This window comes from Salvia splendens, chromosome 17, assembly GCF_004379255.2.
Source record: "Salvia splendens isolate huo1 chromosome 17, SspV2, whole genome shotgun sequence".
Lineage (NCBI taxonomy): Eukaryota > Viridiplantae > Streptophyta > Magnoliopsida > Lamiales > Lamiaceae > Salvia > Salvia splendens.
Genome location: NC_056048.1, coordinates 20,675,594 through 20,747,682, shown reverse-complemented (window position 1 = coordinate 20,747,682; position 72,089 = coordinate 20,675,594). Strand labels below are relative to the sequence as shown.

The window sequence follows — 72,089 nt, the reverse complement described above, 5'->3', positions numbered from 1 at the left end:
ACGAAGGAAAACTACACTTCCCACTTATGCAAAACAATAATTTAGTATATACCATCTTCTTCACCAGTCTCATCATGCTGTGCTAGTAACTCCTTGCCATCACCACTAATTTCTCGATTATCAGTTAGCGGTTTCAATCGCCTTCGAAGGTCTTCCACTATAGGAACAACATTATCATCCAATGGATCACGAAGCAAAACCTAAAATAATTATTTTCAAACAGTGTCAGATATAATTGAAAACATCCTAGCTCCCAAGAGGCATTTCACTATTTTAGTTAATTATCATGATTCATGATACTAAAGCAAAAGCTCCTGGTTCCAACCCTATCATAAGGTAATTTCTTGTGCAGCTATGCTTGATCCGAAGATACAAAAACTAAGTTCACACTAATTCAACTGTAATCCTGCTCAAGCAACACACTTAAGATAAATAGCTTACGAAATCCTAAAACTCCGATCCTACTTCACATCTAGTACTATACTGGTTACAGTTAATAGATTTGGTTCAAACTAATAACAATAATATCTCAACAAAGTAAAATACAGGAATAAAGGATTTGAAACAAGAATAGTAGTACTTAAAAGGAAGACTAAAACCTCACCTCTTCAGACGTGATTATAGCCTTGATATGCTGCATCAATACAAACAAAAGTTATAAAAATACTGTGAAAAACAAATCCGAAAGAAAATTACTGAAATTGAACAAGTAATTAACAGCGTCGAGAAAACTGTGAGAGATTAGAGGGAAGGGAATTCAATCGATTACTCGAATAAAAAAAAACTCCAAGCAACAATCACAGATAACCCCCAAACAAAATCAATTTAAAAATAAATAAAGAGAAGCGGAGAATCGTACTTCCAAATTGAGAACAATGGCTCGCTCGCGGCCGAGGATGGTGGATGGGTAGGACAAGAGGGGGTCGAGAATGCGAAGGTCACGAGCGTGTATTTGGACGCGATGCATGATCGCGTACTTGTCGACATCGAGAACGACTTCCTGACCCGAGGAATCCAGCAGGATCCAGCTGCGTGACCCGCCGCCCTTCTTCTTCAACCCGCCCACCGCATTCAGAGGATCCGCCGGCACAACGTACCCTCCGTCTCGACCCGTCATTTTCTAATTCACATCACAAATTCACAATACCAGGCGCAATTTTCGTCGGAATTTCACACAATCGTGTGATTTTAATCTGCGTGCATGAATTTGAGACCACTGTTCACTACTGCTGTGTGTGTGATTTTCTAGAACAGTGTGCGTTTGGAGAAGGGAGTCTGAAAGAGGGGAGAAAAATAAATGACTAAAAAATAACATAATTTGACAGTACATTAAAATCTGTAATTAGGTCAACCTCTCCCTGAATCGTGAATTAGGGCTTCACTAATCACTTTCAATTTTATCTCTTATTCAAATGATATCAGCAATCTTATATTATTCGCATAATCCGTTACACTATTCATAAATCTTATACCCGTCCCTTAAAATGCTAACTTTTCTTAAATTGCTAACTTTTCTTAAATTGCTAACTTGTTAACTCATCAATATAGTGTATTAAAAATGTCAACACGATCACGGTAAAATGTCACATATTTATGCTGACATTTCAATAAACTATATTGACATTTAAATATCAATGTCAATACAATGTATTAAAATATCACTTTAAGTTTATGTTTGACATTTCAGTATCATCGCATTGACATTTTTAATACACAACGTCGATGAGTTAGCAAGTAAACAACTTAAGAAAAGTTAGCAACATATCACACCTCCTACTTATGTATGTATCTCTTATTTTTTTAATCATTTTTAATCTTTTATCATTTTCAATTGTGAATTAAATTAATTTCAAAATGTTCGCTGCCAAAAAAGTTTCTTCGGATCAATGGCGGATCCAGGATTTAAAAATCGTGGGGTCGGACGAGATAATTAATATAATAATATTATATATATTAATAAAAATACATTACAAATAAAATTATCTTTGTTTTATCACGATAGTTGACTTTTACGAGTTCACATTTTTAACTTTTACGAGTATTCATATTTTGAAGCAGGCCAAAATTTTGTCATTGAAAATAATTGCAAACATATCTTCCGGTGGTTGATTCTGTTCAACATTAGCATCAGAAGAATAGATAAAAACTCATGAGAACAGATATAAACTCAAGATATTTTTAAAATAAATTTATCCATTAATTTAAAATGGATGGTAATTAAAATCAATAATAAAAAAACATATATAATTATTATATTCATAAAAATTAGGTCAAATAAACAAAATAAAAGTAAAAAAATAATAAAACGTGATTAAAAGAATATCAATAACGTACCAATTTTTTTGTGCAAAGCCTATGCCGCCTCTAAAATCTTACTCTTAGTCACCAACTATTTAATCAAAATAATAATAGGGTCGAAATCTAGAATTTTTATTTATAAAGAAAGTTGTAACTCTTGTAATAAAGATAAAAACTATTTAAAAAGAACAGTATTGACTGATTTTTTTAACTAATAAAATTAAATAAATTAGGAATTTATGTAAATTTTTGGGAAAATGAAGGAGAAAAAAAGTTAATACTACATGGCTTAGAAAATTATTGGCAGGCGAATTAATTGAAATAGCAGTATTAAATGCGAGTGACCAATTAGATTTTTTAGTTATAGATTTTCTAACCCAACAATCAATAGGACGGAATATAGGAGTATTAACAGTATCCACAAATAGCCCAGCCATAGCCTACCCACAAACTCCTCCTGCCACATCATCAACACTAAAAATCACCCTGCCACATAATCAAAACAAGCAAATAGCCCAGCAATAGCCTAGCCACATCACTCAAAATTATATAAAACAAATAATTATCAATTAGACATACTATAAATAATCTACTATAAACGCTATCCAAATTTTTAGTTATTACTAAAGATGTCACACCACTTAATTAGACATTAATTGCGCGCTACTCGTAATGTAGAATACTAAGAATAGTAAGTATATCAGTCTTTCGAAATGAGATATTATGTCACAAAATGAATGAATATACTATTATATATCAAATTGTGTACAGTATTTAATACTACTAACATTTTGGTGCATATCTTAAAGATTAAATATTGGGACAAGTTTTTTTTCATAAATTAATTAATACACAAAACAATTTAGGTATATGCAGCCTAATAACACATGCATTTTCTCCCGACCACCCATAATGCATGATTAAATTCCAGCTCATCAAAGACAACCCTAATTGACTAACATTTACAAGCATGACCATTCATAAATATATATACCTTCAATCATTCTAAATATATTTAAAAACTAACAAGAATAATAAATGCATGCTACCGAATAAAATATAGAATGCCAGGAATAATCCCATGAACATTCACATGGCTTTGTTCCCTTCAGCAGCCTAACCAGTATAGCGGCTACAATCATCATCAAATAATAATGCTCAAAAAACAATATAGTAGAAATTTGAGTAACAAGTCACGTAGAATCTTGTTGAGATATAAAAATTCGATTTTCTATGTTCAAAATTAAATAAAAGACACAAACACAAATGTGACAGCCAATACAAGAATTTACAATTTAATTAAACAAGCCAAAATGAGCCATAAACTTTAATTATAACAAACCAGACAACAGATAGTGCGTTTGCTTCTTGTCTAATACACAAATTTGTCCATAAAATTTCATATCTATATTCTACTACAATATTATAAGATACAGACAATAATTCATCGAAAAGCTAATAAAATTACAAGAAACGAAAAATAATGATACATAATTGGAACCATCAAACCAAGTTGCACCAGTAGTTTATTACAAATATTCCATTAGCATCTGTTCTTGCATTTCTCCATGGCTCTTGGTGCTAAATATTGATAATGATAACAATATTTAGTGACGAAACCAAAAATTTAAAATAGAAATCTGATCAATATAAGTGTAACGTACCTAATCCTATAGCCTCGCATCCTTTCATAATTCGGAGACGCTTGCATGAGTCAACAAACATCCTAAAAAAATCATAAATATTGTTCAAAATATAGATCTATATTTTTTCTACAATGGAATAATGAAGAAAACATAAATTAAAAAACTTACTCCCATGGAACATCACCAACAAGCATCCAATCACCATCCTTATCTTCATAACTAGGCACATATTCTGAACTGTTTAACAGATCCATCAATTTCCTCTCATTCATGAAGTCTATCATTCCCTCCGTCCCATAATTCCCTACCAAAATCAAATAATTAAAAAATAATAGTAATAGTAGAAAGTAGTTTATGTTGATTTATTTGAAGGTGTGGTTTGTTACCCTTACCCAAAGTGAAGGAACTGAACATTTTGGCTAAGGCATCAGAGAGCTCTTGGTAGCTTTTATACATCTTCAAATCCACCTTACGGAGGTAGGGGGCGCCATCCATCGACACCTTCACGAAGGCGGCGCCGCCGCTGCATGCCGCCTTCTTCGACTCCTCGCTCTTCTGGTGGCTCATGATGTTCTTCCGAAACGCCCTCACCGGCGGCCATCCCACCACTTGAGCCCTAGAATTCAATTAAATCAAATTAAATAGTCGAAAAATTAAATTAAATACGACGCGATCTCGAATATCTTACTTGGAAGGAGGCTTGATGTGATCCTTGGGAGGGAGCATAGCTTTCTCCTTGGAAGAATTCTGCATGTTTTCCTTCAGATCCAGAGCATCAGATTCATTTGACTGAAGGTTCAATTTGAGATCGATCGTCTCAGAAAAACCTCTCTTCCCCGTGCTCTTCACGGTGGCACCGGGCAGACCGAGGCAGAGCTCGGTCGCCTTCAGATTCAGGCCTACTTCCATTCTCACAACCGTCGCCGGTTTCTTCGTCTCCTTCTATATGCTCTTGGCTTTTTTTTCTCTTGGATTGGCTGTAGAAAAATGTGCGTGTTTGTAGTAATAATAATTTTGTGATGGAGCAGGAGCAAATGTGTGAGTGCGGGATGTTTATATATAACTACAGCAGCAGACGATCAAGTTCCGAGGAATCGCGTGCTGACACGTGGTGTTTTGATCATCTTGGATCAAGAGCATTTTGTTGAGATAATGATTGTAGTTGCTTTAATTACTGAAAATATAATGGTTAAATAATTCCTGAATCCTCAGCTTTTTCTGATGTTATGAAATGACAAATTTGGTGCTTCAATTATTTATTTTAGTTGTAGAAGATATGAATGGTGTTTTTATGGAGTAGGAGTACGATTTATGTCTAATTTTAAATTAATATCTTTAATATTTTATGAGTCATGCATTAAAATATGTATTGTTTTAAAAAAAATTAAAGTTTAAAAGATGGAGATTGTATGTTTTAATAGTATTATTTAAATTTAGGTCGTGATAAAGTTTTAGTTGTGTAATACGAAGTATTATACTCCCTCCGTTCCTTGTTAATAGAGACATTTTTTTCGGCACGGAGTTTAAGAATAGTGTGTTAAATGGATGGTGAAAAAGTTAGAGAGAATAAAGTAAGAGAGATGAAGAGAGAATAAAGTAAAAGAGAGAATTACTTTTTGCCAAAAATAGAAATGACTCAATTAACTTGAAACTTACCGAAATAGAAAAATGACTCTATTAACATGGAACGGAGGGAGTACTATTTAATTGTGTAATACTATTAAGTTTTAATCTTGTAATATCGGACTTGGATCATTATTGTGTCGTAACAATTCGAATTGTGTCGTATCGTTATTGGTATGGCTAGTAATTTTCAACATGACACACAAACCCGACACAAACACACATGAAGTTAATATATAGGATTGAAGGGTTAAACTTTATTGAATTTGAGTCCTAATCAGGTCGACTCAATAAGATTTCAATGATTTTAGCTTGGTTTTGGATTTGACCTTATTAGTTGGATCGATATCATATTGGCTCGATAATAACCCACCTCACACTATTTGTCAGCTCTAGACTTGTGGTTCATGGATAAAAGTCAAAACAGAACAAATATTTTTTTACCTGTTATGGCAAAACTCAAAACTCAATTTCAGAAATTGTTCAATGAATCCTGAAATTGACTAATCACTGTGTTGCTTGTGAAACATTCGTGACTCGTCCAAAATGAACTTCGGTTTTGATGGTGATTACTTTCGGTACAAATTAGTCTTTAATTATTTTCTAGACTATTTTCAATTAATGCTTGCTTTGAATATATTACACCACTGTCTGTGTAATGATAAACAAAAATCCCAAGTTTTAAGTGCTCTTGGCCATTCCAATCAATTCATCAACTAATTATACAAATCAATTTATCTCATTTCATATAGGAATACCCCATTACTTATTTATCTAAGTACAAAATAATATATAGTCGATCAGTTGGAGAACAACGTCTTACCAATTAAATTGCATTTTTCAGCTAATTTTTTTAATAATTGTATTATAGTATAAAGTTATCGACAATTTTAGATTATTGATTCTACGTAAATATTTAAAATATACATCTATATCGTCTCAGCACATAATATGCCAAGATACCTTGTTAAATGTTAGTACCACCTAATCTGTGTGTGTGTATTGTATATGTATTATTAAACAGAGATCCACAAAACCAGGTAAATATGAAGGCAATAATAGAGATACCATAAATAGTCCCTTGAAGAATTGAGTCCCATAATAAATGGGGTATGTTACATGTTAGAGGAACATGTTGTAACAACCCAAGCAATATAATGAATTTTGCTAAATTATTGTATTTTATTATCTTCTGGTGGACAAAGTTTCTTATTTCGCCGAAGCTTCTCATTATCCATTTTGCACACAAATATTTGTTTTATGATCCTTCATACTCCAACTTATTGTAATTTTTAGCCCGACTATATAATAATTACATATATTTTGTTAGGATTGAATAACTCTTTGTTCAAACTTTTGCCTTTCCTTTTTTATAGTATATCTCATAAATGAGACCCAAATGTAAGAGTATATAAGTCCTTTTTATTAAGGTTTCTTGGTGATGTCGAAAATCTTAATTTTATTTCACATCGACTTCATAGTTCATAGTGATAATGTCTTTTCTATATATTCTTAGATCGAAACTCTTCCTTTTTATGAGGCTTTTCAAATAGTGATAAGGTCTTTTCTATATATTTTTAGATACATACTCTTCATTATTGTGAGGCTTTTCAAAGAAATGAATAGCTCAGTAGTTGACAATTGAAACATAAAATGAATATAATAATATCCCATATCGGTGTACACAAAGAGCTTAATTCACTATATAATAAGTCTCATGGGTCTCTCCTTTTATCACCAATTGGTTTTAAGATGAAACCCATGAATTTCTATCAAGTGGGACAAGAGTTAGAACTTTCAACTGACATTGTTATATATCTACATCATGTAAAATGTAACTTTTATCAGTATAGGAGTATAAATGTACAAATGATGTACGCACATATGTATAATACTAGTATTATTGTTTTCTCTATTGTCAATAAGTCAATATTTTTGCATGGAAAGTGTAAGGCATGTTATAATGTGAAAATTTAAGGTAAATGTGACAGGAACATCACCCTATCTAAAGCCATTTATGAAATATCAATGGCCAAAAATTATACACAGGTCACATCCTAATTACAAAAAGAAAACATCTCCAAAATCCTCTTGCCCCATCACTATCTCCAAAGTTTGATAAAATCATTTTTTACATAATCTCCTCGTTGCACGATCGTTTTAATTACTTATTCATGTATTGTTTGTTTAATTAATTTGTTTCCTCGTATACAAAACATACCATATGAATTTTCCTGTTTAGCATCCAATTAGCTTGTGAATAATCAATCACCATCTTTTTATTGGAAATATTGCATGTGTTGGACCAAATTTCTTTCCCAAATTCGATGGTCCCATTTTTAATTTCTACTCCTTCCTTCCTATAAAAATAGGCCATTTAGACTTGACACAAGTTTTAATCTATAATTGAAAAGGAAAAAAAGTAGTTGAAATCGTGTAGTGAAAACAAAGAACAACTAAAAAGAAAGTGACACTCGTTTGAATTCACTTTTGGAGTTATTATAATAACATGAGGTTGTATATGCTGGTCAAACAAATATAACAATATCATTAAGAGAAGTAAAATCATTATAAGTTTTACTAGTGATGTGAATCCGGGTGTCCCAAAGAAGGATCGAAGAACCGGATTTGAGGACAAATCCTTTCGCAAAGAAGGAGAGGATGATGTGAATCCGGGTATTCACAATCATAGGATACAACGACATCGAGGGCCATGGGTTGATTGGGGTCCGAGAACAAGGTGGAGACATGGCAAGGAACAAATCCTGATTTGGAGGTCTGATTCAAACCAGAATTTGCCTTTGAAGATAAAGTCCAAATCCTCTCCTAAGACTTCCATTGTCTCCATCGTCAAAAGAGCTTCGCGTGGATATCTTGCATGCCTCAATCGGAGCCCGGATGAGGAAGTTATGATCGCTTTAAGAAAGCCGCGCAATGCAGAACAAAACGCGCGGGCGGGCGTTTTTCCTCATGCAAAACGCCCGGTCGGGCGTTCGAGAGATCAGTTTTTGTCCAGAAACTTCGCTCGGGCGGGCGAAATGAACCTAGGGAAACGCCCGGTCGGGCGTTTTGTCCGGAATGTGACTTTTTGACCAAGATTTGTTTTATTTTGCTCCTTTTCACTCATAGTATAAATAGACATGTTAGAGTTTTTTCTATGCAGCTTTTGAACATTTTGTAAACCTACCAAAGACTCCATTGTGAGCATTCCTCTTCATCTTAGAAGATTTATCAAAATCCCTTGTGGTTGCATTTTAATCTATTGCCGGGCTTAGATTGAATGTTAAGGTATGCAATTCTAGTTCTTGTGTTGCTAGTTTTGTGGAGCCATTAGATTCTTGCTTTGGTGAAAGTTGCCTTGGGTTGTCTTCATTATTTTGTAGAAGGTCCATAGGTTCCAAGCATCTATCTAAATCATAACACCTTCACCTTCTCCCTTTTCCACCATTTTTATTGTTTCATTTCTTGTTGGGTTTGTTTGGGTTATTGAAATATTTACAAGAGCAAGTTCAGGGCAAACATATGTGTCTTGAATCTTTAAGATTCACATTAACTAGTTACTCTTATCACTACTTGATTTTAGGATGAAATTTTATGGACTTTTTATAATATTAGAGTGGGTCATGGACTAAAGGCTAAATTATCTGATCCAACAATGTATTTACACTTTAAATTCAATTCGATAGAGGACAGGTCCAATTTCAATAAAAACCACCCATCATTGAATTCATTTGAACTAAGATCCTGGATACATTAGTTAAAAACTTAAAATTCAATTTTTTTTTTCAAAAATGAATTCTCCCAAATGTTCGTTTGCGTTTGCGTAGTAACTAATGGAATGTAGTACGTAATTGGTCCAAAACAAATTATTAAAGAGAGGTTTTAATTTCGATTTATAGTTATGGGGTCTTTGCATATTTTTATTCGGGGTAAGGTCTGGAAAGAGGATTACGGATTATGTGAGACTAAACTAAAGTCCTCGATGGATGGTAAAGATGCGACCGAGTCTAGATGTTTATGCAACGTGGTCTTCAAAGATGTTAGGTGGGTTAGTTAGAGCATCCACAATGACGGATGTCCCGGCGGACGTCGGACCGGCGTGCCAGACGTCCGCCATTAAGCAGCATGCATACGGATACGGACGTCTGCTGCGGACACCGGAGTTCCGCGGCTTTCCGGGACGTCCGCCATTGCGTTGACACGGCAGATGTCCCGGTGGACGTCCCGATTTTTTATTGTTTTTTGTAGATATCCCTCGGGATGTCCTTGGGGATGTCCGTCATTGTGTAGTGGGATGTCCTTATGACGTGGCAGTGCAGTGGGATGTCGTTATGACGTGGCAGGAGGTGTTTTTGGGAAGTCCGTCGGGATGTCCACCAGGACATCCGTCCCATCGTGGATGCTCTAAACTTAAATTAAGTTGATGATTACTATTAAGTTAAAATGTAGGGATATCAACAGTGTGTATTTATAAGTTTTAGGTCAGCCTTATTCAAATTGCGGATTTATTGGTTGCAAGCTACTCATGATTGAATAATTATCAGATTATAAATTTTGAATCCAACCCTAAACTTTTGAGTTTCGAACTAGCACAATGCACTAACCAAGCTAAAAGCGAACCATAGAAATTAACATAGGTATTTTTTTCCCTTAAGGATCTTATATTTAAAATATAAACATATTCAATAATTAAAACATATAAATCACACTACAAGTATAAGATTCGAAAGTCCAAAATATTTAAAAATAAACTCCAAGATTACACAACATAAAATTAACGATACATTGTTCAACAATAGCTTGACCTCAGTAATTAACTGTCTCATAAATTACTAAAATCGAAACACTTAAATAATATTCTTCTTCCACACCAATAATCTTTGGAGTTTCAACTTGATCATTTACTCATTTTTACTCTTAACCGTATACTAAACTGTACTTACAGCTTGATTCTCTAAAGTATCAACGATGACTCATGACTTCTCCATGCAGGGACGGACGCAGAAATGAACATTAGTAAGAGCTATATTTTCAAAATATAGTTTAAAAATAATTTTTTAGGTAATTTATATGATTAATAAGGGCTTTAATATAAATATAGATATAAAGGGCTAAAGCCCCACCCTTTCTCCTTATGGGTCCGCCCATGTCTCCATGTGTAGTTCTCTGTGCTTAATCTCAAATCTTTTGATTTATTTCCCAACTCTCGAATTCTTGTGCGGGCAACTGAAAATTATGTGAATCCCTAGGAATGATATTCTTGGATATATATAACATCCGACAATAATCTTTTCGATATCTAGCGTAGACCATAACATATATCCTCTTTTAGCAAGTGGATATAAAACTTGAAAATTCCTATATGAGATTTTTGAATATTTCCTTCTTTTTTTCTCTACTTTTCTATCTCATCTCTAGTTTTCTAAATCATGAGTAAATTAAGGCCATACCAGGATCTATGAAGGTCAAACTGAGACTAATCTATTTTGATTTTCAAATTAAATCAAGCCACAATTTAATTCAAGTTTTGTGCTACTATCGAAATAATATTGACCTACTCGTTACCTAATCTATTGAATTATCCCCCATGTTCAATACTTCACTGTTCGTCATTATTTGTCCATTTGGGATGAACATGGATTTTAAGAAGTACAAAAGAATCAAAAGAATAGAAGGGCTCTTCAAAGGTTCTTGATTCTTCAACTCCAAAGGAACATAACAGATGAAGAATTCTTGATGAATAATGGTAGGATTTAATTGGATTTAATTGGAAAAGGATATACACAAGGAATTAATTAAATCCACAAAACAATTTCACCTTTCCCAAGACATGTAAATTTCGAAAATTACATGTAGGGAATAGGGGTAGGGATCGAAAAATAGGACAAATGGTTCGGATTTAATTTGGATAATTATCTCTAAATAAATTATTAAATACAAGAAATAATAGTTTCTCTCCGAAAAGGGGTAAGGGTCGAAAATTATCTAGGAAAATAAGCGAAAGGAATTATGCATGGACCCACTTAATTAAACACACTCATTTTGGATTTTATCCAAAATTAAATAAGTCACATAATTACGCAAATTAAATTAAAGCTTATAAAGGTGCATATAAAATCACACAATTGAAGGCACAAAATTTCGAGGCCTCATAAGAGGATTAACATTGTTTATTTCATCAGTTCGTATTTTTATATCCTATCTTATTTCAGTTCGTATTTTTATTTCTAATCTTATTTTAGTTCGTATGTTTCCCTTATTGTGGTCGTCTTTCAATTTGTATCACTTACTTTTTGTATCTCGAGAGATCTCTTCGTGAGATATATGCTGATGCAAAGGCCGGAATTCAGAATCGTCTTTGGAGGTGCAACATAAGAGATTGCGTGTTGCCTATATAAAGCTTGTTTTTCCTAAAGGAAAAGCAAGATGAAGTATTCTACTGAGTTGCCCTTTTTATATGAATTCGTTGTTGAAAATGGTATACTAAAGGGTAACCCGGAGAAGAACTAGCGTGGACTGCATGGAGAATAACAAAAATGGTGTGTAAAACATTTAGTTTATGGCTAATTAATTACAAAAGTACTGTTCACAAAAAGTAATTATATTTTTCTATTTCATCCATTAGTAGCTATTCATAATAAATTTATCATTAAAATGAGTTTTCTCATTTTTTAATAAAAATACTTATTTTTAGATCCACCGTTTATGTTATACTAGTATTTTTTATTTAGTAAAACGTGTAACATCTAATAGTAGAATTATGTTTCATGCAAAGGAAAAGTTAATAAAATGATAGTACTAAATTGTAGAATGAGAAATTTATTTACTTCTCCATTATTTTTGGTGATTCTCATAGACAAAAGTAGTAATCATTCCTAAAATGACAGAGAGAAAGGTTTAATTAATTAAGTGACATGACTATTGAATTTGAAATTTATGGGGTACATCAATGTCAACATCTGCAAAATCTTTTTTTAGAATAGGAGTATCCTCATCCGTGCACTTGTCAAAGAACACGGATGTGAGCTCGAACCCACTTTTATTACTTTCTTACTCATTGCTCTTAGGCAAGAGCACAACACCCACTTTCATGCTCTTCCGCAAGGACATATTCAAGGGTCCCACCATTCTATTATTCAATTTAAATAAAAACATTTCCACAATATTAAAATGCATTAAAAATATTCGGAATACTATTACAAATTATAAAAAAATTAAAAATTACATAATTAAAATACTAAAAATTAAAAATTATATAATTAAAATACTAAAAATTTAAAATTATATAATTAAAATCCTAAAAAATAAAAAATACATAACTAAAGGCTAAAAAATACTCCCGTGGAAGACTATTCCTCTGGCCATATCCCCAATGTTCTTCGGAGACCACGTATCATTGCCAAATGTGAATCAAGTTGCTCGGGGTCATATTGGACCTATCGACGAAATTGAGTTGGGCCAAAATGGTCCATAACGAGTTGGTGGGGGGTTGAGGTGGCACAAAGGGAGCGAGAGCGGGAGCAGGGGCGGATGGAGTCGAGGCGCGACGGCGGTTGGTCGTCGCCTTCTTCCCTCCTTGCGGCCGGCGTTGGGAACTGCTCGGGTCGGCGTCGGGGTTACCCAAATTAGCTATGGGGAGCTGGCTAGCCACCTCATCCTCGCCGGCGTCGGATAGGGATACCGACCTCGACCATTTGCTGGAGGAGCCGGAGGAGGTTGATACGCCTCCCCAATACTTCGGATGCACGCGTACCTCCTGTCAAGCGCTGAGGTACTTGAACGGTTTGTAATTTATGGATTGGTAGGTCGCCAAGGCGGCACTGATGATGTCGAGCTCGCTCCTACCGCTCCCCGCCGACCGCTCTTCCTGGAGGTAATATCCCTGGAATTTTTGGATTTCTTCGTTGGCTCTGAATATGGCATTGCGCACCATACTCTCATTGCGCTCGATGGTTCCAGCCGGGCGGTTTTCATTGTACCGGCGAGAGACGCGCCACCAAAACCTATCCCCGCTTTGGTTCGTGTCTATCTCCGAATCTTCGGAGATAAACAAATAGGCTTTGAATAATTGATCTATCTCCGCCGGAGTGTACGGGGTGCGGACACCACGAGGAGTAGGAGTAGGAAGAGGAGGAGTTTGAGAGCCGCCGCCACCGCTCCCTCCCGATCTGGGTTCGGGTGCCCACCCGTATCGCCCATCGGGGGCATCTTGGTCGTCCACCAGGTAAGGCTGGTAGCCACCTGGAACTTGAGAACCTTGGGTTTGAGGAGGGGCCGAAAATTGCGTTTTCTGACTAGGAAATGGTTGTGAGCTGAACCATTCGTGGTTCCAACCGCGGGAGTCGGAGGGGTGATCGCCGGAGACGAACATTTTTTTTGTAAGTAAGAGTGAAAGATTGAGAATTGATAAGAGAAGATGAGGGAATTTGGATGAGAATTGTGTAGTATGGTGTGAAAGTTTTGGTGTGAAAGTGATGGTATTTATAGATGAAAATGTGAATTTTGGGGAAAAAATTGTAAAATAAATTAAAAGTGGGGAGAAAACGGATATAATTTATTGGGAAGTGGGAAAATATTTTTTTTATTTAATTCAGATTTTTAAAATAAAATCTGATTTTTTTTAAAAAGAAAAAAATGAAATTGCCAACGGCATTGCCGTTGGCCAATCAGGCGCCACCACGTCAGCTGCTCAGCGGCACGGACGTGCTCGATGCATCGAGTAGCGCCGTGCCAGCGGCAAGAGCACAGCATCGAGCAGGGGTCTGCCGCTGCAGATACTCTAACAAAATCGAATTAATTTGTCAGTAATTCTTAAATAATTAAAATTAAGTGATATTCAGAATAAGCATCAAAGTACCAATTAAATACTTCTATATACATAGTTCAGTCATTTAGGTAAACATATATATTAAGTTATTCATTCTTTCACTTTAATTTTACATGCCTCCATCTCCATGACTCTCTCTCTATATAGGTAAAATTAGTATTTCAATATCTATAATTTTCTGCAGTATTTATTGGATTATTGCTACTCTCCAAATAATTATCGAGTTATATATAAATTATATTTTGCTCTGTTAAAAAATCGCTACTATATCATTACCATTTATCACCCGTATGCATAATTACGAGACTTTGTAATTAATTTACTATCCTGTAAAATGTGGTTTACCAATTATAAAAATATTTACTCATACTTTTTAATTCTACCCAATAATGATGAACAAGCTATGCATATATATATATATATATATATATATATATATATATATATATATATATATATATATATATATATATATATATATGATTTTACTTCAACCTATAAAACTTTTGGCAACACTAATCAATTTTTATAAATATTTAATAACTTGACTAAATGTAGATTATGCATGTCATTTAAATTTTAAATTAACTGTTGATGGCCACTTCATATTGGAAATCAAAATGTAGAAACATATAATGGAATCTTTAGCACAATAATATATTAATATATATTCCATATGTTGGTTGAAAATGGGACAATATACACTGGTGGGGTCTCCTTTAAAATGTCTTAAAAGCGCACACGCTTTTGTGGTACCATTTTATTAATTGATAAATTTCTCTTATTTGAAGTCAATTGGTATACTAGCTTCGTCACAATGAAAAAAATATGATAAGGTTAACATTCGACCGGATATATATCTAATTTGATTTGATGGCAAGTGGAGCTGAATTAAACAATAGATATCTTTTGTTTTCTAATGTATTTCGTAATTTCTCGTTATTTTTGTTACTTGTATACTGTAATATTCATTATATGGAGTATAATATTAATATTACTTTTTATATTTAATTTAATTGGATCATTATTTAAAAGTATATTTTAAAATTTAATTAATTTTTTTCTTAAATAAATTTATTTATTGTTAGTCTTATAATTATTTTAAAATTGATTTAGTTATAATATCGACTCAATAATGATAAGAAACATGAAAAATTTATAAAAATTGTCGGTTGTGACCTTATAAATCTTTCAGTTTTTCAATGATTCTTGAGTCGATATTAGAGCGAAATCAATTTTAAAACAAATAAGAGAAAAAAGAAATGAATAAATTATTAACATAATCAAATTTAATTAAATCTTTCAGTTTTTCAATAATTAATTTAAATTTTAAATTAAATGTGATGTAAGAAACTAATGAAACAAAAAAAAAATATAAAATGACATAAGGCCATTTACATCCTTGTCTCAATACCGTCTCATCCCTTCACTATTCATGGGCCCCACTGCACTTTTTATCTCATCTCTTAACTAAGAGACAACATCTGCAACCCTTCATCTCTTAACCATCTCATCCCTTAACTATTCATTCAATTTCATTTTTTATTTTTATTTCCAACAAATTCAATTCATATTTCATTGAAATATTAAATTAATACTAATAATTCATAAAATCATTAAAAACCACAAAAATTACAACATCTAGAAATACGAAAAATACATAATTGAAATCCTAATATTACAATTTATTGATTTGATATTTATAGAAGTGATTGAGGGCTTAAAAAATAAGAAAAAAAATTAAAATATTGGAAAAAAGGCTATAAACGGCTAGTATTTTTGGGGGAAATTTTATTTTATTTTATTTTCAATTTTTTTCGGAATTTAAAAAAAATTAAAAAAAAAAATTTTCAACGGATATAAACGACGGACGCACGGGAGCTCGCCAGCCTCATCTCCGCGGAGGGACGTGGGACTCGACAGGACGAGACGGAGCATCCGCATCGCCGTCTCGATGCTGTCTCGTCTCGTCTCACCGAGACGAGACCGAGCCCTCATCGTGACAGCGATGTGGATGCTCTAATAAAACAAAATGTATTAGTACAAGACCAAATGAAATAAAAATTTATAAAATGATCTAATAAAATGTATTAGTATTGGACCTCTTGATGTGTTTTATCTTTCTATAATGTTGCATATATTATATGTGCATTATTCTCGTTTAATCATCATTATCGTCATCTATTTTATTTTTATACATTATTTTATTCAAATATCTATAAAATCATATCATCATTAGTTCTATATATTAATTAAACATAAAGGTCGATTTGTTAGTATTTTTTTTAACTTCAAACAAAATGAATAAAATACAAATTAAACTTTAACTTTTATGTATTTTATAAATTTCAAATTTAATACTCCTTCCGTCCCATATAAATAAGCCATATTTTTTTTTCGTCCATCCTATATAAATAGTCCATTTCCTTTTATAATAATCTTTTTCTCATTCTTTTTCCTTTATCATTTATGGGTCCTACAATCCACTACACAATTTCAACTATTTTTTCTCATTTTCTCTTACTTTACCAATTATACATTAAAACTCGTAACTACCCAAATGACCTATTTCTATGGGATGGAGGATGTAATAATTTTTAATATACTAATCAAACTAAACGTATGTTATATAACAAATAACATGTATATTAAACAATGGGTTAATATCTTCGTCCACTATATAGTTGCTAACATCAGTTTTATTGTAAATTGGTAAAGAATGAAAGAAAAAATTATTAGAGATTGTTGAAGATGGCTAAATAGTAGACAGAAAGAAAAGAGAGTTAAACAAAAATAAAATAGTGGCTATATCATTAAAAATAAAAATGTAACACAACTTTATATGCGTGAATTGACCTAACGACGAATGTTTGAGATAAAGGTCTCGAGTTCAAAATCATTGTGGTGCGGCATTTAAATTTCTATTCGTTTGCAAGTGTAGCTTCGGCTAACCCTGATCTTCCAAAGATTTGTACACTTCATTTTGCATTATATATATAACAGGTTTAGCCTTTTTGGTTTTGGGCATATTTTATTATTAAAATTTATATTTTTAATTGTTAAATGATCATATTAGTGTGGATCTCGTTAGTGGTACTAAACATGCTCAAACTTACTCATTATGTCCTACATTTAGCGAATGTTATAAGCATTACCACATAATCAAACAGAAATCACTTGTTCTTTTACTTTCAAATGTTCGTATTTTAATCTTTGTTATTATAAGCTGATTTCGGCTTCTCCTTTTTACTCAGTAGAGCCTTTTCCTTAAATTATTATATCAAAATTCTTAATGCAAATATAATTAATTATAAATAGTGAAATGAAAGTATAAATATGCCATATTAATGGGGTAAACCTGAGAATTAAATTTTTGGACCTGAATTAGATAAGAGTCAATTTTGAAGCCATAAATCTGATTTCTGCATTTATCTAGAAATATATTCCAATTATTATTTGGACCAAGAGAGAACAACTGTTGCTGTGACATTCCTTCCCGTCACATTCACAACCCCGTTACGAATTAATTTAATCATACCCCAAAAAATTATTCTTTTTCAGAAATTAATGACATTTATAACAACAAAGACTGTGACAGTGATAATCCGCTAGCCATCTTTGGTCCAATTCTTAGCTTATTTTTTCGGTCCATTTATTTTGGAATATTATTGTATAAGACATAATATTTCATGTTCAATTGCTATTGATACAAATGTGCTTTTATGTATTCATTTGGTACATACATTGTTTACATATACATCTTGATTAGACTAAACCTTAAATTGAAAAGTTATTTTTTTTCGAATTAATTACGTAGTAAAAACGTTTTATCTGGATTCAAGTTAATTCTAGTGGTTGGATTGTTGTTGTCGAGGTCGTTGTTTTTCATGTTTTTTTGATAAATATTTAGTATAATAATCACAAATTTCAACCACCGTTTCTCTTTCAATCATTAAAACCTGTCAATGGACCACCTCACGAGCCATTAGGCCCATATATCAAGAGGCCCAAAGATGTGCTCTTTTTTATTTTTTTTTTGTAAAAAAATATCAATAATTTGTCACATATATATTAGAATTAATAATATCTGATCCCAAAATTCCGAATAGTCGAATTTGAGAGTTGTGTACTACTGGGATACCCTATAAACAAGAAAAATCGTAACATTATTAAAAATAACAATGTATGTCAATTAAATACTCCATTTGTGAAGTCATCCACTTATTTACAAATTTGAATAACAAAAGATTGGATAAAAGAGAATGAATGGTAAAACGGTTGAAATATCACGTTGAAATGTTGAAATTCGAATGAAGTTTAAATGTTGAAATATAATTAGATAATAGTCAAATTGAATATCACGATAATTTAATTAGCATATATTTCGATTTGGAATGAAATTAAAAGTTAAAAATATATAAGATCAAAATCAGTTGAAAGTCAACATATATTTACGACTTACGAGTATGAATATAAGGGCTCTTCTATATTATTAAACTTATTTTTATTTAATAATGAAAATCATATGAATTCTGAAAATAATAAAACTATTTAACTTGTCGGGATTATTCTTAGTTCTTTTTTTGGTATTCTTTTTCTAATGTTCAGTTTCTTACATATTCACGCACTTTATATTATTTTGTTAAAATTCCATCAGTGTCACGACTATGTTAAAACTATGAATAATTTTAAAATTGTGAATCAAACTTAATTATAATAATTATTATTATTATTATTATTTTATTAATAATTAATTAAGTAAATCTTAATGTAGCTTAATTATAAAATTATTGTTCATATTTTATGTCATTATATAATAAATATAATATTATTATTATTATTATTGTTATTGTTGTTGTTATTATAATTAGTGTTATCATTATTATTACGGGTTCAAGAAAATGGAAAATTGTATCTAGCCCATGAGCAAGCTAATGGTTCCGGTTTAAATAGGGGTGGATGCATAAATTTGATATTGTAGGGGCTATATATTCTTAATTTTATATGAGATAGTGTCTTATATTTTATTAATCCATCGGTCCCATAAAATTCCACATCGATTTAATTGTGTACAAACTATAGAAATATTAAATCTAAATACAATTTTATTGGTATAACAATTCTTCTAACTTATACATCCAGATTTTCAAGTTACCCGTATGCATGAGTGAAGGTGCATCAGTTGTATTTAAAAAAAAGGAAATTTCATATTGAAAACTGAATAATAAGTGAAATTATAAAATTTTAATTAATTTGCTCCACCCAACTTTGCGCTCGTTCTTAACTAATGTCATTGTCACGACATTCACAGTAGATTAGGCGTAACTTTTTCCTTTTTCTTACTCCCTCCGTCTCCAAAAATAGAAACTCTTCTTTTTTGTTCCGTTCCGAAAAATAAATATTCTTTCCTTTCTGGTCCGTTCCGAAAAATAGAAATTTTCTATTTAAGGAAATCTATTTCGCTCTAATGAGGTAGGAGCCATCTATTAATATATTTTTATTTCTATCTCTCTTACTTTACTAATTTTGCATTAAAACTGTACCGTTTTAAAAGTTCTTATTTTTGGGAGATGGAGAAAGTATAATTTTTGTGGATAAGAAATAAAGTTTGAGTTCCTAAACTTTTTAACATAAGTTTGTTAGCCATGTATCCCTTTTATTTCAGGGAAATATCCATATTTTAGCTCCTTTTATATCACCCCTAGTTTGGTGGCTCCACACCTTAAATATAATTATAAAAATTAATACTTCCTCTGTTCCAAGGAAGATGCTCTCTATCTTGGACGGCACATAATTTTATGTAACTTTATTTTTTGTATTAAGTGGAAATAATAAACTTAGATAATGGTAATAAAGTAAAGATATAAGTATTTCCATTTTTGAAAATGGACCATCTTTGTTGGGATAAACCAAAAAGAAAAAGTGGATCATCTTTGATGGAACGGAGGGAGTACATTTTTGTAACTTCAGAGTATATTTTTTTTTCGGATAGTCAAAAAGTCTTAAACCATCAAAGTGGTGAATGAGGCAATAGACCCATAACAAAAGACCTCAAAACAACGACAACTTAGGGATCCATATGTAAACATAGTACTACTCCCTCCGTTCTATTACAAGTGACACATTTCTTTTTTGCATATAATTTGGAAAAATCATAATAAATAATTAAAGTTGAGAGAAAGTAAAGAAAAGAGAGAATGTAGATGGGACACTCCTCTACATAGATTGACATTGCTCAAGGAAAATATAGATTACAATGATGAATATAGTTGGTCTCAATCCACTGTCCAAACTCCAAATGATACCATTATGATCCCTATTCCAAAGAGATAGTAAGAAGCTGAAAATAACACTTTTTCCAAATTCGTAGACATGTACTATCAAAAGATGAAAATCAAAATTCCACCACAGATTGGATGTAACAACGTCAACAAGGGTTGTTCATGATTTAAGGAAATGGAAACCTTCTTGTTTACCTCTGAGAGTGAGAATGAGGGACACCCTGACAACCTCTGCGACCAGATATCTGATGCCTGCCTCGAGCAAGATCCCGACAGCAAGGTTGCATGTGAGAGTTGTACCAAAACCAACATTGTAATGGTCTTTGGTGAGATCACAACCGAGGCCAACATACACTATGAGAAGATCGTGCGTGATACCTGTCGTAAGATAGGATTCATTTCTTATGAACAAGAATTATTCCTTGAATTGCCATTCTCTACTACATATTGGACAATGTGCTTGTGAAGTTTGTGAATTCTCCCATTTCAAGATGCAGTGAAGATGGAATGCGTGATTGCAAGAACGGATTTTTTCTTCTTTTGTACTAGACTAAAACTTAGATTCCTCATTTGTACTGGATTTTTTTTATTCCGGGTTTGGGAGAGACGCATGACCCTCATGCGTCTCCTTTTAATGAGACGCATAACGATTATGCGTCTTTAAGGGAGACGCATGAGGGTCATGCGTCGCTCTATTTTTTTGATTTTTTTAACGACGCATAAGAGTCATGCGTCACAATAAAAGACGCATAAGCGTCATGCGTCGCTTATTTTTTTTAATTTTTATTAGGCGACGCATAAGTCTCATGCGTCTTAGGGAGAGATGCATGGTGCTTATGCGTCTTTCATTCTCATAAATCAGACGAGGGAGAGGCAGTAGCCTCATTCAACGCGACAGAAGGAGAGACCAACGAATTAGGCGATTTTCTTTGGCAATTCCGGCGAATCTGACGTTTTCCACTTGTATTTCGGTAAGTTTCCTTCCATCTTTCAACATTCCTCCCTTATTTGTTGTTAATTTGCATATTTTGTTTAGATTTCTCTCAATTTTGTAAATTAGGGTTTACAACAAATTGCTCAATTTTAGCCGGTGTTTTATTGTTTTGTTAATTGTAATGGATATTGTTGGTGAAATTCATTATATTGTATAGTTTTTGATATGTTTGAGATGCTTGGTGTTGTGATTTTGGTCGTTATTGGAGAATAGAGTATGGGTTGAAGTGTATCTTTTAATTTAACCTTCTAATTTAGTAGTTATATATAAATTAGGCATTATAAATCATGAATTGTGTTGAATTGGAGTGAATCATTTGGTTTATGATGTTTTGTTATTTTGACGATGAATCTGAATGTATATGTTATTTGTATTGTAAATGTGAGTTTGTAATTGTTGTTTTGTGAATATGTACTTAGATTAGATGGAGACTTCAAGTTCAAGCGGACAATTATTATATGGACCCGAAGACCCATTCGTGCTATATCTGCAGAAACATCACATTTAAAATAAACTAATGAAAGAGGGCACAACACAAGTATTTAAAGTCCGAAGGACAGAAAGTAAGACTTGTGACGCCGACATTCATGAGAATGTGAGGTATTGGATTGATGCCTTTGGTTTCAAAGGCGTGATGGATTGTGGGAGGTCGATGAAGGTCGACAATGAGCTGATCACGGCTTTGATTGAGCGTTGGAGGCCGGAGACGCACACTTTCCATCTACCGATCGGAGAGGCGACGATCACCTTGGAAGATGTGCAAGCAATTTGGGGGTTGAGTATTCAATCCAACATCAGCAGCATCTGCAACATCTGTTTCCTCATTCATACCGCAATCAATGCTCATAGGTTCAACCCTCGTAGATGATCCAACTCCATGATCGACAACTGGTGGGATTAAGGCATTTCCAACAGACGAATACTCAACAAATAATTCAATATGCTGAGTAGAATTTAGAGCCGCGTTGAACATAAACAACACACTTTCATCACTGTCAACCCCAGTACATACATAACTCGTACCGGTACCCAAGAAACAATGCCTCCATGATATTTCGATGGAGTGTTGATTTGAATCTATTCTTATCTTAGCACATATCATTGCAACTAATTCATAGAATGAAACGCACGAATTCAATATAATGGAGGCTCTCGCACGAGGTGGATCATAACCAATGCCCACTTGAGGTAGTTGAACTATTCTACCACCCCAATATAAACTCACGAATACTGACATGATTTCTGCAAATATATATATATAAACCAACAACAATTAGAGACAATTTTTTTCTATAAACCCTAATTTAGTAAGTTTTAAATAAATTTATCAAAAACCCTAATAATATGCAAATAAACAACAAATAAGGGAGCAATGTTGAAAGATTGAAGGAAACTTACCGAAATATGAAGGGGAATCACCAAGAAATCGCCAAGGAAATCGCTGAGTTTTGTCTACCTCTCTTTCTCTCGCGTATTCTGCCTATTCTGCCTCTGCCTCGTCTGATTTAATTCGAATTAGAGACGCATAAGCCAGTGTTGTTAGGGTCGCGGAGCGCCCAGGGGCAATGGGGGGACCCCGGGTCGCGGGGCGATGGGGCGACGGGGCGACGGGGCGAGAGACCCACGAATCGGGGCGCCAGAATAGCCGAATGATAATTATATTTGTGTCTCTTTTATAAGTTGTTGCTTGAATGTTTATCACATCAAATAAATCTACATACATCATTACTCCATATTAAAAAAAGAAGATTAGACGAAAAAATATAAATTTTTAAACAACATAACTAAATAACTAAATTTTATTATCAAAAATCATCAAAGTTCCAAAAAAAGTTGCAAAACATAAAATAATTAACTAAATAATATGTGTAGGATTTTATGATCTTATCATTCAAGATAATTTGGATTAAAATTTTTTTATTTTTTGTTTGATGTATTAGATCAGGGCAATTTTTATAAAGAGAATATAATTTGTATGTCAAGTTATATCTATGATGAGCCTCAAATTAACTATAGTATTAAAATATTTTTATTTGATCATTTCATTTTAATAGAATTAAAAAATTGAAGAGAAAAGTAACCCATGACTTATTTCATTTTAATAGAATTTAATAGAGCCCCATAAATGCAAAAACCAGCAATAATAGCTACTAATCTTTCAATATAACCAAACTAGAAAGAATGACAAGACTAAAAAGAGAGTAGTACAAGATTTTCATTACAAGTGAGGACCTCATTTTCTAGCAGATCAGGACAAGATTGAGAAGGGGTCAGCAATTTTCTGCAACTTTGAATTATTTTGAGTAATAAGATCATCAGGATAAAGGGGATTAGAGGGAGAGAGGACAGCAAAGAGATCAGAGATGGAACAGAGGAAAGCACTAAGGACGTAAAAAGTAGAGTGGCCTAAAGGAAACCTTAATCGTAATTCATTTTTGTTTATTTCAGTTCATGGGGCAACAATATGCTTCCCTACTGAGCAAGTAAACCAACAGTTTACTTAGTTCATTACAGCAACCAAGACTAGCCAAATTTATAAACCAAATAGCATTGCTTCAGTTGCATATTAATAATTTTTATGACTCAAAGTAGCAGGCTCTGTCAACCTATTAAACCAAAGTAGCATGTTCAGTTGGCTCCAAAAGTCCTAAATTAGCAGTTGGTGAAATCCATCAGTGGGAATTCTCTATGATTGAAACATGCCCTGAGACTAGTGTTTGACAGTTGACACCATGTTCATTTGTTAACTAGTTTATCTGTGTAGATCTTACTGCTTTTGACATTCCATAAATAAGTGAATAGATCAAAAGTTAATTAGGACATCGATGGTGAATAGTTCAAGCTTACCTCTGAATGGAACTGAGAAACTAATGGATTTTACTTACTGTATGTAATATTGCAATTGACATAAGAATCATGAGTGAGCTTTTAACACACTGAAAACAGGGGATAACCACTAAAAATGAAAGGAATAAAAAGATAAGACAAACAAAAGACAAGAAATGTTAAAAAAAACTTACTTACTTAGGGGACAGTCATCTCCTGGGAGTTTACAATCAGGGAAACAACCATCAAATGCCATCCTACAAATACCACAAGTCTCGTCTTGGGCATCCCATGTCCAAGAAGCGACAGCATGCCATCTGGAAGTTCCAAAGAGGACATATTTTCAGCTTCTTGAAATAAAATTCATAAGGAAACTGGCAGTACTAAGAGCATCTCCAATGGCGGACGTTCGGTCGGACATCCGCGACGGGCGACCGGGACGTCCGCCATTATGGCGTGGCAAGTCGGATACGGACGTCCCGTAAGGACGTCGGATGTCCTCGGAAAGGCGGGCGACGGGCGGGCGGACCTCCGCCATTGTGGCGTGGGTCGGACGTCCGGTATTTAATTTAATTTTTTTTAAACTCTATATACACGGCTCGTTGAACTTCATTTCATTCGCACCACTTGTGTTAACAAGTTTCTCTCTTCTTTTACTACAAATTTCATTTCTACTTAATGGAGAACGACAGGAACTCCCCCGCCACGAGCGAGTCGCAGACTCCGACGTTTCCCGCCGAACTGGAGGGAAACTCTAGCTGAAATGCGACAACGGTTCCGGCAATGTCGGGGATGGATGGAATGGGTAGGATGGGTGGTATGGGTGGGATGGATGGGATGAGTGGTATGATGTCCCCTTACTGCAACATGTACAATTGGATGGGTGGGATGGGTGGTATGGGTGGTATGATGCCCAGGGCAGCGGGGATGGGGGGCATGGCCCCAAATATGATGGGGATGGGTGGGATGATGCCGGGGATGATGCAGACCATGCCTGGGGGAGGGGGTGGCAGGGGCCCTGAACCACTAGCGGACGATGTCTATCGGCCGGTTATCGATATGTTGTCTACTGATAACCCCTCCAGTTTTGTTCCGCAGACTCAGTTCACTGGCGTGGAAACTTTCTCTTTTGAGGAGTTGGGGCTATCTCTAGTCAGGGAGACTTCCGATGATGTGGGGACAGCGGCAAGGGGCAAGGGCAAGGGGAAAGCCACGAGCTCTTCCTCGCGAACGGTGGCTGAGGAGGAGGATGATGAGGAGACGAGAAAGAGGACAGTCTGGAGCGTGTGGGAAAACGTCGCGCTTTCGAAGGCTTGGGTTTCAATAGTCGAGGATCCCTATGTCGGTGCTAACCAGCATATTGACAGACTGTGGCATCGCGTCGCTGAAGCCTACCTCACACACAAACCGGCTGGGGCGAAGTGTCGCGTTCCCGAACAATGCCGGAAACAGTGGGAGCGGTTGAGGCCTAAGCTTAGTCGATTTGCCGGCCTCTACCAAAACAATCTCCGCCAGGCAACCAGCGGTATGCCCGAGGAGGATGTGAAGAACCATGTCTTGGCGCAGTACCCCGACAGATCCTTGAAGTTCAAAGATTTCGACCAGTGGGAGGCCTATCTCGTGGTGAAGGATTCCCAAAAGTTTTGTGGGGGTGTCGAATCGGGCTGGCAGAAGCGGACGAAGATCAACGCTTCCGGTGAATACAGCAGCAGTGCTGGTTCGCACGAGCTCCCAGAAGCCGAGGAAGTGTCCCCGCTACCTCAATCAGACTCCCGCCGGCGACGTCGCCCGATTGGGCAAAAGGCTGCGCAGCGGAAGGCTAGGGGAAGCAGCAGCAGTAGCGGGTCGTTCGAGGTCCAATCGGAGGCCCCTGCTCCCCCAGAAGAGTAAGATCGTCTCGCCCGCGCGCAGATAACGACTAGTTTGGTCCGGACCATGCATAGGTGGCATAGCACGACAGATCCTGTGTACAAAAGGATGTTGAAGGATGTCATTGATGGATGTCGGCGCGATTTGGGGATGCCACCCATTGGAGATGATGGCGCCGAGATTAGCGGCGGGGACGACGGGGCCAGCACGGGCGACGGCGAGGGCGGCACGGGCGACGAGGACAACGCGGAGTGAGCCGAGTCTAAATTTTCCCGTATTATGTTATTTTTATTATGTAATTTTTTTTAATTATTTTTTTTCTTTTTTTTGTAATTTTTTTTAATGAAGCATTCGCAATTTTTTCCGTATTCCGTGTCAAAATTATAATTCCATTACGTTTATAAATAATTGTGATTTTTTTTATTGCGGGAAGTCCTAGTGGGAAGGGCGGATTGTGAAGGGGATGTCCTACTGACGTGGCAGTGGGATGGGAAGTCCTAGTGACGTGGCATGAGGTGTTTTTGGGAAGTCCTAGTGGAAGTCCGAATGGGACATTCGTGCATTGGAGATGCTCTAAGAGGATCAGATACATACTCTGTCCATCAGAATTCACAAACAATAGGGTCAAGGACAAACAAGCTTATAGCACGCCCTAAAAAAATACTCCCTCCGTCCCGCACTACTCGCACTTATTTCCTTTTTGGGCGTCCCAAGTTACTTGCACTCTTTTCATTTTTAGTAAAAAATTTCACCTACAGCCGTCATTTTTGACTTTCCTATACACTCATTCCTTAATCTCCGAGCCGAAAAGGAAATGAGCGAGTAGCCCGGGACGGAGGGAGTATATGTTTGCTACATTGCATCCATCATAATCAATAATGTGGATATAAAATTAGTTTATTTATTGAACATCACACATAATTGTACCTACACAACCATTAGATTATCCTACCAAGGAAAAGTACTCAGACAATTTCTTGATATGCATGTATAAATATAATACACATATGTAGGATACGTATAATCTTGACTTTCATTCTCTAGTTCCCTGCAAACACGACCACATATAAGAATATCAGGTCCATTAAATTTGAATCAACCACACACTATCATATACTGCAATATTTTCAACTTTTTTAGCCCACTATGACACATTGAGTTCTTTGTATATCAAGAAAGAGCAAATTGACATAATTTGACTATTCCAAATCAATTGTATTATGTAAACTTGAAAAACAATTTATCTAATTCAACGCAATAGGAACTTGAGAAATTTAAATGTAAACCCTCCCCAAAAATGAAAAACTAGAAACTAACAAATTATCACCAACCAGTCTTCAACAAGGGCCGACAAGGGCAGAAGATCTGCCAGCTATGAGCCAATTTTCATGAAGCATTCTATCAGCACATCTCGTTTTAAATAACCATACGCAGGTCTGCTAATAATACAAACCACTCCAAATCTCCAATAATCTTTTATGATACAAAGTGAAAGTCGGAATCACCAAATGTGTTCAATAATATGGATGCATATGAAACATAGCTTTACCACAGGCATGATAAAGTGGCTGGTGGATGACTGAAGATGTTTATTAGAAATGGGCCACTCACCCCTTAAAAGGCCTCATAAGGGGGAGGGTTATCCACTCTTATATAGACAAGCTAGGATCATCACCAAGTCGATGTGGGACAAGATATTAGATTTTAACACGCCCCCTCACGTGTGGGCCGGAATGACACATCGGACTTCCATCACGTGGGTAGGCAAGAGAAGAGATAAAGAAATAAACTTCATCATCGACTTGGGCCCGCTCTGATACCATATTAGAAATGGGCCACTCACCCCTTAAAAGGCCTCATAAGGGGGAGGGTTATCCACTCTTATATAGACAAGCTAGGATCATCACCAAGTCGATGTGGGACAAGATATTAGATTTTAACAATGTTCAATTAATTTCTCAAGTAAAACAATATGAATAGGACGGTCAATGCACATAAGAGCATCCGCAACGGTGGCGCCGTAACCCGCGTCCGTCTGCGCCGCTGGCACGGACGTGTCTCGCCGCCGCTGCGCTCGCGCCGTGCCAGCGAGCAGGTGACGTGGCGGCACGCGATTGGGCAACGGCATAGCCGTTGCCTTTGAATATATATATATATATATATATATATTTATTTAAAATTCATTATTTAATTATAAATAATGATAAAAAAAAATTTATTTTCCAAATCCCAAAAATATTGTTGTTTTTTTGCCCGTTTTTCTGAATTTTTGGAATTTATTTTTATTTTTTTCCCCCAAAATCATCTATAAATACACACATTAATCATCCATTTATCACATCAAATCATCTCTCATTCATCTCCCATTCATAATTCTCATACAAACTATCAACACATTCATCCCTCATTCAAAACCTCAAATGGATTTCACCTATCTCATGGCGGAAGCGGAGCGCGAAGAACAAGAATACTACGAACAACATCGTGCCGCTTACGAAGCATATGTCGCGGCGAATACCCCCGCTCCTCCTCCTCAACGAACTAGATCAACTCGCCGCTACATCCATCGGGACCGGGAGGGAGCCAACGAAAGGCTCGTTGCCGACCAGCCGCGATTTCCTGCAGATTACTTCAGGCGCCGTTTTCGCATGTCAAAACGCTTGTTTATGCGAATTGTCAACACATTGTCCGCACGTGTTGAATTCTTCCAAACAGGTCCAGATGCAGCCGACCGGCAAAGTATCACGCCGTTGCAGAAGTGTACGTGTGCCATCCGACAACTCGCTACTGGGCAAACGGCCGACATCTTCGACGAGTATTTGCATATCGGTGAGTCTACTGGAATCCTTTGTCTAAAGAATTTTTGCGAGGGCGTTCGTTCAGCCTTCGGGGATGAATTCCTTCGGGTACCCACCACCGATGATTGCCAACGGTTGCTTCGTCTTCACGAATCAGTCCATGGCTTTCCCGGAATGCTTGGCAGCATTGACTGTATGCATTGGAGGTGGAAGAATTGCCCGACTGCTTGGAGGGGGCAACACTTAAGCAGTCACAAAGGCGGCGGCCCAACACTTATCCTTGAGGCTGTCGCCGACCACCGCCTATGGATTTGTCATGCATATTTCGGCGTTGCCGGAGCCAACAACGACTTGAACGTGCTCTATTCGTCACCCCTCTTCAATGATGTTATGAATGGTGTAGCACCGGCGATCGACTTCACCGTCAACGGAACTACATACCACATGGGTTACTATCTCGCCGATGGTATCTACCCAAGGTGGTCGACTTTCGTGAAGACGCTCAGCAACCCGCACGACCCGAGACAGGTTCTTTTTGCGCAGCGTCAAGAGTCCGCGCGGAAAGACGTCGAAAGAGCCTTCGGGGTCCTTCAAGCCCGATTCAACATTGTGAAGGCCCCGGCTCGGTTGTGGTACGTGAATAATATCGCCGACATCATGTTCACATGTATTATCTTACACAACATGATTATAGCCGACGAAGGGCCGAGGACGGCTAGCTTCTACGACGAGGATGAAGCCGGAAGCTCAACAACGAGGTCTCCCCCACGCCGAGGTGAGCATACGACGGTTGGCCAGAGGATCGAGACAAGGCACACAATGCGCGATACCCGAACCCACATTCAGCTACAAGAAGACCTAATCAAACACATGTGGGCGAAATTCAGCAACGAGTAGTGGTTTTTTAATTTTTAGTATTTTAATTATGTAATTTTTAGGATTTTAATTATGTCGTTTTTATTTTATTTATCATTTGTAATATTATTTAGGTTTTTTTAATGAATTTTAGTATTATGGAAATGCTTTTGTTTAACTGAATTTTAAATTAATTGTGTTCGTCCTTGCGGAAGAGCACAGCTGTGGGTGTTGTGCTCTTGCCAGAGAGCAGGCAGAAAAAGTGGGGCCTGGCCCACAACCGTGCTGCTGGCAAGAGCACGGTTGTGGATGCTCTAAGTTGTTTGTGTAAATGACAAATAATTGTAGTGGATGGATGGATGAATTTGAAATTGGGACAGCGATGGTTATGTAACCAAGCGTTGAATTTATCAATAAAATTAGCATAGGTAAGCTAATTGGCACCATCGTTATCAGCTTCTCTTCCTAAAATAATACAGAAGATAGCATACCTCTAAGTGAACAATTATAGCACCAACACCTACCAAAAATAAAATCGATCGAATTCAAGATCAGAAAAACACAAATTTGACATTACCCCCTGCATTTTCAAATACTTTCCTATTCCTTTAAGTTTTTTTTATGATCGTCGAACTTTTAGCCAAATATTGTTCTATTTTATTTTGGGAATCTATGAAATTGTTTTTTTAGAGCCTAAAATTTATTATTCTCCTAGTCCAATTTTTTTTCTTTTTGTGAAACTACTTTGGAGAAGAAAAAAACTTATTAAGCAACTCAAATTAGAATCACAACATCTTTCTAACCATATGCTGCCATGTGGCATATATAAGCAACAAAACAACGTTATTAAGCAACAAACTTAGCCAATTACTTAGATGAGCGAAATGCATAAAAGACTGTTTATATTGCATTACATGCAATTTATTTTACATTTTAGTCTATAATGCAAAATAAATTGCATTTAATGCAACATAAACTGTCTTTTATGCAATCCAAGGTAATTCTTATGTGTCATCATTTGTTGCTTAATATCGTTATTGTGTTGCTTATATCTGCCACGTGGCAACATGTGGTTGGAAGGATATTGTGACTCTAAGGGTGAAAGGACATCAGTGCTCCCCTATGAGACCAACCGCACATATGCTCAAATCTTTCGTTGGAATCTGTTTCCTGAGAAATAGGATGCAATCGGCAATAGTTTTAACTATGCATATATACACACGTTTTACCAGCATCAGACGTCTCCCACCTTTCATAAATCTTGAGAAAAAAAAGAAAGAACCGAGTTAGAAAAGAGAGTTTTTGGTCGTCTAAGAAGGTAATCACCGATCAATTCACAGCATTGATTTCCTTACATTCATTTAGGGTCCGTTCAGTACCCGAAATTGAAATTGAATTGAAATTGGAATTCTATAAAATTGGAATTCTATAGAATTGGATTAGAAGGAATTCAATTCCAAATCCTTTCTTTGGTATAATCAAAGAATTGGTATGGAATTGCATTATAATTCCAAACCCCTTGTTTGGTACATAAATAAATGATTTGGAATTGAATTGGAATTCAAATCAAAATTTAAAATTTCTAAAATAACTATTTTTTTAAATAATAATTTTTGAATAAATCTTACATGTTTATTTTTTCTCATTCTCTAAAATAAAAAAATTCATTAACTCTAATTCTATCATAAAAATAAACACTATTATAAATTATAATAACATAATCAAGCAATGATAACTAATTTCTTATTTTCGACATATAAAATAGTTTTATATGGAGTATATATAATCCAAGATAATTCAAATACAAGATAATTATACATGAATATAGTCATGTACAAATTATATCACGTCAATTATATAGTCCTTAAACAACATCAAATTGATACACAAATCATAAAAAAAATATTATACAAATGTCAATAAATAAGTAAATAGTATCATCACAAACAAAAAATTAAGACTAGTGATTATAAAAGAAACATAACTTCATAAGCTAAAAATCCTGTTCATGCTTCAACAAGTGATTATAATATTTAGTTTCACAACCTACGCCTATCTTGATAATGGAGAAACATAGCTTCAGTTAGATTATCCTAAATCTAGTTCACTCATTTGTAACTTGAACAATTGTAATTCGATTTGAGTGTTGAGTCTCTTCCATCTCATTATGATAATCACCCAACACATGTGGTTGCGCCTCTTCCTCGTTATAAACATCTCCTTGGGCAATTTTTGTTACTTTTAATAAATCCCTTATTTACTCAACGCCTCCCCATACATGCAACAACAAAGAAAATAGTACTCCATTCGTCCAATAATAGATGTCACACTTTCCTTTTTAATTTATTCCATAAAAGAGTCACATTTCCTTTTTCACATTAATATAAATATACTATTTTCTCTCTCCACGTAACACACAAAACAACATCACCTAAAATCTCGTGTCAATCCCCAAATGTGCCATCTATTATGGGACGGAGGGAGTAGTATTTTTTTGCAGAATCAAAAGCTTCAAACTTTATGTGTGTGTTGGAATTTAAAGTACGGGATTTGGTAAAAAAGAAGGGTTTTTTCAGCTCAAAAACTCAAAAAGAGGGTAGGGGGCTGCTTCTTCAAAGTAAGCTCCAAACCAACAAAAAGCATCTTAGATGAATAGCCATACAAGGAAAAAGAGATAGAATTGGCGTTGGATTTGGACAAATTCAAGATATATGCTCCAGTTCAAACTACAGTTCAATAATATAAGGACGTGTTCACTACTTTAGAGATAGACAGTTTATGCTTCATTTATGGTCATATTTGGGTGTTCACTAGTCTTGATATAAATGAGGATGGCCCTGCATTTTATTAAGGACCGCACTGTTCACTCCGTAAATAAGGCAATAGCATTTATTGATAAAATGGTGCTAATTGAAATGTCATCGAAAACCGCATCAGGAATTGGATGGCAAAAGTCGAATGTGGCCCTGAGGTGCTCGGTTTTCACCCCTAATTTGAAATCACTTCTTCAATTTGTGAGGAAGACCGAAGCCCTAACGCTCTACAACGGCGGCGATAACTGGGTAGTTCGCAGCCATCGACGGAGGCGGAATTAAGGTCGGTGTTCTCGCAAATCGTCGAAGCTAGATCCCCGATTCGTGCTTCAGAGTCGAATTCGAGTTTATTGGTGAGCCGCTGCCATTTTACTCAAGGAAAATTGATCATCATACTTCTCGACAACGCTGCTTCAGGTTAATTTTTTCTGCAATAAACAGGCCCCTAACTTAGACGAAGATACGGGCTCCAAGTGTTGTATTGATTATGTGTTTCGTCGCAGGGAACACCGGCTGTACCAGGCGTGAAATTACCCATCCAAGACGAATTTAGGATCTGCAAGCTCTACTCCAGCCTCCACAAGTAAGTCGTCGGTTCTCCATCTACTCCATATCCTGTGTTGTGTTCTAAAAAATTTTGGATTTGTGAAGCTGTGTGTGATGTGATACAGAGTGTATATGTCTGTAAATTCTTAGCATTTGGATGGCATATGTTGTGCTTAAATTTGTGCCGTGATATCGTTTATAATGCCTATTTGCTCTAGAGCTACTTTATCATTGAGCACGTATCTGTATTGTTTTGTAATTTGCTGTAGAGCTACTATATCATTGAGCACGTATCTGTTAAGTCATTTTGCCAGTGCAATTGTAGAGGTATCCACACAATTTCTGCAATTAAGGAATGTCTAGCCGCACAAGTGAACACGGTCATCTGGTCATGGTATTGGAGGACATTATGCAACTTTATCGTATTGAAGCAACCTATTTCTTGCACAATTACCTTAATGCCCGCACCCGGCTGGCAAAAAGAAAGGTCCTAGACCACGCAAAGCGGTATAGTATATTGAAAAAAATCCCTATGCAAGTGGAGCACCTAGATAGACTTGTGCATGCTAGTGATACGGATTGCATCGCCAAATTGCGAATGGACCGCAACACCTTTGGACGGTTATGTCGTATACTACATGCGCGGGGTGGCCTGCACATCGGGAGATGTTTAGGAATCGAGGAACAGGTTGCCATGAGTTTGGGGGTACTTGCTCATCATGATAAAAACCGTGTGGTTAAATTCCATTTCCTCCGATCTAGGGCCACTATTTCGCACATTGTGCACAACGTGCTTTGTGCAATTCTCAGCCTTCACTCGGTGCTGATTTCCAAACCCACTCCCGTCGCCGAAAACAACACAGATCATAGATGGAAATGGTTTAAGGTATTATACTCTGTAATGCACTTATCAGCTGTTAACCTACAAGTTATTTTTATACAATTGTTCACCTAAATTGGCTCACTTAATTTTGGTTTTTTATTGAAGGGTTGCCTTGGTGCTCTTGATGGAACACACATCAACGTACTCATCAGCAATGAAGACAAGCCCCGATACAGAACCAGAAAGGGGCAAATTGCGACTAATACCCTTGCCGTGTGTGATCGAAACATGCAATTCGTGTATCTACTAGCCGGGTGGGAAGGGTCTGCTGGCGACTCCCGTATTCTTAGAGATGCAGTTACCCGGTATAATGGCTTCAAGGTGCCCCAAGGTATGTTGTTCTATACCGGGGTAGTCCACTTATTCAAATATGTGTTCTTAAATAGAAAATCATCAAGCTGATGTTATTTGAATGATCTACGTGTAGGTTGTTACTACTTGTGTGATAATGCTTATGCTAACAGTAATGGCTTCCTCACACCATACCGTGGCGTGCGTTATCATCTGAAAGAGTATGGCCCAGGAACCGAGTCCCCGCAGGATCCAAAAGAAATGTTCAATATGCGCCATACTAAGGCAAGAAACATAATCGAACGAGCTTTTGCAGTCTTAAAAATGCGTTGGGGTATCCTTCGAAGTGTATCGTTCTATCCAATTGAGACTCAGATCCGCTTGATTATGTGTTGTTTTCTACTACACAATTTTATTCGGCGGGAGATGGAGGTTGATCCGGTCGAAATGGAGCTTGATGATGCTGATTTGGCGGAGTTGGGCAACACAGAAGAAAACATAGGCGCTGATTATGTGAATTGCGTCGAGCCAACTGCCGAATGGACTAAAACCAGGGAGCAACTAGCAATGAACATGTGGATGAATAGATAGGATTTGTTGTTAGCTACTGATCTTTTTCGAAACTTTTTGCAAACTATGTGATATTGTACTCATTTGGTTTTATCCCCCTCTAACTAAACTTTTCTGGTTTTATCACATGTGAATGAATAGACGTTTAACACATCACTATATTACTGTATTCCGTTTTAGATTATCATTTTATAAGGTAAAAGTATCATTTTATTGAACAAAAATGTCATTTTATACACCAAAAACACCTATCTTTCTACCCGGCAAAAGTATCATTCTATAGGCTGAAAGTATCATTCTATCGGGAAAAGGTATCATTTTATCAGTTTTATGTCATTTTGTCACGTTAAAGTATCATTTTATCAGCTTATATGCAATTTCTCCAGCTAAACTATCATTTTTATTAGCTAAATGTCATTTTATCCGCTTAGATTATCATTTTATAAGGTAAAAGTATCATTTTATTAAACAAAAATGTCATTTTATACACCCAAAACACCTATCATTCTATCGGCTGAAAGTATCATTCTATAGGCTGAAAGTATCATTCTATCGGGCAAAAGTATCATTTTATCAGTTTTATGTCATTTTGTCACGTTAAAGTATCATTTTTCAGCTTATATGCAATTTCTCCAGCTAAACTATCATTTTTATAAGCTAACTGTCATTTTATCCGCTTAGAGTATTATTTTATAAGGTAACAGTATCATTTTATTAAACAAAAATGTCATTTTATACACCAAAAACACATATCATTCTATCGGCTGAAAATATCATTCTATAGGCTGAAAGTATCATTCTATAGGCTGAAAGTATCATTCTATCGGGCATACCAGTAAATATATGGAGCCGCTGAGGCTTGTCACCCAAGATGTTGCATAACTGATATCGTTGCGCTAGAGTAAGGCCATCCACAGTACATAGCTTCTCAAACACATCCTCTCTAGCCTTGGCCAGGTCAAACTCATATCCGATCCTTGACGAGATGACCTCCAGCCTTGCATTGGTCTCCGAGTGTAGATTTGCAAGAAACTCCATCATTGCAGTGTCGCCGGAGTCATTTTTTCCTTTGAGGCTGCTAGCTTTGTTGGCTGATGTCCCCTGCTCACTCTGTCCTGAAACGTGGTCATTAACATCAGGAATATCATTTACGGGAACGCTTGCACCCGGGGAAAAATCATCGAAGGAAGGATAGTAGTAGTTGTCGTTGGATTGACTGCCCCCAGACTGTTGGGAACGCGCTCCAGCAGCCGCTCCGTCTAGTTGCTCCGCCCCACCACCTCCGGCACGATCATTGCCAAAAATACTCTTCCATGTATTCCACAACGGCCAAGACTTTGGGCGCATAAACTTTGCTTCTTTATCAGCCTGAAATTTTGGGTCTTTATATCATTCGCAAACAACACCAAAAAACTAACAACATATGAGTGTGTGAATGAGGGTTAAGTGCTTTGAAAAGACCAGGTATTACCTGAACGATTTGTTCCCATTGCTGATCATCACACTCAATCTTGTGATTCCCGTCACTATTGAATCCAATACCTGTCCGACTCAAAATGTTTCGCAAAGAACCATAACTTTTCTTCCACGCAGATATTTTTGAATTCACGTGAGGGTTCCCGCGGATATCAGAGTCTGGAAATTCTGCACGAATACTATCCTCGATCTTAGTGAGGTATCCCGCACGAAAACCATTATCTGATTTCCACCCCCTAGCAACGAGTTCAAGGAGCGTCGCTGCGAGGATATCTTCCTCACGCGGCGTCCACATTCTACGCGTCCGGTCTCCCTTCCGAAACTTCTGCCTTGGTGATGAATTTATTCCTACAGAACCTATAAACACCAATTCCACAACTGCCAAAAGTTGATTAACTGAAATACAATGGTAGCAACACCAAAAAAATATGCAATTGCGTCAAACTTATTGAACACACCTTCCATGAGGATACCACCATCAGTTGCCGCAGACCTTGGCCGTTTAGTAGGTGGCACGAACCCTTTCATTCGCAGCGCTCCGGATTGCATTTTTGTTTCAGTAATGCTCTGTGTTTGTTATGAAACTGGAAGCTTTATTTACGCCTCATAAAAATGTTCAATTTTCGATTGCCGCTAAATTGTTCGTATGTGCGCGGCAAATAGTTTTCATGGAATGGTGTTAGGGGCAAACCTGTCATTGGCAGTCGGAAAAAGGCAGGTTAAAAAAATGGCAAAATGCAATTCCTCAAATCTGAAGCCCAATTAAGAGTCAATGAACGCCCATTTAGTATGTGAATTGTGTGGGCCCAGGAAACACATTTATGCCCTTGTTTCATTTAATGAGTACCCACAAGGGATGTAGTGAACACGCCCTAAATAAGCAAAAGATATACATAAAGACCGTATCCATTCTCCATGTTTACTTTGCCCGATTTGGGCAATTCTTGCAAGAAATAGGCTAAGCATGACCGTTCACTATCCAACAATTCATTTCTTTCGGCCTGCCAATTAGATGGAGGCCCGCACTGTTCACGCCAATTGGGCGGTATTTGATTCTTTCAAAATAGGAAAGATTTGGAGATGCATTGGGGACCGCATCAAGTATTGGAGTTGATTTCCATTTTTTGCCCCTCAGACCACCTCTTTTAGCTCTCTACCTTGGCTTTTGACTCAAAAATAGGGAAACGATCCTCCATTGTAGGCGTCGCACTATCGACGGTCTGACTTCAACATTGGCAGCCGATTGTTGCTATAAACGTGGACAAGTGACGAGATCCTTGTAGATCTGTGACAGATTCGTTTTCAAAAGAACTACATATACTTCTTCTTTGTACATCGTGTATGTGCTTGTAGGTCTTTTTGTGTGAATAATGTTTGTGTATATTCGTCTGTATTTGGATTTGTAAGGAATAGTGTTAACCGATATAGCATCATTATAGAGCTGCTTAACGACTTAGGGCCTATTGTTTACGTTTTTTGCTCCACAACATCAAATGCCGGGTCGTAGTTTAAATTACACACGGATTTATATGCTTCTTGAAGACATACTCAACAATTATCGCACACAGACAACCATAATTGTTCAAAAGTACATGACCGCTCGTTCTCGGCGTTCCCGCCGTAGACTTCTTGAATGGGCGAAAAGCTATAGTGTCATTCGTATGACCCCAAAACAATTGGAACACATTGACCGTCTCCTTCACTTCACTAATGCATATTGCATTGCTAATATGCGAATGGACCGTAACACCTTCGGCCGTTTATGCTACCTTTTAAAAGAGAGGGGTGGGTACGTGTGGGTAAGTCTCTGGGAGTTGAGGAACAGGTTGCCATATTCGTCGGTGTCCTAGCGCACCACAAAAAGAATCTTAAGGCTGGTTTTGAATTATGGAGATCTGGAGCCACAATTTCTTTGTATATGCACAAAGTGCTAGGTGCTCTGTTGAACCTGCATGAAGTTCTGCTGGCGAAGCCAACTCCAGTGTTGGAAGATTGCAATTAGGGATGTCAATCGGGCCAACCCGTTCGGGTTCGGGCCAACCCGTTCGGGTTGTCGGGCCATTCGGGTACGGGCTATTCGGGTTATGATTTTTTTGGGTTATAAAAGTTCGACCCTAACCCTAACCCTTCGGGTTTCGGGCTAACCCACCGGGTTATTCGGGCCAATGTGTATTTTTAATTCTTTTAATATTTTCAAAAAATAATACGTATTTTAAATTTTCTTTAATTATATACATATTTTTAATTAATCACTCAATAATGAAATACATATTTTTAATTTTCTTTAATATTTTTAAAAAGATTAAGTTATTTAAATTTAAATAACTTATTCATTACATAATTATTTACAAAATATCTATCAATAGTATGTTTATGTATTAAATTAAATAAAATTTTCATAACGTGAGAGGTGCATCGTAGATGTAACAAAAATATTTTGAATTGTTAAAGAGTGAATTATCAAGATGCTAGCTAATTGGAGTAACTCTAAGTTTTCTTGAATTATAATTGGTCAAATTTAATTTATTCCAGCAGTAAATAAGTCAAATAATAATTTATCTTTATTTTAAGAATCATCAAAGTACGCATAATTCAATGACGAAGCGGCGTCAAAACACTTTGCACTATTATATTGGAAATATACTAAAAGAAAGCTTTTATATACGCGTATTTATGAATCCATGAACCACATGGTGATTTTTTTGTGATCTTATATAATCGGTTGACGTATTTGGATTTTGCATGGTTTTAGAGGGTTGTCTTGGATGATTTTGATTATATTTCTATATTTTGGTATGTTTACATGTTTGTTGAGAAATGATAGAAAATTGATTAGAAAATGTACACAAAATATGTGGATGTGCAGCAGCCTTGTTTGAGTCAATATTTCTCGCGATTTTGAAGTCTGATAAACCTCTAATAAATATCATTCTCTTCGTCTTCGAAAGGGCTTCGCGTGGATATATTGCACGCCTCAATCGGAGCTTTGTAGAGAAAGTTATGACCGTTACAAAAACTGCTCGCTGTGCAGAAACCCTCAACCCGACGGGCCGACCCGTAACCCGAACGGGTCAGCCCACCTAACCCGACAACCCGAACGGGTCAGCCCGAATGGCCCGATTTTAAATTCGGGCTGCGAAATTACAACCCTAACCCTGTATTTTTATCGGGTTATTCGGGCCGGCCCACGGGTTCGGGTTACATTGACATCCCTAATTGCAATGACAATCGGTGGAAATGGTTAAAGGTAAGGTTTACCTTTTATTGGGGTTCTGTTATGAAATACCATATGTTTTTGTGTTTTTTTTATAAATAAATCTCACCAGCTTGTCTAATTGTGTAGGGCTGCCTGAGTGCCTTGGATGGTACACACATTAATGTGATTGTAAGTACTGAAGACAAACCGCGGTTTCTTTCAAGGAAAGGCCAAATTTCTACCAATACACTCGCGGCTTGTGATCGGAACCTGCAATTGGTCTATGCATTACCTGGATGGGAGGGGTCAGCTGGCAACTCTCGTGTGCTGAGGGATGCTGTGACTCGGGTTAATGAGTTGAAGGTTCCAAAAGGTGAAGTGTACCACACCGTGTCCTATATCTTTCATTCTTCCTAATCCACACTCATGGCTATGTTCGGTAATCATGTTGTTATTGTGTGATAATGGCTATGCGAATAGTGAGGGCGTCTTGACACCATTCAGAGGCGTTCGATATCATCTCAAGGAATGGGCTTCTGGAACTGACGCACCTCAGAATGCTATCGAGTTGTTCAATATGCGACACACAAAAGCAAGAAATGTCATTGAGAGGGCGTTTGCCGTTTTAAAGATGCGATGGGGGATCCTCCGAAGTGCATCCTTTTATCCAATTAAAATGCAGATCCGATTGATAATGGCTTGCTTTCTCTTACATAACTTCATACGCCGTGAAATGGCAATTGATCCAATCAAATCTGAAATCGACGGCGCAGACTTAGGGGTGCTTCTCAATGGTGATAATGGTCCCGCTGATAAAACGCTATGACATAGCTGAGGAAATGTGGTTGAATAGATGAGAATATTTGTTTGCCAATGTTGATTATTTGATCTGTGTAGTCATATTGCTCTGTTCTTGCATTTGGCTTGTAGACATCCGAACATTATTTGTTGGTATAAGTCTGTGTTTGATTATTTGATATCGATGGTTGAAGTTATTTATCATTTAATTTTCAGTAGCTTGAACCGGCGAAGATGGACAGCATCCTGATGTGCTTCTGTGGCAATGGGAAGATGGAGGTTCGGTGCGCCGGCGAAGGTGCAAAACATCGCGGACGGTACTACTACAAGTGCCCTTTGGGTAACAAACACACGAGGCGAAGGTGCAAAACATCATGGACGGTACTACTACAAGTGCCCTTTGGGTAACAAACACACGAGATCATTCATATGTTGTAATGAGTACGTTGATATTGATCTATACGGGAAAGGAGACAATCATGTTCTCTCAACCGCCACTTCTACACCCGAAATTGGTGATCACTACATCAAAGAAACTACAAAGGATTCGATATGCATTGTTTGTGGCTTGATCAGGAAACAGCTTGAGGTCGTAGGCATCCTAGTATTCGGATTCATGGCGATTGTATTCGTGTTGTTTGGTATTTTGATTGGAAAGATGTATTAGCCATGATTGATGGATTATTGTGTCTTTTTGTATTAAGTACTCTATGAAGCAAAGTATCGATGTGAATTATGTATAAGTTGGTTGTATCCTTACTTCGAATCTACTTCTTCAATAGATTAAAATGGCCATTGTAAGCATGGAAGCAAGGGAAACCAGTCTAACAAAACAAGCATTTTAGTACCTAGTCACATACCAAAAGCAATGTACCAAAAGCCAACAACGACAAAAAGATCTAGCCTAGCACATGACTACCACCGACACATCCGTCTATTACATACACACCTTACGAGTAGCAAAACAACCACTTTTACTTATCAAGAAGAATGCATCAAGCTATTGGAGTGAAAGGTAACTCTGATCTTTCTTCCCCTTCCGATTTTTCTGATGCTGCTTCCTTTGTTTCAGAAAGAGTGAAAGACACGCCCCAGCCGGAAGAGGCAACTACATCTATTGAAGAGCAAGACCAGGAAGTTACCCCGCTTCCTAAAGGGTGGGAAAGCAGCAAAGCCTAAATCCTCAAACTCTGTAGAAGAGGTAGCTGCACAAGCTATTCAGAAAATTATACATGCTAAAAATGGAAGGAATCAAAAGCATGGTCATCAAACTTCCAACAAGAAAAAGAGCAGGAAGGGTGGATCCGAATCTAAGAAATGTTGATGATAGTTACAACCTGGAATGTGAGGGGTATAAAGCGCCCCAAGAAGCAACCGTCAGTTGTAGACTTCATCAAACAAAACAAAGTGGATGTCATCGGCCTCCTTGAAACAAAGATGGATGCCGACAGTATGAAGACCTTCATGGGAAAGTAAAAGTAATTTAGTCATATAATGTTAAAACATTAAACATATGTGTGTGTATATAATAAAAATGTACACATACCAGTGCTGACTCCTAGATTTGCTGCTAGTGATTGAATTATAAGGGTCCATGAGGCATATGATTGGTTTAGGCCGAGAGGTGAGAGACGATTCTGGGCTAAGTATGTCTGGAAGGACTTTGTCCCTCCTAAGTACTCGCTCATTACTTGGATCGCGCTTCGAGGACGCCTTTCCACACGAGATCACCTACACTTCTTGGAGAATCTGGACCCTTACTTGTCAGCTTTGTCGCCGAGAGGAGGAATCGGCAGACCATCTCTTTTTCAAGTGCACAAAGACTTGGACAGTTTGGGGAAAGATTATGCTTTGGCTTGGCATTGCGAGGAGATCGACGACAATTAGGAGCGTCATCAAATGGGCAGGACGGCAGATTCAAGGATCTCAGATTGTTCAAACGGCAAAGAGGATTGCTCTTATGGCTTCAGGGTCGATCATTTGGAGGACACGGAACAAGATTATCTTCGATGGGAAAGCATGGGATGAAGCGAGGGTCATCTTTGAGATCAAAGAAGCTACCTACAACATCTTCTGAAACTCATTACCAAAGGGCAATTCATTTTCAATCCTGCATAAAAAATTTTAACAAAACTAATATTTGAAAATATTTGAATTTGAAATATTAAAATTATTCTGAAACAAATATTACCTGTGATTTAGTTGCAAGAAACATAAGCGCTCACATTCATCCACAAATTTTGGAAGGGCAGGAACATGTTCTTGTTGTAAAAATGGGTACATTAACACCCATCTAATTAAACTATCAAGCCTGATGATGTCTTGAGTCTGACTCGTGAGATAACTCTAAGTAGGACCTTGAACCATGTTAAACAATATGCCTTTCAAAGTCTTTAATAGCAACTCCCTTCAATAAGTTACCATGATATTTGCCGTCTTTGTGGAGTGCTCTCAGACCACGAATGATAGAGCCAAAAATGGACACGAAATTCGGCTTGATCTTTGCCCACCAAATTATAGAACGATTTGGTTTACTATAAAGGTTAGCTGCCTTAGACTTAAATCCATCTAATTCTCAGGCAAGCCATTCATGCAAAGACATATCTACTTTTTCAGTTAATATAACTGAATTCTGCTTGTCAAAGTGCACAACCTTTAAGGTATTTTCAAATTTACCAAAGCTCTTTTGAGTCTTATACCAGGCATGGGTGTTTTTAAAGCAGGTATAGACTTCTGAATCACTAGCGTCACCAGGGTTGGGATCATTCGACGACATGTCAGTTATGGCTGTCATGAAAGATTTGTAGTAGGGATCTTCCGCTAGTTCATACTGCACTTCTGAACGAAACCTCAGTGAACGGCCTAAAGTAAACAGATGACTTTGTTCTTCGATCTGCATTGAATTGAATTTCTCTTGATCGAGAAAGTTTAGAGAGAAAGCAAGTGACTTGTTAGTTATAGTACTCCTATTACTTATGCTTTCATAAGATATTAAATTTCAATTTAACGGACGATGAAATAAAACAGGACTGGAGTGAAATGTGGGGATATGCAGACACGAAGAAAGAGAAACCAAAATAAAAAAATAGACAGAATCCAACAACACACTAATATAAGTAAATTAACTAGAGATCTGAAACATTCAACAACTACGCAACGACTTAAACTCCAAGGATATACAGTAGAGATAAAGAGACAGCAGTCAAGAAAGGACCAATGGAGGTGAGACAGAGAAAACTAAAAAGATGTTTTTTTTTTTATCTTCTTCTTTTGACTGGTTTTCGTGTGTTTTGCAGAGATGAAGGAGATAATATGATACGGCCGGCCGAACGGCGACAAGTGGTAGCAAATGATGGCTGTGTCAAGCAGATGCAGACCGAGAGGGTGAGTAAGTGGAAGAGAATGAGACGAAAAACAATTCGAGAAACTGAAATATCCCAACCCAGAAAATATTCAAGGCAAAAAATGAATTCCATGCTTCTCCAAAAAAAATTTGCAAATTTATTATATATATCTAAACATTGAAAACTACAGGAAAATATGTTTAATATTAAAAAGAAGAATCACCTTGGATTGATTTGAGTTGAAAGAGTGTGTAAGTGGAGGGGGTTAGAATGGCCGATAGTCACAGATGGTAGATTAAGCTTCTCAAAGGCTCGTCACTTGGAAAGGATGAGACCAGTCCATCCGAAGGTAGGCATATATCTACACTCAATGGCCAATAATAAAAATATTGATTATTTTTGGAAGTAAAAGTTTAAAAAATTAGAGCTGACTTTAAATCAATTTCATAAAAAGTATTAATATTAAATTTCCCTTTCATAAACTAGCAATGAAATTAGCCCTAATAACATAAACGAAGAATTGCATGAATCTAGGAGTAATTTAATTAGGAAAAAAACTCAACTCTCCGGACAAGTAGTAGTTTGATTAAAAAATAAGAAAAGCTTAGGATGAAGATGAGGAAAAAGCGTGACTTACCATGTGCAAAAGATCGAGGGGTTCAGGAAAAAGAAGAACAAGCACCATGAAATTAGCGCAAGAATCATGAATCTATTCGCCGAACAAGTAGTAATTTAATCAGGAAGTGTCGACGCAAAAGATCGAGAGACGAGAGGAAGGTTGTGAAAAATGGGGAGAAATTTGTTGGAGTATTATTTATGTTTGTTGGAGTATTATTTATGTTTGTAATTAATGTAATAGCCACAACAAAAATAATTACACTGCATATTAACAACACACAATTTGATTTTAATTTGTTTATAATAAATTACTATCATGATTAGTAAATCATTGTAAAAATTGTATCATAACCTTGTAATACAAAATTTTTATCTTCACTTTAAAGAATAAATACAAGTACAACCTATCCACAATAACTTAAATGAGTAGATACAAACGGTATTCGTGAATTTGTATGTACGTCCTTCGAATTTATCTTCACTTATAATAAAAGAACCAAGGTATGATTCTCTCATATTAAAATTATAATTTAAGTTGACTGATTTTGCAAATTTTCATTTATTTTTGCAGTAATTACTTTAGAACATCTCTAATTATACCCTAAAATACTCGTAAAACTAAAATAAAATAGATAAATAACATGGTATTGCAAAAGCAAATCTATTTTTGGTTTTAGGATAAAATATACCCATTTTAGGTTTGTACTAAAACAAATTCATTCCCTTTTTCAAATTTATGTATTATGACTTGTTTGTAGTATTTGTTGTAAGAATATTTATATTCTTATGTGACCTATGTATCTATTGGTTCAAAATTAAAGTTCAAGTTCATAATATTAAAAGTTTGAAGGGGATTCTAATATTAAAGACGACACCGTGATGGATCGGTTTCTATTAATGAATTAGAATCGGGGGTATTGATAACCCTCCTCTCTTACCTATTAATTATGATATTATAATATATATATATATATATTATATGAAAAAGAGCATGTATATATAATTAAAGTGTATGAACGTGACGGTGGAAATTAGTTTATTAGTAAACTGATTTCATTAATCAACCGACATATTTGAGAGGCAGTTGATGTACATGTATTTGTGTAATACAAGAAGTTTAACCATATGGCGGTTATTCTATATGAACCGACGTATACAACGGTTAATGCATGGGATGATAAATACAAAGTGACGTCACTTTTCATGAAGAGGCATGCAGCGTCTATAAGTACATGTCTGCTCTCATTCATTTATATACAACATTCTTAAACGAGTTATATACTCAGAAAAGTCACAGAATATATATATACAAAGTGTTCTTGATTCTTCATCCATCAAAAGAATCATTGAAGTCTTAAGGTCAAAGAGGGGATAACATCAATTAGAGTTTTCAGTCGAAAGACAGAATAAACATCAAATGGTGGATTCAACCTCTACATCAAAAGAAGAAAGCATGGATGGAGGTTGGTGATTTCATCCCCACTTATAGTATAAATGTTATGGTTGAATTAATTCAAATCTAGACATAGATTTCATTATCGAAATCATTAAAGCATTGAGAAATGGCTTACAGTTGGTATCAGAGCCAATCTAGATTTGGTTAATTCACCATTTATGTGTTTTCAAAATCGAAATTTGAATGGCCTTGGATTTTTCGGTTTTGGTTAATATGTTTCCGCTTGTGTGTTGGGTAATTGTTTTATGAAATGTTAAAAACAATATAAGGATATTCTACCCATTAAAGTTTTTAATATTTAAATAATATATAACTTGTTTATCACCAAAGTGGTCTTGTTATATTGCATTTATTTATTAAAAATGATAAATGATGATTAATTGATCATGATTATAGAGATGCTATAAATGACATAAGAGTTTGATTGATCAATTATTTTATTATCTATATACTGGGAGATCACCCAAAGGTGGATCATTGTATATAGTTAATAAATACGAAGTGGATTAATCATTTATTCATGTGTCATTTAGTATGTATACCCAAAGGCAACATGCTTATTTGATATATGTTTAGTTTGATTAATTGTTAAAGTATATACATAGCATCGCTAAAAGTACATGTGCTTAAGTATTACCCAAAGGTTACTTGAATGCATGTTATTTAAAGTTTTATTACCATTTATGAATCTGTGTTAAAGAACTCAAGCACGTATAGATAAGCATGTATAAATGTTGCAGCTTTATAAAATTTGTATGCATATGCTAACTCTGTCATTAAATTAATGGGCAAAATTATGGAGAATGGTCTGAATAGATCCGGCTAACGCTGGGTGTAAAGATATTAGATCATGTCATACTAACAGAAGAGGAATCCTCAACCATTATAGATGTCACTCTGTAAATAAAAATCTCAATGTGAGACTTGAGAGTGATCAAACAGGACCCTTATAAGGATGATGATGGCAGATAATTTAAAATCATCTTTGCCCATGACAGAAATGCAAAGGGAATTCATTAAGAAAATTAAAGAGTGTTTTCAATCGGGTTTGGCTGATAAGTCAATTGTAGGAAGTATAAAGCATGAGCTTACTACAAAGAAGTTTGACTGGTCTCGGCTAATTACGATCATGTGACAAACATGTTTTACTTGGCAGTAAAGTTAACGACCTTGAGAATGGAGGTTCTTGAGCAATTCTCGGCCCAATTTATCATGAACTCCCTACATGTTGAATTTAGCCAGTTCCAGGTGATTTGTTACACCATTAAAGATAAATGGGACGTTTAAAGAATCAAAGGCTATGTTAGTTTAAAAGGAAGGGAGATTAAAGAAGATAAATTATAAAATTGCGAATCTCATAGTTCTTGGAGGTATTGACACCAGTAAAGAAAACCAAGTAAGAAAGACAAAAAGGAAGGATTAACCTTTTCTGAAAGGTACGGAAAAGTAAATCCATAAGGAAAAGAAGTGTTTCATTTGCAAGTAAATAGAACACTTCTAGAAAGTTTTCCGAAAAGAAAGGCTTGGTTCGATAAGAAAGTTAAACATAACGGTTTTGTTTACTTTGAATTAAATCTTATCGAAAAGCCTAGTAATACTTGGTGGTTAAGCTTTGGTGCTATAATTCATATGTCTAATATTAAACATGGATTCAGTTCAATCCAATTTATAAAAGGAGTTGAACAATATTTGTTCATGGAAAACATGACTAAAGCATTGAATAGAGGCATTGAGACTTACAGATTGATCTTAGACATCGAATGTCATTTAGATCTTAAAGATTATCTCTATGAGCCTGAATATGCTATAACTCTTGTTTTCGTAAGTAGATTGGATAACTTAAGTTTTAATAACAAGATTGGATATGGTGTATCTACATCGTACCGAAATGATTACTATGATGGTAATGGTACATTATTTGATTCACTTAATAGATACAGTCTTGATGCAAAGTTTTCTGAATCCTTATTTAATATTAAAAGTCGAGGCGTTAAATGTTTTTCGTCAAGTAAAAGTTTGGCGTTCTTGTGGCTAAAGATTAGGTTATATTTCCAAATAACGGATTATGAGGTTGGTACAGTATGAAAGTTTTCCTCAAAATTGGAATTTAGCATCCTAAGATATGTGTATAGATTGCATTAAAGGGAAGCAAACTAAACACATTATAAGGAAATCAGCCACGAGAAGCACTCAGCTTATTATTTTAATACATACTATAAATGTGGTCTTTTGATACTTCTTCTTGGTTGGTAAGAAATACTTCTATCATCTTTATTGACGATTACTCATATTATAGAATAAATGTCTACTGCATGAAAGATCCAAGTCAGTGAATATCCTAAAGGTATTCGTTGACAAGATGGATGGCAGTTAGATGGAAAAGTTAAAGTTGTGAGATCGGATAAAGTTGTAGAGTTTATGTATTTGTAAAGTTACTCGAAGTAGAGGCGTTTGTGCATGATATACAATGCCTGATACTCTAAGACGGAAAGGTGGAATCGTGCTTTAAGGAAAATGGTTAGATTTATGTTAAGTTGTTGTATTTTACCCCGTTTTTTGTGGATTTATGCTTTAAAGACTACTTATATGCTTAATCATGTTCCTAGTAAGACAGTTCCTAAAACTAATTTTGAACTGTGGATGGAAAGGGAACTTAGCTTAAGACATATTCCTATTTGAGATTGTCGAGCATAAGTAATGTTATATATGATCCACATGAAAAGATTCTTGGTCCAAGGATTGTCAGTAAATTATTTATTGGCTATCCGGGAAAATCGAAGGGGTACACATTTATTATTCTAACCATAGTACGAGAATGGTTTAAACGGGAAATGCTAGGTTCATTGAAAATGTTGAAAACTAGTGGGAGTGGTGAAACCAGAAAGGTGGATATTCAAAAGTCCATAACAAGTTTCATCCACATGTTATTGCGCCTAAGGTTGTTGTTCTTATTGTATCATAGTCAATAGCCACAATAGAACAACATGATGATGTGTAAAACCCACTAACCAAAAATAAAGTAAATGAACTTGTCACGATTCAAGAAAAGAATAGTGATCCACAATAAATATTGAGGCGATTAGTAAGGAAAATATATCGTTTCAAATGATTATGGTTTACACTATTAAAAGTGAATGTGACATAAGCCGTGGTAAATATTCACTCATTCTATCAAGCCATGAAAAGTGATAATTCTTTAAGAATTAATTTGGCTAGGTAAGCTCATCATGATCTCGAGCTTAAACAAAATGGATGAGAAAATCACCTTTATGAATGGAGGAAATTATATAGAAAATAGATACGAACCAACCTGAAGGATTCTTGATCACTTGAAAAGGAAAATTAGTGTGTAAGCTGAGTAAGTCAATATATGGACTAAAAATAAGCTTCCTGGAAATGGTATTTGAAAGTTTAATTATACCATTGCGTCATATGATTTGTAGAGACCATTATTGATCGATGTATCTATGTAAAAATCAGTGGGAGCAAGTTTATAAGTATGTCTTTTATGTTGATAATATTTTGCTTGTTGCAAGTGACATGGGTATGTTACATGATCTTAACAAATAATATCTCTCTATAAGGATTGCTCCAATTCAGAAGGGAGACAAGTTCGGTAAAATGAAATGTCTTAAAAGTGAATTGGAGCATAAAGATTTTGAAATGAAGATATGAGTGAGACATCTTATGTGATCGAAATAGAAATATTTTAAGTTAGATCGCAAGGATTGTTGAATTTGTCTCATAAATGATATATCAATAAAATTTGGAGAGATATAGAATGAAAAATTGCTCTATAAAGAAAACTCAAATTCAGAAAGGAGACAATGTCTTAAAATAGAATTGGAGCGTAAAGAAATGGAAAGAATTCCATATGCATCAGTGGTTGGGAGTTTGAACTATGTTCAAACATGTAGGCGACCGAATATTACATTATTGTTGATATGTTGGGTCGATATCAAAGTAATCCCGAAAGGATCACTGGAAAGCTGCAATGAAAGTCCTCAGGTACTTGCAAGGCACCAAAGAGCACATGCCTATATAAAGGGGATCCGATGACTTAGGAATCATTGGATATTCAGATTCAGCCGGATGCGCCAATGGTAGAAATTGACGCTTGGCTATTTGTTCCTTTAAGTCGTTGGAGCAATATTATGGAAAAGTGGAAAATAGTTTGTCATTGCTATTTCCACTATGAAAGTTGAATTTTGACATGCTTTGAGGTCAAGGTTCGTGAAAAGTTATTGCGAAACTTAATCTCGGGACTTGGGATTGTTAACATTATAGCCAAGCCGCTGAGAATTTATGGAATAATTTCGCAGTTATCTTCTTCACAAAGAAAGATAAGTACATCAAAGGTAATAAACATATGGAGTTTAAGTACTTGTCTGTAAAGGAAGAAGTACAGAAACATAAAGTGTCCATGGAGCATATTAGGACAAATATAATTAGAGCGGATCCGTTAAATAAAGGATTATCACCTAAATGTTTATTGGCCATGAAAAACATATGGGTATTATAGAGAAAGTCTTGCTATGCAATTATATTGTGCTCATAAGGTATAAGACACTTGGAATTCAATTAAAGTTGTGTTTCTGTTTATTGAATATGTTATCATTAAAGTATGTGTATACACTTATGGTTTATGGATAACATATGATAATTGAGAATAAATGTTCATCTCAACGAAAGGACAATGTGAAGTAGGAATTGGTGTGTGATGCATGGAAGGGATCATGTCGCTTAATGATGTGTGACCGCCATGATTCGACTGATTCTAATTTTATCATGGTATTTAAAGTATATTTTGAACTTGATATAAAAGTGCGCATTATGGTTATTGAATCATCAAGACAATACAAAGGTCAAGTGGGAGAATGTAAGAATATTTATATTCTTATGTGACCTATGTATCTATTGGTTCAAAATTAAAGTTCAAGTTCATAATATTAAAAGTTTGAAGGGGATTCTAATATTAAAGACGACACCGTGATGGATCGGTTTCTATTAATGAATTAGAATCGGGGGTATTGATAACCCTCCTCTCTTACCTATTAATTATGATATTATAATATATATATATATATATTATATGAAAAAGAGCATGTATATATAATTAAAGTGTATGAACGTGACGGTGGAAATTAGTTTATTAGTAAACTGATTTCATTAATCAACCGACATATTTGAGAGGCAGTTGATGTACATGTATTTGTGTAATACAAGAAGTTTAACCATATGGCGGTTATTCTATATGAACCGACGTATACAACGGTTAATGCATGGGATGATAAATACAAAGTGACGTCACTTTTCATGAAGAGGCATGCAGCGTCTATAAGTACATGTCTGCTCTCATTCATTTATATACAACATTCTTAAACGAGTTATATACTCAGAAAAGTCACAGAATATATATATACAAAGTGTTCTTGATTCTTCATCCATCAAAAGAATCATTGAAGTCTTAAGGTCAAAGAGGGGATAACATCAATTAGAGTTTTCAGTCGAAAGACAGAATAAACATCAAATGGTGGATTCAACCTCTACATCAAAAGAAGAAAGCATGGATGGAGGTTGGTGATTTCATCCCCACTTATAGTATAAATGTTATGGTTGAATTAATTCAAATCTAGACATAGATTTCATTATCGAAATCATTAAAGCATTGAGAAATGGCTTACATTTGTTCAATCTGTCAATTTTTTTGGGAAATTTTTAATTTTGGTTAGAGAGGCAAAAGCTGCAAAGGAAAACACAACAATTGACGGTGCCCTGCCTACGAGAAAGAAGCTCTCCAAACCCTACGAAAATCTTTCGTTATGTGAAAGTTTATGTCACACCACAACCTCTATGACATATATTCTTATAATAAATTAATTCAAATTTTAAAATAGATAATCCACACGGCTAGTAAATGAAACACGTATTATATATGTTCAAAAACCAATATTTATCAGGTACTTAATTCAAAACATTCTGAACTGGAGTGAGACTCTCACCACTTTATATACTATATATTTAACTACATGCAAAAATGATGAGAAGTAGAAGGTTGCCAAAACGTATCAGCCGCCGACCCTGATAATATGTGGACTTTGTATAACTCACGTCAACCAAAAACTTCACTGATATCTAATTCCTGAAAAATATTAAAAAGAAGAATCACCTTGGATTGATTTGAGTTGAAAGAGTGTGTAAGTGGAGGGGGTTAGAATGGCCGATAGTCACAGATGGTAGATTAAGCTTCTCAAATGGCTCCCTACAAGGTCACTTGGAAAGGATGAGACCAGTCCATCCGAAGGTAGGCATATATCTACACTAAATGGCCAATAATAAAAATATTGATTATTTTTGGAAGATACACAACTAAAAGTTGAAAACATTAGAGCTGACTTTAAATCAATTTCATAAAAAGTATTAATATATCTAAGCCATGGATTATTAAATTTCCCCTTTCATAAACTAGCAATGAAATTAGCCCTAATAACATAAACGAAGAATTGCATGAATCTAGTAGTAATTTAATTAGGAAAAAAACTATCCAGACAAGTAGTAGTTTGATTAAAAAATAAGAAAACGAAGATGAGGAAAAAGTGTGACTTACCATTTGCAAAAGATCGAGAGACGAGAGGAAGGTAGGGTTGTGAAAATTGCCCCCTATATTTAATTTAAGAGTAAACTATTGTGAAATATTAACACTTTAAAAATAAATTTATTTAAAAATGTAATAAAAGGAGATTACATTTTTAAAGTTTAATTCAAATACTCAAAACTTTTACATTTTAATGCATAAAGCAAGACCCCCTCCCTCCATACTCATTCTCGTATTGGTTTAATGAAATCACAAATATTCAGTGTAAATCTGCAATTTAATTACTTATTCACAAAGAAAAATTTTTAATTCGTAGAATCAAACATCGAAACAAAAGTTTAATTGCTATAGTGTATGTCTGTATACGTGCCCCCCTATTTAGATTTTCATTTTCGGGTCGCTCTTGAATAAGCTGAATCTATATAAGAAAAATCATAAATTTGGTTAATTATATGATGGTGGTTGCTAAAGAGTTGTGATCAATGTCGAACTATTTTTAAAGATCGAACTAGAGACCAAATTAGAGCCATTAGATCTAGTTTTTTGATGAGATGTGCTGCTATGTAAAAAAATTTCGGTCTTCATTACAAGACCATTTTACTTCATTGTATTAGGTTTATTACTTCATTTTGTACGTAATACATTGAAACTACAACATGTTTTTACTTGCTTCTAGTAGGTTTTAAAATGATTCAACATATGCTTCATTCGAATTCATTGACCTGAGTTTTTACTTTATTCACTTTAAAAAATGCAATTTATTCAAGTGGATTTATTACTTCATTCAGAAACACCATTACTTCATTGGATAAGGTTTTTACTTCATTCCAGTAGGACTTCAAATGCTTCTACACATACTTCATTCAAATAATTTATCACATCATTCCATGTGTTTATTACACCATATCAGCGCTGTGGCGGTAGTGATAGACATTGTTGAGAGAAAGAACGGTACGTGACGGCGAAACCGCATTTACGTACTGGAATGAAGTAATAATCCTATTGGAATGAAGTAATATATTCTGGAATGAAGTTAAATCTTCGTAACATGTTAGTATGCCTTATTTGACTTCGGATGAATTAAAATAGGCTCGTGATGAAGGTGAAAATAATTTATAAATTTGTGCATCTCATCCATAAAAAACTAGATCTAAAAGCCTTAATTTAGTATGGTTCTGTGGTTCGGCAATAAGGAGTGGATTTGCATATAATGGGACTCGGTTGCTAAATATTTAAGATGAATTAGGTAAATATATAAATGAATTTACTTTGTGAGCTCGAATTTTGTCTAACAAGCGTTTAGACATGCGGAAACGGTGACGGAAGTAATCCGCCGGGAACCGTGGTTGGTCGGAAAAATAGTCGTTCACGAGCCTTTGGTGGGCTCCCTCCCGATCACGAGGGATGTAGCGGCGTTTTGATCTCGATGGTCGAGGAGGTGGGGCGGCGGCGGCTGCATAGGCTTCGTACGCGGCATAGTATTGTCGATATTATTCTTGTTCGCACTCCGCTTCCTCAAGGACGGGTCAACATTGTCCGGATCCATTTTTGAACTTAGAGAGAGCGTTTGAGTGAAGAAAGGAAGATGAATGTGTGAGTTTGAAAAATTATGAGACGAGTATGAATGAGAGATAGTTTGATGTATAAAATGGATGATTAATGTGGGTATTTATAGATGATTTTGGGATAAAAAATAATAAATTTTTTTTTGAAAATAACGGTAAAAAAATGGATATATATGTATCAAGTAAATAAAAAAAATATCCATTCGTTTGATAATCAAAAAACAGATATATATCAAGGAGATATTTCTCCAGTGTTTACTCTAAATTGTTACTTAAATTGTTGGTAAAGTGTATATATATGTATTACGGGTTGTATTAGGGTCATCACAACTCTTTATTATTAAGCTTCAAGCAGATCACAACCATTGGATCCTTAAATTGGATGGTTGTGATCATAATAGTCGAGGTACATTATTTAATAAATTACTATCATGATGGGTTGTGATCAATTGAGATTTTTTAGCCTAATTGAGAATTGAGATGCATTATCAGCCACTTATTTTTATTAAATGAGTGGTCCAGAATTTGCCACATAAAATTTATTTTAGAATTAATTAATTATGAAAGGGTATAATGGTAATTTCAGCATTCTCTCCTTCACTTTCAACACACCATTCCTCTCTCTCCTTTTCCTCTCTCCACCGTTACTCTTCTTTTTTCACAGAGAAACTGTGATTTTTTTAATCTGTAATTTCAGTAATGGAGTACTTCGCGGCTGATTATGCTGAATTCTCGTAGGTGGATAATGGCAACAACAATAATGCCGTCCATTTTATGGTGGATGATTTGCTCAATTTCTCCAAGGCGGATGAGACAATGACTGACGCATTTTTTGAGTGCTTGTCGGTAAATTTCGGCGATTCCTCAACCGTTACTGCGGTTGATAGCTGCAATTCATCGGTGTTCGATTACGCTCTCAATTTGATCAGCGAGAGGTTCAATTCGAACATTCATTTTCTCTGAAATATCAATCGTGCCCTAGGTTTGGGGAAGGAGAAGAAGCTAAGGGGAAAAATCGATGAGGTTCATGAATTCGCGAAGAAAATCATCAGAGAGAAGGAATCAGAGCTGGGGCGGCGATCGACGCTTGAATAAGAGGATTTACTCTCTAGCTTTCTCAGATCTGGTCAATCCGAAGAGGAATTCGTCGTTGACGTCGTGAGAAGCTGCCGGAGGGGCAGACGAAGGAGGAGCTGCCGGAGGAGCTATTTGGCGCGGTGAGGATCTGCCAGATGGAGATGAGCTCGGTGAAATTTGTAGATGTCGCCACGCCGTCGCGGGTAACCAGTAATAAAGTCTTCCCCGAATAGTGATAAACATTAGATACAATTGAAATTTTGTTGGTTTTATTTCGTTTTTCCTTCAATTTGAGACATTATGTCAACAGCAAAATTTCAATTTTGCTATAAGTTGTTGACATTTGATATGTGAATTATAAGTGTTATTTTTTAGGTGTTGACATTTTAATACGAGTTGTTGACATTTGATATTCTCGGTATTGATATGTGAATTATAAGTGTTATTTTTTAGTTGTTGACATTTTAATAGAGTTGTTGACATTTGATATTCTCGGTATTGATATGTGAATTATAAGTGTTATTTTTTAGTTGTTGACATTTTAATAGAGTTGTTGACCTTTGATATTCTGGTTATTGAAATGAAATGATGATAATACCCCCTAGTTGACATAATCTACTTGTAGTTGACATTTTGAAATGAGTGGCTGACAATGCATCTCAATTCTCAATTAAGCTAAAAAATCTCAACCTAACATGACCCCGATTATAATTTTTATAGTAAATAATTGTAAAAATAGTATCATAACCTTGTCTATAATCTATACTCTATAATTTATAAATATATAAAGCTACAGTTTTGACCCATTCATTTTTCCCGCCCATCTTAATGATATTTTTACCAAATCATATGTTAAAATATGAAGAACCACTAAAGCCAATCAATATCATTCATCTTTAGCAAAGTTTTGTATAATTAAATATGAGATTTCATGTCAATAATTTTGATATTGAAAAGACGGTGACTTATAGTTTCTAAAAAGCTGGCAGCCTAACTAAAGCTGGCCGCCTAAACCCTAAAAAGTTTTAGTTAAAATAAGTAGGGGCAAGTTTCTTAGCTATTGTCTATAATTCCAGCTCCCTACAAACAAATTCTTAGCTGAATGTGATTAAAATCTTGGTTAATTAATATGGCCATCTTTTTTTGAAAAGTTGAAAATGCCGAATTATTTGTCTTATGATGAATTGATATACCCAAGATACTAAATCTAATCCAGTGAATAGTTGATTTTCAGATTGATTGCAATGAGGGAATATTCATTCATTAGTACTCCCTTTGTTCTAATTATGATGTCCACATTCTTGAGTAAATAAAGAAAAAAAATGTACTCCATGACCACATTCTTGAGTGGCACGAGATTTTAGGAAGTGTTGTTAGGTGGAATAAAGTAGAGAGGAAAAATGTAGTTGAATATTTTAATGGGGAGAGAGGAGGTCATTTCCAAAATTGGAAAGTGACCATCTTGATTGGGACAAATAAAAAAGGAAAGGTGGCCATCTTGAATGAGACGAAGGGAGTAGTTAAATATTTTAATGAGGAAAAATGAGAAATGAATTTGTTTATAAATATGTAAAATAGACATCTTGAATGTGATACACTAAAAGAGAAAGGTGGACATCTTGAGTGGGATGAAGGGAATATAAATATAGTATCCCTCTATTCCAAGATAGTTGGGGCATTTTTTTGGACACGGAATTTAAAAAATTGATGTGGTAGGGTTAAAGTGGAGAGAGTAAAATAAGAGAAATGAATAGAGAGTAAAGTGTAAAACAATACTACATAAAATTCTGTGTCGAAATAGAAATACTCCACTTAAAATGGGGCAGAAGGAGTATTTTAATGGTAGTACTATACATATTTTTCATATTTGAAGGTGAAGCCCAGATCATGCGTAGTTACTCCCTCCGTCCACGAATAGGAGTTTCATTTTTCTATTTTAGTCCGTCCACGAATAAAAGTCCCGATTCATAATTACCATAAATGGTAAAGAGGCCTCACATTCCATAACTCATTCCACTCACACATCATTTAAAACTAATATATACAAGTGAGACTTCTATTCCACTAACTTTCTTCCACTCATTTTTCTTAACATTTCTTAAACCTCGTGCCGAAAACAAATGGGACTCATTCGTGAGTGAAGGGAGTATTTAACATGCTAAATATTACTCACCAACACGTGTTACGCTTCAATTTTCCTATGCCAAATCCATATCTAAAGGAAGAGATATGTTCTTCCTCCTTCTGCACATAGGAGTCCCGTTTTTTCATTTTAGTTCGTCCGCGAATAGGAGTTCCGATTTATAATGATCATAAACTCCACTTAAAATGGGACAAAAGGAGTATTTTATGCAATATTTTCATAGCATAAAAATAGATCATAAACCAAGACTGCAAGTTTTATCATCATATTACATAAGAATACCAAACGTGTCACGCCCGCCCTCTAGGGTTAATAAAAGCGGGCGATCGCGACTTAAAGGGGTTTTAAAGAACGGGCATAGAAGGCTAGGGTTTCAATAAAAGTTTGACTAAGAATTTAAGTTTAATAAATAAACGACCAAAAGCATTTATATTAAGATAAGTAAAAAGACCAAAGGTTTGACATTAATAAAAGAGTAACGAGTTTTCAACATTTAATCAAAAAGATTCATAGTTAAGTAAAAACAAGTAAAGAAAATATCCCAGCGGAAGCATCCAAGAGAAGAGTGACGTCATGTGTGAAGACACGACGACACTCAGAGTTTCAAAACGACCATAGTTTATTATTAATTCCTGCTCAACACCACCAACCGCTCGTCGCTGCTCAACCTGCACATAGAGAAAACATATGCAGGGCTGAGTACTTTTGAAAATACTCAGTGGCTCGTGCCGAAAACATTTTAAGTAAGAGTACATATTATTATCATGCCATACGTAGGTAACCATCGGGGTTTGAGATTAAAAGACCCGAGGCACCGAAACATTTTCCATTGTTCAAAATAGCGACTGCGCAGTCATTTTTCCCCATCGTCATCAACCATATCTGCCAATACATGACAAGGAATGCGGCCGCAAACCAGGTCACTAGACCGGCCAGCCCGTACGCTAGCACACGATCTACCATAGGTGTACACTAATCCACGTAGGGTTTTCGGCCCTACGAGGACCCGAATTCGATTTATATAACAGTGGCAACAGCCACATCAGATAGGCATGTCAAAACAAATCAGGCATGATAATCACTTTAAACCACCCTTATCTCTCCACAGTCATACGTAAAAGATTTTAATAAAATAAAACCCACACATATCGTAGGGTAGAAAAGAAGCCCACCTCGACCGTTTAGATTTCAAGTTTCGCTTTTCCTTTGATATCACGTTTAGCGCACGAATTTTCACCTTTAGATAAGGTATTCCCAATTAGTCATCAACATGGACTAAAATCATGCATGTCCTAGATCATTCCCCTTTCCCGCTCAACAATAGGAATCACATCATATCACACTTCTTTGCATATCACATCACCTCATCACATATGTAAATTCATGTATGTCATTCAAGCATACAATTATAGTTGTTTAACCCAAGTAGAGATCTGGCAGCTCTGCGCAACCTTTTTGTAAAAATTATTTAAAAATCATCCGACTTCCGTTGGGGCTAAAACTTTACGACCAAGCAGTAGACTCATCAAACAACTTACAGTTTAAATTTAATGTCAAAATAACCTTTTTAGGTCGGTCAAACAGAAAGCACAACCTACTGGTCGAGAAAACACGTTTTCGGCAGAAAAGCGCAGTCAACTTTAAAAATTCACCATAAATTCATCGTTCAACCAAAAGGGTCGAAATTTACACACAATATAGAAGACATCACGAAGTTTACACAGGAAAAAGAATCGGTCAAATCGGAGTTCGTTTGGTTGGTCAAAAATACATCAGAACACACTGTTTAGAAATCACAGATTTTCATATTGATAGCAATTCGAATTAGGGTTTATCCCTACTCATTCAAAATAAATCTTTTCATGGTTTTGATATAAAATCATGCTCACAAGAGTCCTTAAACACATATTTTCATGAAATCGCACATCAATCACCGAGGATTCAATAAATCAACAAGCAATTGCAATCAAAACGTACTCACACAAACGATTACACATTCCCACCGATCAAACCCTTAGATCGGCATTCCCTACACTCTCTACATGCATGAGGGAGTCAAAGAAAGTCTAGATGGAGAGGATTGAAGAATATGGGTTTGAATGTACCTTTTCTTGGACGAAATAATCGGTAGGAAGCAATTAAAACCTTGGTTCTTCAACAATCTCTTGGAAAATTGTTATGATCTTGAGTGAATGGAAGAACAAGTGTGGGAGGAGATGAAAAGGGGAGGGGGCGTGTGTAGTGAAGTGGGAGGCGTGTGATGAGAGGCTAGGTTTAGGTTAGGAGTATTTTATAAGGTTAGAATAGAATCTCCAATTAATTAGGAATTTGGAGGATTAATGACATGAATATTTTGATAGAGATTAGGGAAGATTGTGGGGTGGAATTAACGTGACTTTGGGGAGAAGAAAAGAGAGAGATTTCGAAAATCATGGCTAATTTATTAGCCTATGATTTTATTTGGTATTTTCACGGAGCAGAATAAAATAATACGGAGCAAGAAAATTAATAAAAATCCTCCCAAATATTATGGAAATAGGCGTGTTATTCAATTCCTCCCACAAGGAATAATTTCCAATCTTTAATAAATAAAGATATAGAAAGATTTGCTAGGATATTCCAATTAAAACATGGAAAGGAATAATTTATGGATCAAAAAAATAAATGAATAATTTCTTCTCCCAAAAGCTAGGAGATTTCGAAATCTCCTTAGGAATAATAGTGGGGCCGATTTTTATCAAGAATTAAATAGGGTAATTAGGCTTTGGATTTAATTGGATAATTATCCCAATCAAATAATTAAATCCAACAAAATAGAATTCCTCTCCTTAAAAATAGTAGTGGTCGAATTTTCTCAATAAAAAGGCAGGGTAATTATTTATGCCTCTAATTAAATCTCACTCCCCAAAATAATATAATTCATCGCAACATTTCATTCCACATCAATTAATTATAACACGTCATAACATCAACGAATTTGACTTGGTCAAAACAAAATTAGGTCACCAAAACAAACACATAATAAATCGCCATTTAATTCCTGCAATCAAAGCAATAAATACAACGTCTTAGGGTTCGAAAACTAGGGTTCAAAAAGTGGGGCGTTACATCCTACCACTCTTAAAAGAAATTTCGTCCCGAAATTTGGTACTCTCATAGGAAGAGTTCTGGGTATAACTCCATCATCTTGTCCTCAAGCTCCCACGTGGCTTCCTCGTGCCCGTGGTTTCTCCACTGTACCTTCACGTAGGCAACTTGCTTATTTCTCACGTTCTGGACCTTTCGGTCTAAAATCGTTTGGGGTTTCTCCTCATAGCTCAAGTCCGGGTTCAACGCGACTTCTTGGTAGTGAATCACGTGTTTTGGGTCAAACACATATTTCCGTAACTGCGACACATGAAAGACGTTATGCACGTTCCCGAGGCTTGGAGGTAGCGCCAAGCGGTATGCAACAGGACCCACTCCTTCAAGGATTTCATAAGGTCCAACGAATCGCGGTTTTAGTTTTCCCTTGACACCAAAACGCGTTATCCCTTTCGACGGGGATACCTTGAGAAAGACCTTGTCGCCAACTTGAAATTGTAAGTCGGTTCGTCGTACATCCGCGTAAGACTTTTGTATGTCTTGAGCTTCTTTTATCCTTGCACGAATTTGTCGGACGATTCCAACCATTTCTTCGACTGCGTAGGGCCCGAGTACCCTTCTCTCACCAATTTCGTCCCAGTAGAGCGGGGATCTACACTTTCTCCCGTACAAGGCTTCGTACGGCGCCATATTTATCGTTGCCTGGAAGCTGTTGTTGTAGGTGAATTCGATCAATGGGAGTGCGGACTCCCAACTCCCTCCTCGGTCTAGCACCACGGCTCTTAACATATCCTCGAGGGTTTGGATCGTTCGCTCGGATTGCCCATCCGTCTGCGGGTGAAAAGCCGTGCTGAAGTTCAGTCGAGTGCCTAGCTCACGTTATAGGCTGATCCAAAATCTTGACGTAAATTTCGGGTCACGGTCAGACGTGATCGTCACGGGGACTCCATGTAGTCGCACTATTTCTTTTATGTACACTTGAGCTAGCTTGTTAGATCCATAGGTTATGGGTATCGGTATGAAGTGCGCACTCTTGGTGAGTCGGTCTATAACTACCCAGATGGCAGTATTCCCTCTTTGCGTCTTTGGCAAGGCTGTCACAAAGTCCATGGCAATGTGCTCCCACTTCCACTCGGGGATTTCTAGTGGTTGCAACTTCCCATACGGTCGTTGATGTAGAGCCTTCACCTGTTGGCAGGCTAAGCAGCGCTCCATGAAGGCCGCTATATCCCTCTTCATACCATTCCACCAAAAGGACTTCTTCAAGTCTTGGTATATTTTCGTACTTCCTGGGTGGGCGGTATAAGGGGTCTCGTGAGCTTCGCTCATCACCTCGTTTTTAAGTTCTTCGTCGTCCCGTATGCACAGTCTTCCTTGGAAGGTAAGCGCGTTGTCACCTTCTTCGCTAAAGCGTCCAGATTCGCCGGTTCGCACTTCTATACGAACTTCCTCTAGTTTCGCATCCATTCGTTGCGCTTCAACGATTCTTGTCCTTAGATCAGGCTTAACAACTAAAGTGGCGATTCGCGCTTCCACCGTTTCCGGTGCTCTCACCACTTCCAAACGCATCTTACAAAACTCGCGGACCAAGCTTTCTTCCTTGGTGAGAAAAGTGGCTAGTTGGGAATGACTCTTCCGACTCAAGGCATCTGCCACTACATTTGCCTTTCCGGGGTGGTAATTTATGCCACAATCGTAGTCCTTCACCAATTCGAGCCACCTTCGTTGTCGCATATTTAAATCCTTTTGCTCGAAGAAGTATTTCAGGCTCTTGTGGTCCGTAAAGATCTCACATCGAACTCCGTAGAGATGATGTCTCCATATCTTTAAGGCGTGTACCACTGCTGCTAACTCCAAATCGTGGGTTGGGTAGTTCAACTCGTGCGGCCTCAATTGCCGGGATGCGTAAGCAATCACCTTGTTGTTTTGCATCAACACACATCCAAGTCCCACCTTCGAAGCGTCCGTGTATACCACGTAGTTCACTCCAGGTTCCGGTACAGCTAAGATTGGTGCACTAGTTAGCTTCTCCTTCAAGAGTTGGAAACTAGCCTCGCACTCGGGAGTTCAACTGACTTTCACTCCCTTCTTGAGTTGTTGTGTCATAGGTCTCGCTATCTTGGAGAACCCTTCTATAAACCTTCGATAGTATCCCGCCAAACCTAGAAAACTCCGAATCTCGTTTGGTGTTGAAGGTGCTTTCCACTGTTGCACCGCCTCAACCTTAGCGGGATCTACTCGAATTCCTTCTTTCGACACGATGTGACCAAGGAAATTTTACTTCCTTTAGCCAAAACTCGCACTTGCTGAATTTGGCGTACAACTTCTCGTTCCTCAAAGTTTCCAAGGCGATTCGTAGATGTTTCTCGTGCTCCTTCTCGTTCTTCGAGTACACAAGCACGTCATCAATGAACACCAAGACAAACTTATCCAAGTAGGGATGAAACACTCGATTCATCTAGTCCATGAATACCGCGGGTGCATTCGTCAAACCAAACGGCATCACGACAAACTCATAGTGACCATATCTCGTACGAAAAGCCGTCTTCGGTATGTTCTCTCTTCGGACTCTCAACTGATGGTACCCGGACCTCAAGTCCATCTTAGAGAACACACCGGCTCTTCGAAGTTGATCGAATAGGTCATCTATCCTTGGCAGTGGATATTTGTTCTTGAGGGTCATCTTGTTCAACTCTCTATAGTCGATGCACATCCTCATTGATCCATCCTTCTTTTTCACAAAAGCACCGGCGCGCCCCATGGTGAAACACTGGGTCTAATAAATCCCAGGTCCATAAGCTCTTGGAGCTGTATCTTGAGTTCTTCTAACTCCTTAGGCGCCATTCTGTATGGTGCCTTAGATACAGGTGCCGACCCTGGTGCTAGATTGATTGTGAACTCCAATTGCCGATCTGGCGGTGGTCCAGGCAAAGCTTCAGGAGCGACGTCCGGAAATTCCTGCACGACGGCTACGTTTTCCATTTTCTTTTCTCCTTTCTCATCTCCTTGTAGATAGACGAGATAAGCGGGATGTCCTTACCTCACCAACGTACTAGCTTGAAGCGCGGAGATGATAGATGCTCGCCGGTTCATCAAAATTCCATAGCATAAGGTGGGTTCCTTGCCCGGGGCTTGTAGAGATATCTGTCTCTCCTTAAAACGAATCGTCGCAAAAATTCGTGGTTAACCAAACCATTCCTAGAATTACGTCGATATCCCTCATCGCCATAACTTGCAAATCGTGAGCGACTAACTTAAGTTCTCCCATGAAAATTTCTATTAACTCTTCTCTTTTTGTCTTCCAACTTCCACACGATTTTTTTTTTCTAATATTCATGGTATTATCACACATTTTTTCTCGATCGTATCGCCGTCACGTGGCTCTTTCTCGTCACCTTTCATAGGTTCTTCCTCGTTGACGATATTTATTTTGTGCAATAAACTCTATGAAGGGGCTCGTACTCCCTGTACAATTTCCTCGCACGATGGTGACCGTAAATACATCTTCTCATATTCATTATTCGCTTATCGTTCAATCGATCGTTCACGCATATATGTATCTTGTCGGTTATGTCGACGCTTCTGGTTGGTGTGTCATTTTTGAGCATGTCTGACTATAGAAACTTATCCCTTGTGTATATCCGAGTCGACCACTGCATTTTCCTACCGTCTAGTATCAAGGATTCGAAATTTGACCCAACAGTCTTACTTGGATATGAACAGATTTCAAATTGTTGCAACATTTTTAAGGATGTCTTTAGTCGGGAAGGCTCCAAAATTAATAAAGTAAACAAGAACATGAATGCAATGATTGAGCTCCATTGGACTCAAAACGTCCATTCTGAGAATCAAATGGTTTTAGAGGTATCAAATAAAACCCATAGAGATTTGAGAATTTACTTCTGATGAGAGTTCGAAAGAACATGAGATGGGTCATGGAAACAGGATGAAACTGCAAAAATTCTCAAATTCCATAGCCGACTGCTAGATCACAATTTGCGAAAATTCCGGACAGCAATGAATGATATCGTTCAACATATCAAGGCCAAAAAAATATTCAGTCGCGGCAGGATTTAGAAACATGGGCAAATGTCATGAAGTAGTACAAATGATGGTTCAACCACATCATGTTATTGGAAAAGATGAGATCACATCAATGGGTCCGCGGGTTTGTTAAAGACAACTCAAAGTGAATGGAACTTTTCAGAAATTTAACACGATTAACCCGTTAAGGAAGAAGGGAACAGGATGGCCTTAACTTGGTGTTGCAGAAAGAAAAATCATTGAATATGAAACAATATATGTAGTGAAACCGAGCTAAAAAAAATTTCACTTCTGCAAGAAAGAACTTGCCACATACATGATTACAAAATAAAGAGATGAACCAGTAGTTCCAAGAAGAATATTCCATCCTTTGAAGAAAATAGGACCGGAGGTGTGATTATACTGAAGGTCATAACTGCAAACGACCTTAGGAATGAAGTTCAATGACGGAAGTTCATAAGGTCAAAATATTGTCCTTACGAAAAATGAATCAAAGAAGACGATTAATCAAGATGTCCGAGGTTACGAAGGCAAGTACAAATTTTTCAAGAACTGAAAGCGAGTCATAACTCGATGAAGAGAGTACAATGGGCATTACTTGCAAATTGGGAGTCAACCAAGGTGTTTAAATAGTCAAGGGCTCACGTTTATTTAAAACGTCCCGAAAGGAATTTAGAATCCAAGTAAGTACTGTTGATTTAAATATCGTTCATTCTAGCTATGAGGGTTGTACTCCCTCGCACATTTTTCGCGAGCTTGAACGTGGTAACATCATTCTATGGAATCGTGGATTCCAAGTTGAGATTCATCGTATCGTCGAAATTAATAACATTTCTTTTGATTGTCGCATCTTCAAAGTCTTCTTGCCATGCCACATAGTTTTCGAAAAGCATTGCCGCTGTACACGTGGTCTTAAGGTGTCGTAAACGTCATCGCATTTGTGTCGCATAGCCATTTTGGCATGGTATGCAAGACTGCATAGTTTAATTAGATCTTAGGTATGATCTCGCCATTGTGAGGATACACCAAAGTTCGAAATATATATTTTTCGTTGTTTTTATCACTCAGGAAAGTGATATTGCAGTTGTCAACTTACAACTAAGTTCTAGCACGTTTAGTCTGGCCTACCTCTTAGGCACTCTATACTTTCAAGCATAGCTTGAAGCCTCGTACTTCACGTATATATGATCATTACCTAACTCAAGCTTCATATGGCTCCTACGTTTGCAACAAGGTTCAAAAGTTCCACATTCCCCTTAATAGTGGTTCTATACGATGCCTCGTACTTCATCGGTCATGAATTTTCACCACATAACGTCGTACATATATTGCACAATCAATACATTTATTCGTATAAATCATTTGGTGTTCCATAGCATAACAAACATCGTACATTAATATGTGTGAATAGCAACACTTAGTCAATCGATCATCCATGGAATCACATTTCATAAATCATGCAAGTCATGCTCATCTGTATCACAATCACAACTCGCAACTACGCGCGTATCATGCTTTGCATTTCACAGTTTCATAGTCATGAAATTTTAAACGCCTAGGCATAAAAGTTTTGTCGCTCATGGAAGCAACATGTATTTTCTCCAAGTAAAATTTGCAGTTTCGTGGGCGTAATAGCAAATCTCAACATCAATTAATACAAGTTCACAATCACACTTCAATATCCAGCACAATCAACGCCATCATACCTCACGGTTAAACAAAAGCAATTGTATAATCTCATAGTGTCTCACGGTTCATATCTTCACAACATTTTCCAAGAGCCGTAGTATTTACTTATTTCCCACCAGTGTTTTTTTTTTTCATAGTACAATCAAGTAATCACACGCATACTTTACGTTTCACAATTCATGAAATTTCAATCATTTAGAGTTTCATCTATCCAGACTCATAGAAGTCTAATCACATATTCGCCGATTTTCCTTATCGGGGTGTGCACAAAAATATTCAAACAATTTTTTTTTTTTTTTTGGCATAGTCGTATCAAGCAATTTCATATCCATGTAATTTCATCATCCCACACTTCAAACAACATTTTCCAAGACGTCATATTATCTTCGATTCCCATCGAAATAATTTCATTCTCACAAGAGTAATATTCCCATCGCAATTTACAACATTTCACAGTTTCAGATCAATATAAATCAAGATACTTATTACCTCATTCTTCTTGGTTGGGCAGGGACGAGTTGTGGTGTTGAGCTTCCGATGTTTATCATTTAGCCAAATTACACATGCATAGATTTTGACTCAAAAAGACTCTTGGGTCCAGAGTGGAAAGAACTGAGGCTCTGATACCAAACTGTCACGCCCGCCCTCTAGGGTTAATAAAAGCGGGCGATCGCGACTTAAAGGGGTTTTAAAGAACGGGCATAGAAGGCTAGGGTTTCAATAAAAGTTTGACTAAGAATTTAAGTTTAATAAATAAACGACCAAAAGCATTTATATTAAGATAAGTAAAAAGACCAAAGGTTTGACATTAATAAAAGAGTAACGAGTTTTCAACATTTAATCAAAAAGATTCATAGTTAAGTAAAAACAAGTAAAGAAAATATCCCAGCGGAAGCATCCAAGAGAAGAGTGACGTCATGTGTGAAGACACGACGACACTCAGAGTTTCAAAACGACCATAGTTTATTATTAATTCCTGCTCAACACCACCAACCGCTCGTCGCTGCTCAACCTGCACATAGAGAAAACATATGCAGGGCTGAGTACTTTTGAAAATACTCAGTGGCTCGTGCCGAAAACATTTTAAGTAAGAGTACATATTATTATCATGCCATACGTAGGTAACCATCGGGGTTTGAGATTAAAAGACCCGAGGCACCGAAACATTTTCCATTGTTCAAAATAGCGACTGCGCAGTCATTTTTCCCCATCGTCATCAACCATATCTGCCAATACATGACAAGGAATGCGGCCGCAAACCAGGTCACTAGACCGGCCAGCCCGTACGCTAGCACACGATCTACCATAGGTGTACACTAATCCACGTAGGGTTTTCGGCCCTACGAGGACCCGAATTCGATTTATATAACAGTGGCAACAGCCACATCAGATAGGCATGTCAAAACAAATCAGGCATGATAATCACTTTAAACCACCCTTATCTCTCCACAGTCATACGTAAAAGATTTTAATAAAATAAAACCCACACATATCGTAGGGTAGAAAAGAAGCCCACCTCGACCGTTTAGATTTCAAGTTTCGCTTTTCCTTTGATATCACGTTTAGCGCACGAATTTTCACCTTTAGATAAGGTATTCCCAATTAGTCATCAACATGGACTAAAATCATGCATGTCCTAGATCATTCCCCTTTCCCGCTCAACAATAGGAATCACATCATATCACACTTCTTTGCATATCACATCACCTCATCACATATGTAAATTCATGTATGTCATTCAAGCATACAATTATAGTTGTTTAACCCAAGTAGAGATCTGGCAGCTCTGCGCAACCTTTTTGTAAAAATTATTTAAAAATCATCCGACTTCCGTTGGGGCTAAAACTTTACGACCAAGCAGTAGACTCATCAAACAACTTACAGTTTAAATTTAATGTCAAAATAACCTTTTTAGGTCGGTCAAACAGAAAGCACAACCTACTGGTCGAGAAAACACGTTTTCGGCAGAAAAGCGCAGTCAACTTTAAAAATTCACCATAAATTCATCGTTCAACCAAAAGGGTCGAAATTTACACACAATATAGAAGACATCACGAAGTTTACACAGGAAAAAGAATCGGTCAAATCGGAGTTCGTTTGGTTGGTCAAAAATACATCAGAACACACTGTTTAGAAATCACAGATTTTCATATTGATAGCAATTCGAATTAGGGTTTATCCCTACTCATTCAAAATAAATCTTTTCATGGTTTTGATATAAAATCATGCTCACAAGAGTCCTTAAACACATATTTTCATGAAATCGCACATCAATCACCGAGGATTCAATAAATCAACAAGCAATTGCAATCAAAACGTACTCACACAAACGATTACACATTCCCACCGATCAAACCCTTAGATCGGCATTCCCTACACTCTCTACATGCATGAGGGAGTCAAAGAAAGTCTAGATGGAGAGGATTGAAGAATATGGGTTTGAATGTACCTTTTCTTGGACGAAATAATCGGTAGGAAGCAATTAAAACCTTGGTTCTTCAACAATCTCTTGGAAAATTGTTATGATCTTGAGTGAATGGAAGAACAAGTGTGGGAGGAGATGAAAAGGGGAGGGGGCGTGTGTAGTGAAGTGGGAGGCGTGTGATGAGAGGCTAGGTTTAGGTTAGGAGTATTTTATAAGGTTAGAATAGAATCTCCAATTAATTAGGAATTTGGAGGATTAATGACATGAATATTTTGATAGAGATTAGGGAAGATTGTGGGGTGGAATTAACGTGACTTTGGGGAGAAGAAAAGAGAGAGATTTCGAAAATCATGGCTAATTTATTAGCCTATGATTTTATTTGGTATTTTCACGGAGCAGAATAAAATAATACGGAGCAAGAAAATTAATAAAAATCCTCCCAAATATTATGGAAATAGGCGTGTTATTCAATTCCTCCCACAAGGAATAATTTCCAATCTTTAATAAATAAAGATATAGAAAGATTTGCTAGGATATTCCAATTAAAACATGGAAAGGAATAATTTATGGATCAAAAAAATAAATGAATAATTTCTTCTCCCAAAAGCTAGGAGATTTCGAAATCTCCTTAGGAATAATAGTGGGGCCGATTTTTATCAAGAATTAAATAGGGTAATTAGGCTTTGGATTTAATTGGATAATTATCCCAATCAAATAATTAAATCCAACAAAATAGAATTCCTCTCCTTAAAAATAGTAGTGGTCGAATTTTCTCAATAAAAAGGCAGGGTAATTATTTATGCCTCTAATTAAATCTCACTCCCCAAAATAATATAATTCATCGCAACATTTCATTCCACATCAATTAATTATAACACGTCATAACATCAACGAATTTGACTTGGTCAAAACAAAATTAGGTCACCAAAACAAACACATAATAAATCGCCATTTAATTCCTGCAATCAAAGCAATAAATACAACGTCTTAGGGTTCGAAAACTAGGGTTCAAAAAGTGGGGCGTTACAAAACGTCTTTGATAAACTAGTAATACCAAGATATAGCATTATATTGGGCATTTCTAATTGTTTGGTATCATAATTAAGCTTAACTCCAAGCCCAATATAAGACAAGGGCCCTAACCAATCTTACCAAAATTATAACTTTAATCATGCTTATGTAACCCACCAATTTGTCAAGTTAAGCCATGTTATTTAATAGAGGGAATTAAAAATTAATTCTCTCTATTAAAATTAATATAAAAAATTAATATAAAAAATTAATATTAAAAATTAATTCCCTTTATTCAATTTAAAAAAAATTAATATAAAAAATTGAAGAAGCAATTTTACTTGCATGTCACAAAATTAAGTGATAATATTTAAGGTCAAATTATATTTAGAAAATTTGTCAAAAATATATTGTAAAGATATTTATAAAAAAATATGAGTATATGATAAATTTATTAAAAATATATACACTTTAAGGTATTGAGGGTATTTTCGTCCAAAAAAACTTGGAAATAGTAAAAAGTACATCAAATGTAGCACCCCGGAAAATTGTGACTTTTTATTTTTTTATTTTTATTTGATGGCTTTTTTTATTAATGTGGATGTTGAATAAGAATTTCTTTTGTGGAAATTGAGTCTATATGTGTTTGAGTTAATTATGTAAAATTAGTTGCTGTGGGTTATGTGAGTTAATGTGATTAAGATTCCAATGTGTGAATTAAATTAAATGGGATCATGCATATATTTCTATCCATTTTATTTGGAATTTTCGGCCCTCCTATTTATTGGAAATAATATTTTCTTTCTTGGATTTAACTAATTGCTTTGGGATATTTATCCAAATTAAAATCCAATTAAATCTTACCATATCTTGTCAAATCTCTCCAACCACCAAATCTATCAATATCTATCAATTTTGCCTATAAATACCCCACACGTTTTTTTCCCTCTCTCCTTCTCCACCAATTCTTCACCAATCCTTTGTTCTTGCATCAATTTGGAGTTGGAAATTCAAGATTCATCGAAGAATCGCATCAATTATCTTTCCTACCGATTGTTTTGAACAAGAAAGGTATATTTGAATTATCTTTCTCATCTTTTCCATTGAATCCTTGTTCTTGATTCCCTCATGCACATAGTGAGTGTAGGAATCATAGATCGCAAAATTAATCGGTGGGAATTTGTGTTTTGTATGAGGAGATTTGTGAATATGCGATTTTGAATGAATATGTGTGAAGTTTGAATGATTCATTGGTGAATGATGTGTGATTATATGAGAACATGATTATGAGAACCTTTTTAAGCATGATTGTGTGTTATAAGCATGAAAAATTGTATTTGGATGATTGAGGAATAAAACCCTAATTTCGAATTTGTGAGCCTGAAATCTGTGACGTTCGAACAGCGGTTTCTGATGTGTAATTGACCTACCAAATGATCGAATTTTGATATGAAAATTTTACCGAGTAAATTTCAAGGTGTTTTTTGTGTCTCGTATGAATTTCAGCCCTTTTTGTCGAAAAATGGATTTTTAATAAATGTTTGAAGTTGACTGCGCAATTCTGCCAGAAACTTGTGTTCTCGCCCAGAAAGTTTCGTATTCTGTTTGACCGACCAAATGCCCTCCGTTTGATGTTATTCTTGAACTAGATGAAAATGTGAAGTGTATTCTGAGTCGTTTAAAAATTTCAGCCTCATTGGACATCGGATGAATTTATGGTGAATTTTTCAAATGAACTGCGCAGTGCTGCCAGAATTTTTATATTCCGACCAGAGAGTGGTATTAATGTTTTGACTGACCAAATGACATTATTTGAGTGTGAAACTTTATCTGAATGAACTTGAATGTGTATACTGTGTTGTGAGCAAAATTTAGCTTCATATGAGGTTGGATGAATTTTTGGTGATTTTTACAAACCAACCGCGCAGTTCTGCCAGTTTTGTTGTTATGTGAAAATATCACTTGTTGCTAAGTTTGATGAACTATATGATGCATGTATGATTTGGGAAAGTATCCTATGACGTGATTATGTGTGACACGTTGAGAAATAATATGGCATGTTTTTCCTTATGTCGATGAATGATGGGATGGGTAATTTAAGGGAAACGATAAAAAGGAACAATAGCACATGCATGATAACATAAGTTTATGGAAAGCTGATTGTGTTGTTGTTGGCAAGGGTGATTGAGTATACGTGAGCTCGAGGAACGAGAGTTGCATAAGTTGGAATTGTGTTGTTAAGCAATCGAGGTGGGCTTTCTTTTACTAAACTCTTTTATGTTTCAAAAATATGATTGTGGAGCTATATGGGTGGTTTAAAGTGTTATGTCATGCCATGATTGTTTTGATGTTGAGATTATTGCCTGATGCCTAGTTCGTTTGAGCTTGCTCCGTTAGGCTATAGGGCTATGTTGAGATTGTGCTTGATGCCTAGTTCGTTTGAGCTTG

The 72,089-nt window shown here is 36.1% G+C and overlaps 3 protein-coding genes and 1 long non-coding RNA gene across 4 annotated transcripts in view; 1 reads left to right on the top strand and 3 right to left on the bottom strand.

The window, feature by feature from the left end:
• The window catches only part of LOC121774757 (magnesium transporter MRS2-I-like), a 3,426-nt gene extending 2,151 nt beyond the window's left edge, over positions 1 to 1,275 (bottom strand). Inside the window, exons 1-3 of the mRNA XM_042171635.1 lie at positions 860 to 1,275; positions 605 to 634; positions 53 to 200 (exon numbers count right to left, since the gene is read on the bottom strand). Of these exons, the coding sequence (XP_042027569.1) occupies positions 53 to 200; positions 605 to 634; positions 860 to 1,117 (436 nt within the window). The 5' untranslated portion in view covers positions 1,118 to 1,275. The remainder of the gene's footprint in view (positions 1 to 52; positions 201 to 604; positions 635 to 859) is intronic.
• Positions 1,276 to 3,567: 2,292 nt separating this feature from the next.
• On the bottom strand, positions 3,568 to 4,984 carry LOC121775193 (auxin-responsive protein IAA14-like). Its single transcript, XM_042172224.1, has 5 exons — positions 4,633 to 4,984; positions 4,337 to 4,560; positions 4,113 to 4,248; positions 3,963 to 4,024; positions 3,568 to 3,879 (listed from the first exon to the last, which is right to left on the bottom strand). The coding sequence occupies exons 1-5, from the start codon at positions 4,851 to 4,853 to the stop codon at positions 3,842 to 3,844; spliced, it is 681 nt and encodes a 226-aa protein (XP_042028158.1). The 5' UTR covers positions 4,854 to 4,984; the 3' UTR covers positions 3,568 to 3,841.
• Positions 4,985 to 39,833: 34,849 nt separating this feature from the next.
• Positions 39,834 to 40,618, top strand: LOC121774447 (putative nuclease HARBI1). Its single transcript, XM_042171322.1, has 3 exons — positions 39,834 to 39,848; positions 39,940 to 40,172; positions 40,273 to 40,618. The coding sequence occupies exons 1-3, from the start codon at positions 39,834 to 39,836 to the stop codon at positions 40,616 to 40,618; spliced, it is 594 nt and encodes a 197-aa protein (XP_042027256.1).
• Positions 40,619 to 41,525: 907 nt separating this feature from the next.
• On the bottom strand, positions 41,526 to 43,630 carry LOC121774083. The gene is made up of 3 exons (XR_006044911.1): positions 42,782 to 43,630; positions 42,137 to 42,700; positions 41,526 to 42,050 (listed from the first exon to the last, which is right to left on the bottom strand). It is a non-coding gene; the product is annotated as an uncharacterized LOC121774083 (long non-coding RNA).
• Between the last annotated feature and the right edge of the window lie 28,459 nt (positions 43,631 to 72,089).

Excerpts from the sequence above, each read along its gene's own strand:
- LOC121774447 (XM_042171322.1), top strand. Across the intron at positions 40,173-40,272 it reads AAGGTTCCAAAAGGTGAAGT|TGAGGGCGTCTTGACACCAT; the intron begins GTACCACACCGT and ends CTATGCGAATAG.
- LOC121775193 (XM_042172224.1), bottom strand. The coding sequence starts at position 4,853 with ATGGAAGTAGGCCTGAATCTGAAGGCGACCGAGCTCTGCCTCGGTCTG. Across the intron at positions 4,561-4,632 it reads CACATCAAGCCTCCTTCCAA|GGCTCAAGTGGTGGGATGGC; the intron begins GTAAGATATTCG and ends ATTGAATTCTAG. Across the intron at positions 4,025-4,112 it reads GTTGGTGATGTTCCATGGGA|GATGTTTGTTGACTCATGCA; the intron begins GTAAGTTTTTTA and ends TGATTTTTTTAG.